Here is a 66,737-nt window from a genome sequence, read left to right as displayed (position 1 = left end):
GGTTAACTGACTTGTTGCTATTTGTGGTATCTCACTTTGGATCATTTAATCATCGCATACATGTATGGTCTACTGCTATTTGTTAACCCTGACGAAACTGAACGTTTAGTTCCAGTTTAATTCAGTTATAAGCTTTTGGAATTGCTCAGATATGTATTCGAGTTTGGGGGCTTAAATTGATTGTTGCTACGCAGATGTATATCTTGTTGGTGACAAGCATTAGTAGTTTGCATTTAGAGATGTTGGGCATGTTACTTGGTTGGCCTGGGAGTTTTTCCTAGACCCCAAGTAACCCTCTGAAGCTTGTTAACTTTAAATCTAGTGGTTGTAATTGCCGTTGTGCATGTGTTATGCCTCTTTTTGGATGATGCACTCATCCCAGACATATGTGACTTTCTGTAGTAGATTGATACTCTATTTAACTCCTAGTGGAGATTAAACTGCAAGATAAAGGTGGTGTTGCTCCCTTATTGATAATTTACTTGATGGCTTGATTGTGAGCTTATGGGTATGCTTTTGTTGCTGGAATCAGATGGTCTATTGATCATCTTATCATTGTTATGGGTTGGAATAAATATGTGTATGCTGCACTCACAGATGGTTTCTCTCTTTTAATTACAAACCGATAAAAGAACAAAGGATATGCTTGATTACCTTGTCCCTGCATGTGATGCAAAGGCAGAGGCACATATTTATAATATGAAGAGATATAGAGATGTGGCTTGTGCTTCTCTGTGATGAGCTTGCATAGCATCACTATGCAGACTGAGAGAATCTCTCATTTTCCCTTATCTCGACTGTACAAACTAATAAGAACATATGTTGCATGATCTAGTCTAATCAACCTGCTGCCGTAGGGTAGCTTGGTCTTCTGGATAATCTGATCAACCTTCTTCTTGTGGCATGCCTGCACTTCCTCGCTGCTTCATTTATTTTCTAAGATCTAGCTGTGATTTTTAGTGGCTGTTCTGGTGTTGTTCTAATGGATAGGGGGTTTAGCTAGTAGATCATGTAGCTAGCTGCTAAAGGATTTGCTTGTACTGTTCTTGAAATTATTGTGGTTCTAGCTAGTGCAAAAAAATGGAATGCTGCTGTGAGCAAGAGGTGATGCGGCTGGGTTGGTTATGTGTACTTGCTAGTACATCTCCCGTGATATTTATATGCGGCTCCACTGTTGCTATGGCAGTGACAAAGCATGCCATGCAGGTTGTGACTGTGCTGCTTGTTGATGGACACCACTCCCTGTATGTTATCAAGTTGGATTTCTTTGCCTTCAAGTGCAAGGCTACGGCTGTTTGCTCTTATCCCTTGTAGATATTTATTTTGATGCAGCCAAGTGGTGCTTGATTAAGTGTGGCTTTACTTTGTTTGCCCTTTGCATGAAAAGAAGATCAATAGAAGATTGAGAAGATTTAGATTTAGGAATTCTTTTATTTCCTTGTAATATTATATTACTTTTGTAACTTGTAACTTTGTTTCTCTTTATGGGAATTGTAAATGAGTGGGATAATGATATTTGCAATAAGGTTTAAATTATTTATCTAATTTTGTACTCCTTTTTTTATATTTATCTTAGGTATTGTATTGTATATAATTTTTCTGGAATTCAAATTCCAATTCCAATTCATATTCATATTTGAATTTATGTCTTACATATTTGAATTTGAATTTGAATCATTTCCCTCCAAAACATAAGAAATTCAACAAAGGTCATGTCAGATTTTATCGCACTAACGTCGATGATCTAAACCAATTGCACCAACGCAACAGAACCTCGATCTCTTCCTCTGAGGTTAAAAAAAATAGGTGTGGGTTGATTGAAGTAGGATCGACAAGATTGGAACTGTCAAGGTTTTATAAATAACTTTTGTGAATACCCTTGACATGAGTTTAATATTAGAGTTGAAACTATACCATGTGGATCATGGTAGGAACATTGATTTAGTAAAAAGGACATGGAAACGATAAGTTAAGAATAGCTTCTCCATATTATTTTTCCTTGATTTGCAGTTGAATAGATATCCATATGTTATGGCAATGACTACCATGTTATGATCTTATAGAAGATCAAGTAATTGATCTTTGCTTAATGGGTTGTTGTGTTGGTTCTAGTTACATTTGATCTAACCCATAGATCAAATCATCTCTACCCAAAACAAGGTTTTAGCAAATGTCACATTGAGGTTTATAGCGCTTGACTTGATGATCTACTTCAATTCCACCAAGGTCAAGTGAAACTTCAGTTACTGTGACTGTTTTACTTTTAAGCGCGAAAATTCCCCAGATTTTCTTTGCATGAATGCAATGCACACATCTGTTTCCTCTATTTTTGTAACCCCAATACCTGGGATATTACATCTTTGACTCGATAAAATGTGCCATTCCAACAGCCGAAAGAGCACTCGACAATATATTCTCAGAACGCCGAAGTTGCGATCAATTTCTGAATGCCGTAAATTTGCGAAGGTAAGACCCCAGATCCGTTCTGCTGGGCGTGGCATCGTCGAAGACTGCGCTCTGCTACTTTTATCCGTATCAACAGATACGAAGAAAAATCCTAACGGACGCGTTAGGTACCCGATAAATTTTACTGGGACTCGACAGAATGGTAAGACCTTAAGCGGCACCTGTAGAAGTTTACACCAGTATCCCGAGGTCATGTCCAGGGACGTGATCTTGAAGTAGGTTTTTGCGGATTGCCACGAGAGCAGTTAACTAGTACCTGATCCGTCAGATGAACTAGCCCCAATTACCATTATCCCTGTACAATATAGAAGTTTATGAGAAAAAATATAGAGAAGTTGAGTTTGTCGAATAAAAATAAACAGTGGAGATTTTCCTTAACTCTGCGATTCAAGCAAAATCTCGGGGGCTACTGACATAGGCATCCCAAATAGGCCTGCCGAAGATAGTACCCGGGGTTTACTGAAGGCCCACTACCCGAAGAATAAGAAGATTCGGAAGCCCAAGATATTATTAAGGAAAGTTAGAGTTGTAATAGGAAGCGTTATTTGTAATCTTACGGGATGAGTTAGAAACCATCCCGGACTCTGTAACTTGTACAACACGAATCCCTCGGCTCCGCCTCCTATATAAAGGGGGAGTCGAGGGACGAGGAAGGCATCGAATCATTGTTACAAACCCTAGTTTTCATAATCGTCGAGTACTTTTCGGCTGAAACCTTCGAGATCTACTTGCCCTCTACTTCCAACTAAACCCTAGCCTACAATCCATAGGCATTGACAAGTTGATACCTTGTCACAGTCGTTGAGGGTGCGGAGGATACGCTCGGCGCGGCCGTTTTGTTGGGACGTGTATGGACAGGTTAGACGGAAAATAGTGCCGTGAGAGGAGAGTAGGGTGCGGACGGCGACATTGTCAAACTCTTTTCCATTGTCAGTTTGTAGGGCGTGGATGGGGCGACCGAACTGGGTGGAAACATCGGCGTAGAAGGCTGTGAGAGTGGTGGCGACATCGGACTTTTTACGGAGGGGAAACGTCCACACAAAATGAGAAAAATCATCAAGAATAACTAGGTAATAAAGAAGACCAGAATTACTCGGGATTGGAGAGGTCCATACATCACTATGAATTAACTCAAAACGAAAAGACGCAACAGTGGAAGACTGACTAAAAGGAAGACGAACGTGTTTACCAAGATGACACGCTTCACAACTATGTGAAGACTGTTTAGTAGATGAAAACGAAAAACCCCTCATTATTTGGTGAAGCGTGTTAGTACTGGGATGTCCAAGACGAGCATGCCAAAGATCAAAGCCTGCGGAGAGAGCACGAGGTGCGGCGCCGGGGGTGGAAGGCGATATCACCGGATACAAATCGCCGGGGCTCTCACATCGATGGAGGACCATCCGGGTGCGGGCGTCCTTAACAGAAAAACCAAAAGCATCAAATTCAACAGTCACAGAGTTGTCATGAGAAAGAGTTTTAACAGAGACTAAATTCTGAATAAGCTGGGGAGACACAAGGACATTATTGAGAGACAGTGGTTTAGAAGTAGATGGAAAATTAGCAGAACCAATGTGAGAAATAGGAAGACCGGCGCCGTTACCGACAATGATGCGAGACTCGATGGAAGTGGGAAAGGAATGGGAAGGGTTACCCGGGTGAGCGGCCATGTGAGACGAGGCGCCCGTGTCCATAAACCAGTTGCCGCCACCGGCGTAAGAGCCAGGTGCGGGCGCGGCGTGGTAGGCCGGGGCGTAGGGCGATGTCGCGGTGAAGTGCACCTGGTGAGTCGGCGGGCGCGGCACCGGCATGTTGTAGGCGTGGATGAGCCCCGTCCATGGGTTGTAGGAGAAGGGGTTGCTGCCGTTGGAGACCGACGACATGATGACGCGCGCGCGGGGGATGGCGACGGCGCGAGGTTGGGGAGGGAGGCGCGGCGGCGGCTGCGGCTGCAGGTGCGGCGGCGGCGCGGCGTGAGGAGGGGCACACGCGGCGGCGGCGCTAGGGTTGGAGGGTGGGGCGGCGCGCGCGGGGAGAGAGGGGTGCGGCGGCTAGGTTAGGAACGGTAGGTGTTTGATACCATGTAGAGAGGGATGCAACTCACAATGTATTGATTGGGTGCATATGGCGTTACATATATAGGCCACGTCCTCGACTATACAAGGAAGGAGGCGGACCCAATAATCAATACAAAGATATGTATCGCTATACATAACTACAGAAGATACACATCCGGATATATAAGGATATGTATCTCAACAAGCACAAAAGGCATGTGGTAAAAATTTCTCCTACTCTTATATATGTTGCAGCAAAAATAGATGACAACGCGTCCCACTCATCCAGATTATTTCTTTAATAATCTCTCCATGATCATCCATCTTCGCACTATAGGAATCAAGGATGCAGGAAACTGCAGCACGTATGGTCTTTGCAGATATTGCAGAATGCAGATTGTAGTGGTGAGCGTGCGCGCGAGGCTGGGATCAATCGAGGTGGACGTAGCAGCAGCCATGGTTTTGGCAGTACCGCTGTATCACAGGCTTGGCAGGTCAGGTTCCCAATGGATCAGGGTTTGATTCGCGTAGGCTCCTAAGTGATAAAAGAAAGAAGAACTCGTCTTCTTTTTTTTTTATTACCTTCCTCGCGTATGTATAAGACCGAATCGATTCTTTTTCGAAATCGATTTCGAAAAAGAACTACTAATCCTTAACTTTTCGAGGAATCCTTCATCAGTGGTTGTGAATGACTGACTTTTTCAATCCTTTCGACCTTGGTTCCGGAGGAGCAAGTGAGAAAGGTTGAGAAATAGAACCATCTGATTTGATTCGTGTTGTCAAGTGTATATGTGGATTGCCTAGCCCTTTCCACCAGTTCGGACTTTTGATTCAAGTGGCTAGTGCATGAAGCTTAACATGGTATCAGAGCCCCAGGTCTCAAGTTCAAATCTTGGCTTTCACATGGTTTTCGCAATTAAGCCTAAAAATTGCTGTTGCCCCCCTCTATAGCCACCGCTGTTTCGGTGTGCTTTTTTTCTTTCACGTGTTGACTTTCTCTTCTCCCGTCACACGCGAGTGGGGGTGTTGTCAAGTGTATATGTGGATTGCCTAGCCCTTTCCATCAGTTCGGACTTTTGGTTCAAGTGGCTAGTGCATGAAGCTTAACAGATCAAACATACCGTTCGGGTTTCGTACGCTAGTAGAACACAGGGTTTTCATGTGAGTCTTTTGTCGCGGGCACGATTGCACCCGTGACAAATGGCGTGGTCACGTCGTCCCTGAACCATTCGGAGCAAGCCGGGTCTTTTGTCGCGCTCTTTTATCGCCGGCCGTATCAAAACCCGTGACAAAAGGGGTCTGAGCTTTGGCGCCCCCTGCAGCACCCTTTTTATCGCGATCGTAATACGGCCCGCGACAAAAGGTCCATGCCTATATATACACACGGCCAGCCCCCCCCCCCCCCCCCCACACCTCCCTACATTTTTTTCCTTGGTGGTGAAAGGTGGAGGTGTATGGTAGCTCATTTTTTCTTCATGTGCACAAGAGGTGTTTGATGAAATGTGTATGAGGGTTGCCACTTGATTTTATTTGATAAGATTTCTCCTCTTTTTGATCCTAAAAGGTTAGCAACTATTTTCCCGTATATATATAATCCGTACAATACTAATTTTAGCAAGGTGATTGCATCTGATACATAACTGTACTTATGATGCAGATGAGTCATCCATGGATGTACGGTAACTGATGTGCTCCCGCTTTTAGAGAGGGCGTGAATTCTTTCCGGCTTGTGGCCGAGGCCAACAAGTCGAAGCAAGGTTTTGTGTGCTGTCCATATCTGAAATGTAAGAACGAGAAGGATTACTCTTGCTCAAGAGACATTAAGAGCCACCTGCTTCGGTTTGGATTCATGTCCAGCTATAATGTTTGGACCAAGCACGGAGAAGAAGGGGTTATGATGGAAGACGTCGATGAAGAAGAATATAACGATGACCAGTACCGATCTATGTTATCTGAATGCGATGATACCGCAATGGAAGACAATGAAGAAGAAGGAGGTGAAGAACAGGCAGCAGATGATCCTGTTGATGATGATCTTCGTCGGGCCATTTCTGATGCAAGAAAAGATTGTGGCACGGATAAGGAGAGGTTGCAGTTCGACAAGATGTTAGAGGGACCACCACAAATTGTTGTACCCAGGTTTTGAAGATGGGCAGAGAAAGCTGAGTAGCATATTGGAATTGCTGAAATGGAAGGCAGAGGTCGGTGTGACTGACTCGGAATTTGAAAATTGATGATAATACTAAAGAAGTTGTTTCCAAGAAATAACGAATTTCCCGTCAGTACGTATGAAGCAAAGAAGCTTGTCTGCCCTCTAGGATTACATGTGCAGAAAATACATGCATGCATTAATGACTGTATCCTCTACCGCGGTAAGAAGTACGAGAATTTGAATAAATGCCCGATATGCGGTGCATTGCGGTATAAGATCAGAAAAGATGACCCTGGTGATGTTGAGGGCGAGCCACCCAGGAAGAGGGTTCCTGCGAAGGTGATGTGGTATGCTCCAATAATACCACGGTTGAAACGTTTGTTCAGAAACAAAGAGCATGCCAAGTTGTTGCGATGGCACATGGAAGAACGTAAGAAAGACGCGATGTTGAGGCACCCCGCTGATGGTCGGCAGTGGAGAAACATCGGGAGAGAGTTCCCGGATTTTGCAGGTGAGGCAAGGAACTTATGGTTTGGTCTAAGTACATATGGCATGAATCCTTTTGGGGAGCAGAGCTGCAGTCACAGCACCTGGCCCGTGACTCTATGTATCTACAACCTTCCTCCTTGATTGTGCATGAAGAGGAAGTTCATTATGATGTCAGTGCTTATCCAAGGCCCAAAGCAACCCGGCAACGACATTGATGTGTACCTAAGGCCATTAGTTGATGAACTTATGGAGTTGTGGGCCAAACCAGGTGTACGTGTGTGGGATGAGCATACCGAGCAAGAATTTGACCTACGAGCATTGCTATTCGTAACCATCAATGATTGGCCTGCTCTTAGTAACATTTAAGGACAGCCGAACAAAGGATACAATGCATGCACACACTATTTAGATGAGACTGAAAGTAAATATTTGGGAAAAAGCAGAAAAGTTGTGTACCCGTACAATCGCCGTTTCCTTCCGCGCAAGCATCCCTTAAGGAAAAAGGCAAGCATTTTGATGGCGAGGCAGACCACCGTCCGAAGCCTATCCCCCGTAGTGGTGCTGATATATTTGACATGGTCAAGGATTTAAATGTTATCTTTGGAAAGGGTCTAGGCAGTCGACATGTTCCGAAAGACGCTGACGGACACGCGCTCATGTGGAAGAAGAAATCTATTTTTTGGGAGCTAGAATATTGGAAAGTCCTGGAAGTCCGCTCTGCAATCGACGTGATGCACCTGACTAAGAATCTTTGTGTGAATATTCTAGGTTTTCTGGACGTGTATGGGAAGACAAAAGATACAACAGAAGCACGGGAGGACCAGGAATGTCATAAAGGACGAAACGACAATCATCCAGGGCAGTTTGAAGGGCCTGCCAGCTACGCTCTTACCAAACAAGAGAAGGAGATCTTTTTTGAAGCCCTATTCAGTATCAAGGTTCCGTCTGGTTTCTCGTCGAATATAAAGGGAATTGTAAATATGAAGGAGAAAAAAATTCCAGAACCTAAAGTCCCATGACTGCCACGTGCTTACGACACAATTGCTTCCGGTTGCATTGAGGGGACTTCTACCAGAAAATGTTCGACTAGCCATTGTGAAGATATGTGCATTCCTCAACGCAATTTCTCAGAAGGTAATGGATCCAGAAACTTTGTCAGGATTACAGGAAGATGTGGTCGAATGTCTTGTCAGCTTCGAGTTGTTGTTTCCACCATCCTTCTTCAATATTATGACGCACCTCCTCGTTCACCTAGTTGAAGAGATTAGAATTCTTGGTCCTGTATTTCTACACAATATGTTCCCCTTCGAGAGGTTCATGGGAGTATTAAAGAAATATGTTCATAACCGAGCTAGGCCGGAAGGAAGTATCTCAAAGGGCTACGGAACTAAGGAGGTCATTGAGTTTTGTGTTGACTTTCTTCCTGACCTTAAGCCGATTGGTGTTCCTGAATCTTGGTATGAGGGGAGGCTGACTGGAAAAGGCACACTAGGAAGGAAAGCAACGGTGTGCAGGGACAAGATTTCTTTCAATCAAGCACACTACACAGTTCTATACAATTCCAGCTTGGTGGCTCCGTACATCGAGAAACATAAGAATGTTTTACGAGAAATAAACCCGGGCAAGCCCGATTCATTGATTACACGTGAACACATGAATACCTTTGGCAGTTGGTTGCAAAGACATCTCATGAGTGACACCACTGTTGTAGAGCAGCTATACTTGTTGGCCAGGTTACCATCTTCAAACATATGTACATTCCAAGGGTACGAGATAAATGGGAATACATTTTACACGATCGACCAAGATAAAAAGAACACCAACCAAAACAGTGGTGTCCGCTTCGATGCAAAAGACGAGAATGGGTAGACCACCACATATTATGGATACATAGAGGAGATATGGGAACTTGACTATGGACCCACTTTTAAGGTCCCTTTGTTTCGGTGCAAATGGGTGAAGCTCAACGGTGTACAGGTAGACGATAAGTACGGTATGACAACAGTGGATCCCAACAATCTTGCGTACATGGACGAGCCATTCGTCCTAGCCAACGAGGTGGCTCAAGTTTTCTACGTGAAGGACATGTCTAGCAAATCGAGAAAAAGAAATCAACAAAATAATACATCAATCGAGGAGCCAAAACGCCACATAGTTCTTTCGGGGAAAAGAAACATTGTGGGAGTGGATGACAAGACAGACATGTCAAAAGATTATAATAAGTTTAAAGAAATTCCGCCCTTCACGGTGAAAATTGACCCAAGCATCTTGCTAAATGATGAAGATTCTCCATGGCTACAGCGTAGAAGATCACAACAGTAGATGGCGATGTAATAATGTATTCTTCATATATAGTTCCCAAGACAATCTCTACATTTATGTAATAATGAGAACCCTTTCCCCAACACTGTTAGAGGAGATGGAGTCTTTCACGGGCTTGTAGGGAAATTTTTCCGAGGAGCAGCTTCCGAAGATGCCGTAGGGCGTGTGCACCAACGACATCTTCGAGAAGTTGCGCCACGGGAGATTTCCCAACCCTTTCCTTCTATCCATGGGAATGAAACTGTGCTTGGCTTGTTGATCTGCTTGGCAAGCCGTATAGATGCTCCTTTTATAGGCACGGCACCGCTTCTACTTTGTCCTGTTCCTTCGACAGGGCATCGTGCGCTACATGATTTATCTCATCGAGCAGTGCGTCCACCCACGCATCCTTATCCTGCCGACAGCTTTAGTCCCGGTTGCATCCACCAACCGTGACTAAAGGTTACCGACACATCCTTATCCTGCCGACAGCTTTAGTCCCGGTTGCACCCACCAGCCGTGACAAAAGGTTACCCGCACGTCAGCCCCCTAGATAAGGCCCTCCTAGATAAGCCTCCCCCAGTTAAGGCCACCTAAAAGTTTCGCGCGCCACTGCGTTCCCGCCTATTTTCTTCCCGCGTTCCCGCCTCCGTCTTCCCGCCATTTTTCCACTATATATATGTAGGATTGGCCTCCATTTACATATCACATCTAGAATCATATCTGCAAACCCCATCACTCTCTCCAATGGCTTCCATCGTATGTCTAACACCCCGGGAGGCGGAGGCGCTTTGCGCCTCAAACTACCCCTGCCCGCCAGGCTACCGCGTCTCGACCGGCTGGTTGTTGAGCATCGGAGGCGTACCGGTCCCTCCTATCCCTCTAGGTGTGGCGCGCGAGATGGCCATCACGAACCACTACTACTTCGAGCTCACGCCAGAGCAGCGGAGGAATCCCCAGTGGCATCCCGACTACAACCCGACTTGGGACAGCTTTTCATCAATCAGCGTGAGAGGGCGGTTGCCGGGTACGAGGAGGACGGCCCGCCTCCTTCGAACTTCAACGAGGCCGGCCATCGGCTGTGGTGGCGCGGTCGGACTCTCCAGAGAGTCATGGCCTACCGTGGCCCCCGCCTGCGCTACCCTCAATCCCAGCCCACGCGTGCTCTCCCGCCGAGGTTTGACAACCGCGACCCCGATGCTAGCGACGATGACGTCGGCGACTATGATGACTACAGAGGCGACGTTTATAGGGCTAGGCACGACTATGACTGAATAGCTCCAACATTCGAATCTGGCCATGTATCTTAATTTTCAGTTGAGCTCTGTACTTTAATTCCAGTTCAATCGCAATAAATTTTTGTAACAACCACTTTATTGAACTAAAACAACCGACAACGACTTTATAAACTGAATTTAAACTAAAACAACCGACAACGACTTTATTGAAATTACAATAAAATAGATAAATGACTAGTCTAGTCTCTACTCATCGTCGGAGGTTGTCTCCGTCCAAATGTCATCCCACCGAGGGTCGTTTTCGGCCCAAGTTGTATTCGGGTTCAAGAGCTCGAACTCGGCGATGGCCCGACGGTGGCGCCTGTTGGACCTGCGTTGTGCCCTGAGGTCAGCGAAGAACGCGTCAGTGTTGTCGACGTCGTTGGGGAACTGCGCCCTCCACTGGCGCATCAACTGATCGTTGTTCTCGGCGATGGAGATCCTGCGCTGCACCTGGCGGTGCCGGCGACGGTCCTTGTCGTCGACGAGGCACGGCGCTAGCGCGAGGAACTCCGCCTCCTCTAGCGATTCAACATCCGGGAAGTTCATATCGCGTCGTGGCCGCCGAACTCGCCACGCCGCCGCGTCGTAAGCGCGCGCCGCCAGCTCCGGCGTGTTGTACGTGCCGAGGGTGAGGCGGAAGCCACTGGCGCGTATCTCGGCGTAGAATCTACCGCTCGGACGCACTCGAACGCCACGGAAACCGGACGACCCTCGACGACGTGGTGGCATCCCGGAGATGAATGAGCGGAGGCGGTGGCGACGTGTGGCTGCGCGCGCACGCGGCGCTCTATATAGCGCACGCGGGGCATGGCACGTGTAAGCCACGGCTACACACGTCGCACGCGGGGCATGGCACGTGTAAGCCACGGCTACACACGTCGCACGCCGGCAGCGGCGGGGCGAGGCACGTGGAAGCGGCGGTGACACGTGGCACGGGGAAGCGACACGTGTGGCAGGCCGGCGGTGCGCAGTAGAAAAGAAACAGAAACGAATCAAAGTTAAACGGAGCGGGGAAACCTTAGTCGGTGTCACTCCGCATATCATTAGGGGTGCAACATACATGGCTATCAATGTTTGATATGATGCGAGATGCAAATAGTTATATGGATGTCATATTCACGTTCATTGGATTTTTCTGATCAATTTTCATATGTAAAACATTTCTATTTGAGTTACCATTCAAAAGTTATTAAAATAATATGTTTTATTAATTTAAAATAGATAAAAAGAAAAGGGACTGAGGGAAAAGGAGACTGATCCGTGTCCAACGGCTCCAGGCCGTTGGATTCAAATGGCCGGAGCCGTTGGATGCAGTGCCACTGATCAGCCCAAACCCCCTTTTGTCGCGGGTGGTGGCTCAACCCGAGACAAAATACCCAACCTTTTGTCGCGGGTGGTGGCACGGCCCGCGACAAAAGGGGGGTCTATTGTCGCGGGTTGTGCCACCACCCGCGACAAAAGGGGGTGGTGTATATAAGCCACCGCGCGTCGCGGGCCGAGGGTCAACCCGCGACACTGGAGGCCACGCTGAAACCCCAGCGCCGCCAGGCTGGCAAAATTTGCCGCGCCGCCGCCATCGACGCCGCCGCGTGCCTCCTCTGCCACCTCGCTGCGCGCCCTCTCTTTGCATCGCTCGGTGGCTACCGCACCGCCTCGACCTCCTTCGCGCCGCCGCCGCCTCCGCGCCACGCCCGCGTCGCCGCCGCGCGCTCGTCACCCTAGGCCGCCGCTGCGTCGGCCGCCGCTCCTCTGCAGGTAGCACGTGCCACCATTGGCCAGTACCGGCGACGCCGGCGCCTAGCTCGGCCTTTTTTTATTTTTTAGTTTTTAGTTAATTTATTTTATGTAATTATTAGTTAGTTTATAGTTAATTAGTTAGTTAGTTTTTTAGTTAATGTATTTAGTACAGTTTTTTAGTTCATGTATTTAGTAGTTAGTTTATAGTTAATTAGTTAGTTTATAGTTAGTTAGTATATGTATTTAGTTTAGTTTTTTAGTATATGTATTTAGTAGTTAGTTTTTTTAGTATATGTATTTAGTTTTTTTAGTATAGCCCTAGCGGGGTCGCACTATTGTATAGCCCTAGTGCTGACAAAAAGAGAAAATTTATCTTGTCGATGCCGCAACTCCCTCTCCCTCTCGCGCAATCGCCCTCGTCCCGTGCTCCCTCTCCCTCTCGCGAACACTCGACGCCGCAACTCGATCCCCTCTCTCTCCCTCTTCTCTACCTCTCGCGAACACCCGAGCCTCTGCCGCAACTCCCCTCTTCTCTCCCTCTCGCGAACACCCCTGACGCCGCAACTTCCCTCTCCTCTACCTCTGAAACGCCGCAACTTCCCTCTCCTCTCCCTCTTGCAAACACTAGTCGCCGACACCCTCTCGCTCTCGCAAACAACAGACGGCGACACCCTCTCCCTCTCGCAAACAACCGACGCCGACACCCTCTCCCTCTCGCGAACACCCTCTTCCTCACGTGAGCATTGTCGAGATCCTCTCCTTGAGCCTACCCCATCCGTGGTTAGGGTTAGGGTTTGGTTAGTGTTTGATTAGGGTTAGGGTTTGGTTAGGGTTAGGGTTTGGTTTGGTTAGTGTTTGATTAGGGTTAGGGTTTGGTTAGTGTTTGATTAGGGTTAGGGTTTGGTTAGGGTTAGAACATGTACTTATCGATTTAATTTTTTGCAGAAACAATGGATCCATTCGAAATCCATCGAGACTTGGAACAGGAAGACCTATTCGAGGACATAATCCGCGATGGTCCAGAAGCCGACCGAGAAGAGCGCGACTCCGGTGATGGAGAAGCCCGCGGCTCCGGTGATGGAGAAGCCCACGGCTCCGATGATGGAGAAGCCGACGGCTCCGGTGATGGAAAAGCCGACGGCTCCGATCATGATGAGGTATACGATCAGTTGAGGCATTAATGGAATTCTATATGTAAATATGTATATAAATTAATTAATTTTTATTCTCTTAGGCCTCCGAAGATAAATTGGAGAAACGAGGCCCGACAAAGAAGTTGACCAAAAAAGACCACTTCACGATTGAAGCTATATCACCGAAAGGCCAACCGGTGGCACCCGCGAGTGTCAGAGTGACATTTAGAAATCAGTGCGGAGTTCTGGTTAGAGATCGTCTCCCGATCACTATTAGAGAATGGAACAAGACCAAGAATGTGTCCGAAAGTCAGGTTGCCGATAGGTACAAAGACACACTTTTTGACGACCTCATGACACATTTCACTTTGCCAGATTTGGGATCGGAGTCTGAGATGGCCAAGAAGAGGGCGCTAGTGAAGAAATGGGCTATTAAGAAGATGGGGGGACTTTTCCGGGCGTATAAGAACCGGTTATGGGCAGCATAAGGCCGAGAAGAAGCCTCCATTATTCGAAAACTATCTAGCGAAGCAGCAGCATAACTGGGAAGAATTTGTGCAGTACAAAGAATCAGAGGAGGCTGTGAACCTATCAAAGAAAAACAAGAAGAATGCAAGCGAAAAGAAATATCACCATCATACGGGCCGAGGGGGCTACGAAGTAGCCATGCCTAAGTGGGATGCACAAGAGGCTGAGATGAAGCTGAATGGGATCACTCCAGAACCAGAGCGAGAAGGATAGGACACTAGGGCTCGAAATTGGTTCCTTGGGCATGGCTGTGAGTATGACATGAAGACAGGGAACCTTGTTGAAAGTGACAGCAAGGTTAGGGTACCCAGGAAAAAATGGATTGAAGTGATGGCTGATATTAAAGCGGGAAAACTGAAGTTTGCTCTCGATAGAGAGAAAGACTTGCTGACGCTTGTCCTCGGTAATCCTGAAAAGGGAGGACGAACAAGAGGTTTCGGCCCTAGTGTTCCGTGGGCGCTTGGGTTTCCAAATGACGCAGAGACTTATAGAAGCCGAGCGAGAGCAAAAAATACGCGAGCTGGAGGTGCAGAATGACCGGATGGCTGAGTTCCAACTGCAACTAGACCAGCAGAATCGGGAGATTCAGCAGCAGCAGCAACAGCAGGAGATTAATGAACTTAAAGGATAGCGCCAGCCAGATAATACCGCCGGCATATCTCAGCGACGAGACATCAGCGTGGCCCACTCGGAGGCCCCGCCTACACGAATGATAGATGGCGGTCCTGGCGACCCCTTGGATGGAATCAAGGAGCAAACACCTTGTGATCTCCATGAGGTGTTCAGGAACAAGTCTGTTAAGGTGGCGGACGGCTATGTCTTACCTGCATTTGGACCTGAAGGTGAGCTGGCAACATGGCATGGCAATCAGATTCCAGCTGGCTATGCTCGTGTCGGGGTGGATTCAGTTGTACCGTCGTGGGAGACATTGGAGCTCGAAATCCCTGGAGGTGATGGGGGGGTTACACTCAGAGACGTGCTGGGAGAAATCATTCTTTGGCAAAAGAAAAACATCAAGCTGCCAGGCATGGTAACCTCTACTAGTCGTCCCACCAGGTCACCATCACCTCCTCCAAATGATCGAAGGCCACCATCACCTCCTCCGACTGATCACATGTCGCCACCATCACCCCATGGGTACGACATCGACCACGACATCCGTAGTCCATCTCCATCTCCAGCGCTGCCGCCTCCGCCCACTAAGACTCGAAATGCACCCAACCGGAAGCGTTTCAGGAGTCCTGTCCGCAAGCTGTCGCCACTCCCAACAGTACCAAAGGTTCCCCTCCCCCGTCCTTACGATCTAACTGTCGAGGAAAATGACGCCATTGTTAAGAAATACAATTATGACTATTTTCATAAGGAGAACCGAAGGCCCCAGCACCATACACAGAGAAGCAAAAGGCATATGCTCATAGTTTTCTGAACACACCATCGCAATATGACTTACACGAGAGGAAGGATGACTATACACGCGCACTTGCGAAGGTAATTGAGGAGAAGAAGGATAGTGCTAGCACGAGCAAATCATCAGCAAGAAGTGTAGCCAGGAAGAAATCAAGTTCAATAAGTGCACCCCTCAAGGCCAAGCAAGCGACAGCAGGAAGAAAAGGAAAGGAAGTTTCCCAGCTCGGAGCACAAGCCAAACAATCGCTCCCACCACTCAAAGTGTTGCAAGTTCCCTTGGCGTACCAGGAACTTGGTCCTTTCGATATGAACGAAGCTGCAACGCTAGCGGCTCAAATTGGCATGACCGTGGAGGACATGATGTTCTCCGATTCAGTACCTAAGGCTGATATAGCTCCTAAATTTGTCTACGGGGCCGACTTGGTCAGCAAAGAGAGGCTGCATAAACTGCCAACACAAATTTGCATCAGTGGTACCTTAATGCGTGCAAGGAGAACACAAGTTTCATCGTGGCGGATATCCCAGGAGATTATTACTTCCGAAGGGAGCACATCCATATGGAGATGAATGAACTCTGGCAGTTATTCATTTTAGACGCCCTCGACAAATCTCTAATGAGTTGCTACTGCTTGTAAGTTGTTAACTACATATAAGTTCATGTTCATTCAGTTGTTCCTGTTCATTGCATATACTCATTATATCATATGTGTTCTCTTATGCAAACTGAAGATGGTTGAATGCGCCCATAATAAGGTGTACAATGTTGGGTTTGTTGACCCAGATAAAGTACATCATGAAACCGTAAAGAATAAAATCGAAGAAACGGTGGAAAACCTAACGAGGTTTATAGTGGAGCAAAGCTTATGTTATTCAATACTCTTTCCTTACAACTACAGGTGAGAGTCTTACTGATCTATTGTGCACATTCAGTTTTTCTTACTCGATGTTAAATCTAATTCATGATGTCTATATAAACATGTGCAATTTCCACTGGATTATGCTAAACATTAAAATTGATAAGGGAATTGTTGAAGTAAGCGACCCCTTGAATAGAGGCCTGGACGGGTTCCGCGACTTGCAAGAGATTCTCCAGAGGTAATTTCAATCATTGTCGCGCTATATCTTTCGTGAGACATCAATTAATCATCCATTATATTAATTCTATCATTCTTTTGCCTGGCAGGGTTTGGACAGCTTTCAAGGAGGTTATTACGGGTGAGCACTTCGCAGAAAAGCTAACATTTACTATTGTACCGTGCGCCCAACAGCCACAGGGGATGAATCTATGTGGATACTACGTTTGCGAGTCCATTTGCATGTTAACCACTGAGCAGCACAACGATAATAGATTCAACGTAAGCAATAACATTCACAACTTTAATTTATTATCGTCAATACTTCGTTATCAAGATTGATACAATCATATTCATCTCATTTTCCTATATAGGTCGACCTCATGCGGGAGACCCTCCAACCACAGGAACACGTACAAGGAATTACGGAGGAACTGGCGGACTTTCTGTTGACAGAAGTAATAAACGACAAAGGCCGGTTTAGTCCAAAGAGGCATCGGCATTAGGGAGCTCCATGTATATGTATTAGTTCGAATAGACGACGAGCTTTTGTCCCGGTAGTAGTGAGCTCCATGTATATGTGTAAGAGGAATCTACGAATAGATCGACTTTTGCTTCCAATATTTGTTTGCTCGATCTATATATAATGATGAACGTATGCAACTTTTATTTTGAAATGAAAAGATGAAATAAAAGGGGGCGGTGGGGGTGGTGGTGCTGCCCTCAAACCCTAAAGCAGCAGCGTTCTGCGCGCGCCACGTAGAGGTCCTTTTGTCGCGGGTCGTGATACGGACCGCGACAAAAGGGGCTGTCCCCTGCGCGCCCCACGCCTGCCACGTGGTGGTCCTTATGTCGCGGCCCGCGACAAAAGGTGGACCTTTTGTCACGCCTCCCTTGTCGCGGCTGGCCGCCCGCGACAAAAGGGTCATACGACCCGCGACATTAGGCCTGTTTTCCACTAGTGGTATTATAACTAGCGAATACCTCGATCGGGCTTTCAAAAACAAAAGTTCCAGTAAAAACCTCGACCCTCTCAATTTCCCAGGCAAAACCCTAAACTCACCCAGACATATATACCGATGGATCCACACGCCTACTCTGCGTTACGGCAAATGATTTTTTTTTTTTTTTGAACAAAGAGAGGCGTCGGAGACGCCAAATTTCCATTCAACTCATAGGCAAGATACATCGTTTATTACATATCCCTGTGCTAGAAGAGATGGGAGAATAATTTGCAAAGGACATGGGATTTCCCTATGAGAAGAATTTAAACAAGTGAAGATAGGCGTAGACATAGATTGTCTTAACGCCTGTGATAAACCTGGAAGAAAGACTGAGAAACAACTTTATACTTAGCTATCTGCTGTCTGATTTCCCAAGGGACCTGTGGGTGTGCCAACAAAGATGTTGTTGCTGCTCTTGCCACAGTGATGTTATCTGTTAAAATAGAAACATGAGTGAGGTGCAGAAGCTTTGCCACTTTTGCCGCAAGAACGAGAGCTTCAGCTTCTGCCTGAATAACAGACGGTGTCGCCGGGATTAAGGCTTGGATGAAAAGTGATGCCCTGCAATTTGGTTCCTGCAATTGACAATAGATTCCCAGTCTAGTCATCAACTTCGCCTCCACCTTTGTATCTGCATTGACCTTCCAGGCAGCATCTGAGTAGATCCTAGAGCATTTAATTTGAAGATCTGAAGTGATAGTTTCTCCTTGCTTCAGCACCTCTTCCTGATTTTGTACCTGCAAGATATTAACCATATTGTGGTGTGTCTGTTTGTTAGGTTTCTGGGTCATGTCCACCATCTCCAGATTCTTTGAAATTGCTTGCGCCATTTGATTGATCTGCAAAGGGTTCCCTGGTTTCCTGCCAAAGAGGCAATCATTTCGAGATTTCCACATACACCACATAAATGTTAAGACATTTTGCAGTGAGGCATAAGGATGATTCATATTTAAAATGTTCAAGATAATCTGAGTTAGGGAATTGCAATTGGCCACTATATAATCTATGCGTATAAACCATGGTGTAGTGAACCAAGCAGCTTTTGAGAAAGGGCATGTAAAAAACAAATGAATATCGTCCTCTTCTAAGCCACACCGGCAACAAAGCTTGCTTATGTGTTTAGAAAACTTGCCTGCACGTGCTCCAGTTGGCAATTGCCTTCCTGATAAATCTCCAACCAAAAGTCTGCACTCTTGGAGTGATCTGCTTGTTCTTCCAAATCTGATTTAGAAGATGAATTGTATCTTGTTGTACTTGTCTTGGTGCTGGTTCACCAAGTTCCTGCAAATTCGTAAGGCAAGCATGATATGCAGATTTTGTTGTACATTTACCTGTTGGAGTTAGCTTCCAGCACAGAATATCTTCATCTTGCGATTGAATTATTGGTGTTTGCTTGATAAAACTCGCTGTCGGCTGCTGAAAGAGCATGTGTATAAGCTGACAGTTCCATTCTTGTTTATTGGCCAGCCACAGGCCTTTTACATGGGCTGGATAGACAAAACCTGTGGGCTGAGAAATTAAAGCTTCGTAGATATTAGCCCAACCCTTGCACCAAGGAGTGCTCCAAATGGATATATTGCCTTGGGTGATTTGGTAGAAAGAGTGAGTTTTTAGAATTGGAAGGATTTTTATTATGGAGGACCAAAAGGCGGATTTTGGGACATTTGGGTTTGGGCGCTAGATAGAAGAATCTGGAAAATATTTGGATTTGAGAACTGCATGGAGAAAGTTGTCTGGTTTCTCCGCAATTCTCCATGCCGCCGTAAGAATAAGGGCTTAATTCATGGCTTGAAGATTTCTAATTCCCAAACCTCCTTCATTTTTGGGGGTACAAATATCTTTCCAAGCTCTCAAACAAAGACTTGTCGCATTAGTTTCCTCCCCGACTCCCGTCCACCAAAAGTTTCGTATAATGGCTGTCAGCTTTGAAATAAAAAATTTGGTGAACAAAATATTTGACATGTAATTGACAGGAATGGAAGCAAACACAGATTTAATGAGTTCCAATCTTGCAGCATGGGAGAGTTTATCAGCTTTGTAAGTGCTAAGTTTAGATCGGAATTTTTCAAACAAAGTTGTAGGCAGCCGCTCTATTTACGGCAGATGATAGAAGAGCGTGAAGCCAGGGTAGCGATCGGTCTCCCACTCATCGTGCCACCACAGCAGATGCGAGCAGAACATGAGGCGTGGGTGGCTGGGTGGCTATCGGCGTCCCACTCATCGAGCCTCTCACCCTAACCCAGAGCAAGGCTCGTCCCTGCGAGAAGCACTTCACCAGGGTAGTTACTCGATTGAACTAGTTCAGATATTTTTAGAACCTATAACCTATTCGTATGTCGACTTATACTTTCCCAAAGTCAGCATGAAACCTACCGGTAAGGCTGCAAGCACACTGAAGCATTACCAAAATCAAAGGATGCGAGGTGTAAAAACTTGTCCACGCCTTGTATGGAAACAAGATCAATTGAGTTCTAATATGAACAGTTACGTTCAGAAAAGCTCAAAATTTATTTCTGCGCAACAAACTCTTGTACTCTCTTTTTGGCAAGCTAATTTTCACCTTGGTTAGTATTCAATGTTTGTGCAGCATGTATTTTTTCTCCTTGAGTTTTACACCTCAAAGCGAAAGTGCAAGCCGACCTAGTGGATTGTTTTCCCTTACATTTGTTCTTTGCAGTGTTTGATGATAGCTTGGGGAATCATTTCTACGGTTTTGGTCATCCAGTGTGACGGGCCACTCATTGGGAAGATACTTGGTACATGCATGGTTTGGGCTATACCGATCGCTATACTTTGAACCACGTTTTAATGTGATGGTCTTCTGGAGATGAGAGAAGCTTGGCGCCGCCCCAGCCTTGCTGACCTGGCATCACCGCCCTCTGCCACCAACACCTTCGGCGTACAAGGCCTATGAGATGAGAGAAACCAATTTCGTTTAGTAGGGGAGCTGCCAACCCTTGTTGGCAGTGATACCTGTGGCTCGGGTTTTCTTGCCCTTTCTTCTATATGATTAGTACACCTTCCAGGATGTATTCTCGAAAAAAGATGAGAGAAGCCAATGGCGCACCTCCAACACCAACACCTAAAATGCAGTAGTGTATCTCATGATGCTGATATTGCAGTGTAGTGGGCCGTAGCGGTGAACGTGGCGCGCCAAACTGATGTGGATGTGGGCATGTGGCAGTAGCCAGGTTTTTTCTGGCTGTATACTGCGGTAACACAGCAGTAGCCATGTTCCAAATGGGGCGGGGGTGAGCCGAAGTGACCTTATTCGGTGGAGGGAGCATATGCACCCGGGTATCGAATTAAATTTTAACGGTGTTGGCGGTTCTTCTTCCTGGGTTTTTTCCTTGCGGTTCTTTTTTCTTTTGGATCTAGAGGGTCCTTTTTACTCTTACCTTGTTCGTTTTGAAAGGACTCAACAACGTAGCAGTCGACAACAACATGGAGTCGTCGAGACGATTCTTAAAGTCCATTCGGTTGTTTCTCCAGTATAAGTATTTTGGGTAGATGGATTAGGTGTATAAATCATGAGACATGATAGTATTTCTGAAAGTTTAGGGGTTACAATTGCTGACGGAAAGAAGAGGTCTCACATTTTGTAGCAACGCTGGCAACAAGGTGTTTTTGTGAATGGCATCAACGTGTCGTGGGATCAGAATTTTTCTCAACGCCGGCAAGATGTATTTGGCCAAAGTAACTAGCACATTACTGCAGCTAAGCACCAGTATGCATACATATCAAGATAAGAACATTGTATAATTAATAGTCCCTCCCGATCCAGAAAAGAGCCCTAAGGAGGAAACCAAGAAGAAAAGCTTCATACGTGGCCCATATGTGTACCTGATAGCTAGGACCTACCAGTTAAAATTGTCACAAAATTTTAGAAGGGGTAAAATTTGGCAAACCTTATGCTAAATGCGGTAAGTAGGATGAAAAGTTGCTAAATAGGGTAATTAGTGTCAAAAAGTTAAACTAGAGGGTAAAAAATGGAATTCACAAAATGTACTTAAGGAATGAGCAGCTGATACTCCATGACCTTCTTAGATTTCTAGATGCAATCTAAATATGTGATAAATATTATGAAACGGAAGGAGTAGCTTTCATGACCTGCTTAGCTAAAAATAACTTTACGCGCACCAGACAATCCAATGGCACAACTCAAATATTTATACCGCTCACATGCGTTGGTAGAAAGGTGGTAAATCGATAGAACTTATAAGCAGGTCATACATTATACAGTACATAATTCTAAGTTCAAAGGTACCTCCCGTGAAAGTAAAACCGGCGAGGGAGTCAATACATCAGGTTTCAACTGTGTCCTCCGGAAAATCGTCACATCTAAACGTGACCCTAATTACACCGATCGGTATAATCCAAAGCATGCACGTCGCAAGTAACTTCACAATAAGTGGCCCATCACAGAGGAAGAGCCACACCGTAGACATGATTCCCCAAGCAATCACGAAACACTGCAAAGAACAAATGTAAAGGCGGGAAAAAACCATTAAGTCAGCTTGCACTCATAGCGGGAAAATTACGTGCTGTGCAAACATAAATATTAACTGAACCTTAGGTTGCTAAAAGAGTACAAGAGTTTGTTGCGCGGAAATTAATTTTGAGTTTTAATTTTCCACAGAAGCTAATTAATCGTCTTTAAAAAAGAACCTAATTAGTCATATTTAGAAATGCTAGAAAAATGGCCGCGCTTAAAGGATTCCTTCAGTGTTGAGGAAATGTGCTAGGGTGACTCGTTCAGAACATGTACACATTTTTCTTGGAGGCATGTATGATTACGACCAGTAAATAGGATATAGCTTTGTTATCTTGGATTTCTATGATACATGCAATTTCTAGTTTCCTTTGGTGCAAATTTAATCATCTAAACTGGAAATAAGAAGCAATTGCCCCATTGGTAGCAAATTGTTATCCATTGAGAGGAGGAAATAGTAATAAAAATCCTTATGCTAAATTATCTTAGAATAATAGACTAACAGTTCCGGTGTGCAAAAAATAAATAACAGCTGACGTGAAAATTATTAGATTGCTAAAGAGTACAAGAGTTTCTTGCGCCAACATTAATTTAAGTTTTACAAAACCTAATTGTTCATATTAGAACTCAATTGATCTTATTTCCATACAAGACGTGGATAAGTTTTTACACATCGCATCCTTTTTTCTGTAATTAATGTTTCAGTGCTTACAGCCGGGAAAGAAATCCCATACGACCCAACACATGCAACCCCGGTGGTAGACCACATCCAGCACCGCACATCTGCGTCCATTTGTTCTTTCCGGCACCAGATCGCGATACCTTCTGCTACGTGCAGTCTCAGCGATGGGGTCACCCGCCGGGTTGTACCAGATTGGGTCGTATTATCGTATAGGATTTCTTTTCCCCTTGCAGGTAAGTCTGACATATAAGTACGTTCTAAAAATATCCGATCTAGTTCGATCGAGTATACATTACCCTGGTGAAATGCTTCTCGCAGGGACGAGCCTTGCTCTGGGTTAGGGGGAGAGGCTCGATGAGTGGGACGCCAATAGCCACCCAGGCCTCATGCTCTGCTCGCATCTGCTGCGGTGGCACGATGATTGGGATACCGATAGCCACCGTGGTTTCACGCTCTTCTATCATCTGCCGCAACGCTGAGTAGGCGTGTGGATCCATGGGTATATAGCCTCGGTGACTGTAATTAGGTTTTGCTTTGGAAGTTGGGAGGGTCGAAGTTTTTCATGGAACTTCTGTTTTTGAAAGACCGATGGGGAGAGAAGTACTTGCTGGTTATAATGCGTAAGGCGGTAGAGACCCGAACGGGTATCTTGACTACGATCATCACGTGTCCGAATCAAACCCATGGACGCAGCTCTGTCTTCCCCGATATGAACCAGGTGCCAAAACTTATGTTGTAGTTTCCGCTTCTCGCATAATTAGCGGCGCATCCGGCGTCCGCGGCACGTTCATAACACACGTCTTATTTTAACACGTCAGGTAATCTAGACATGATAAGAGCATTTCCAGTCGTGTCCCCAAACCGTCCCCCAAAGTGATTTGGGGCACGCCGGACAAAAAGACGTTCCCAGCCGCGCGTTCCAAAGGCCTTTTTTGTCCGGCGTGGCCCAATACGGTGCCCGACACCCCGAGCCCGTCCCCGTCCCACAGGGGAAGCACCGGGCACGCCGGACACAACGAAAAGCGAGGCGAAGCGACGCGGGCCCGACGCGTCAGCGGCTCGGACGCTCAACCGCCGACGGTGCAGTTGCCGGGAAGCGGAACCGTCGCATTGGCAACCGTGTCGACGACGCGGCAACCGCCGGAATGGAGCGAGGACTCCTCGAAAGAGCAACCGCCGTTCATCCGCGCTCAATAAGACCCGTACGTCGACGCTTTTGGATCTTCACCGACCGCATCCGACACATCCAGCGACGATGAGCTACATCTCCGAGCTCCCGTCCGACACCTCCAGCGAGGGAAAGCCTGCTAGATGGCGCCATTGGTGGGACAAAGTCCGGACGCCCAGCAGCGGCGACGATTCCCTGCCGCCACTTGACAACGCAGAGGAATGGCTGGGCGTGAAGGAGGAGGCGGAGGAAGAAGGGTCAGAGGAGGCGGCGGCGGTGGCCCATACGAAGGCGGAGGCGGACGCGAAGGCCAAGGCGCAGCTGGCGAGCACCGGCGACGACGAGGAGGACTCCGACGCGTCGACTGGCACCGCCTCTTCGGAAGAGGTGACGAGCAGGAAGCGCCACCGCGATGACGACGACAAGGCGGGGCCATCATCGAAGAAGTAGAAGGAGTAGTTTAAAATAATTTATATGTAATTTAATTATGTTTTTTCGAAGTTTTATATGTAATTTGTTTATGTTGAACCGATTTGAATATTAGTAAAGAGTTTTATTCTATCTATTTAAATTATTTTTAATGTTTGGGGGTGGCGTTTGGGGACGCGACTGGGGAGCGACGTCCCCCAAACGCGGCACGAACGAAACACGTCTCCTAAACGCTCAATCTGGCGCGCTTTGGGGGACGGTTTGGAGGACGCGACTGGAGATGCTCTAATAAACATGGTGTTGGAGTATATGTTGGGCTGTCTTCTTGTTCTCTGTTGTGGCCCATCTGGCCCAGCCCAGTCGTGACCTATATAAGGTGCTTCTATCTCTGTAACCCTAAGCTAAGAGTTCCTCCCTGCAGCCTCCTTCTACCTCAGGTTAGGCCCTCGCCTCTGCCCACATGGTATCAGATCAAGGGGCAGTGAGGGCAACGACGGGAAGGATTGTCGATCTGGAAGCCTAGTCTGCTGTGGCAGCTAGGAGGAAGAGGAAGAGGAAGGAAGTAGGTTGCTGCGGCGGCTGGGAGGAGAGGAAGGGAGCAGGCTGCTACGGCGGCAAGGAGGGGAAGGCAGTGACGAGTAAGAAGACGAAGAGGGCATCTTGCGGGTAAGCCCTTTGGTGTTTGTGAGAGGTTAGTTTGGTGTCAAGCATGGGGGACAACAGGGATTTGGCCAAGGCTCTGGAGAAGCTGGCAGAACCTATCACTACCAAAGGAGATGGAGGAGGAGGATCTGCTGGAGGGGGAGCAATCGTTCCCCATACCAATATCGGTCAGAAACTTGAGCTGCTGGCGAATGAAATCAAGTTGGAAGGAGTGGCCAACTATCTCCGGTGGTCAAGGAGGGCGCTGTTGATTTTGAACTCGAAAGGGCTGGATGAACGTGTGAGTGGTGAAGCTGCAGAACCAGCGAACAAGGCCAGTCAGAAATGGAAACAGTGGAATGCCACAAATTCTCTGATTGAGGCATGGTTGCTTAACTCTTTGGTTCCTAACATTGTTGCTTCTGTAGAGGCACTCACAAAAGTTTCAGAGGTATGGGACACCTTATCAAATCTATATTCTGGAAAGGGGAACATTAGGTTGATTGCCGAGATTGAGGATAAAGTGCATGACTTGCAACAAGGAAACAAAACTATGATGGCATATGTGGCTGAGTTGCAGCATCTTTAGGGAGATTTAGATCATGTTGATCCTCTGGAACTTGCCCATGGGAAATGTGTGAGTGCTGCTGCAAGCTGGGTTGAACGTCGGCGAGTCATGAAGTTCTTGAAAGGTCTTAATCAAGATTTTGAGGGGAGAGGGCTGCTTTACTGCATCAAACCACTACCCCTTCTCTCAAAGAAACCATTGCAGCTATGTCCAGAGAGGAAGTGCGTCTGAATATGACAAAGGGAAGCAATTCTATCCCGCATCCGACCTTCTACACTACCGAGAGACAAGAGATGAGAGAGTGTTATACTTGTGGACAAAAGGGACACTTGAAGCATCAGTGTACCTCCTTTGCTACACCCAGTAGGGGGAGAGGAGGATACACACATGGCAGAGGAAGCTACAGAGGAAGAGGTGATGGCAGAGGTGGTGGACAGCCATATGGACAGCAGTATGGAAGAGGTGGTGGACAGCAGTATGGCAGAGCTGGTGGACAGCCATATGGACATCAGTATGGCAGAGGTGGTGGACAACCATATGGACAATAGTATGGCAGGGGTGGTGGACAGCAGCACGCTATATCACCCAAGGCACATATGGCAGCAGCTTCAGAGCCAACTACCAGTACCTCTTAGGGACAATCAAAGGAAGAAGGACAGAATGAAGCAACCTTTAGGAACTTTGCTCACTGTGTCTACAAAGATGAAGGTAATATTGATCGAGTTTCTATAGCCACTCATAATGCTAATTCAGATTGGATTCTTGATTCTGGATCGAGCATCCAAACATGTTACTGGGAATATTAGTGAGTTTGACTCTTATACTAAGTATCCTCCTACACATAGAGGTACTATCCAAACAGCAGATGGCACAGCACAATCTATAAAAGGGGAGGGGTCGGTGCAATGTACACCCAACATAAAATTATCATCAGTTCTACATGTTCCTGCTTTTCCAGTAAATCTGCTATCTCTAAGTGCCCTGATTGATCAGCAGGACTACCGTATAATAGTTGATAGATATATGTGTTCAATTCAGGAAAGGGAGAGCAGCAAGAAGATTGGGACTGCAACCAGGCATAGAGGTCTTTGGCATATAGATCGTGACAAGATGGGGCATGATGCTAGTTATGTGTTTGCTGCGATTGTTGGAGGAAAGGAGAGTATGTCACTAGTTCATCATTGTCGAATGGGCCACATGGCATTTGATAAAAAAAATCGAGTTTTTCCTGATGTAATGAATGAAGTGGACAAAACCAAATTATGTTGTGATGCCTGTGAATATGCTAAGCATACGGGAACCTCTTATGTTAGTAGAGGGATCAGAAGTGTATCCCCATTTGTGTTAGTGCACTCTGATGTATGGACGTGTCCTGTTGTGTCAGCAAGTGGCAAGAAGTACTTTGTGACTTTTATTGACTGCTATTCCAGAACGACTTGGATTTATCTTATGCGTCACAAAAATGAAGTGTTCACTTGTTTTCAGAGTTTTTGTGCCTATGTGAAGAACCAATTCAATGTTCAGGTGCAAGTGATCAGAACTGATAATGGTATTGAATATATCAACAAACCTTTTGCTGATTTCTTATCTTCGCAAGGTATACTGCACCAGACTTCATGTCCTAACACTCCTCCCTAGAATGGAGTTGCTGAGCGGAAGAATAGACACATTCTTGAAATGGCTCGATCTCTTATGTTTACCATGAATGTTCCCAAATTCTTATGGAATGAGGCAGTTATGACTGCTACGTATTTGATCAACAGAAGTAGCCACATGGCTACTTCAATCCCAAGGAGTTTGGGAGGTACCTCCGCGACGTGGCTACTGCAATCCCAAATTGTTCGACGAGAACCGTCCGACGCCCTCCAGGGATGTTAGCCTGTCGGGCGGCATGTACCTCAACTCCTAGCACGTGCTTGTGCCTCTGGTGTCGCACGAGGGACGCGACGAGATCCGCCACTGTCGCTACATCATGTTGCCAGATCTGCGCGATGATCTAGCCTTCGCCCTGGCGTCCTACAAATGGGCCACCTTCGGATCCTGGGAGTTCCACCCGCGAAGCCGAGCGAGGTACCTCCGCGATGTGGCTACTTCAACCGCGAGCGCGGTGTCAGCCTCAACGCCGAGGACAAAGGTGATGACAACACGGAGGACTACGAGGATGCCCTATTCGACAATGGTGGGGCGCCTGCTCCACCTGCCATTGACCCAAAGCTCCAGCCAGCAGAGTTGACTGAGGAGGAGGCCCTCGAGCTAGCAATCACCATGGGCGCATCTGGTCTTCGTGGACCTTGTCAACACCGACAAAGACGAGTAGCCATCCATGGCGGGCCCCTAGTTAGGGTACTTTTAACTCCTTTTTATTTTTTAGCATTATGTAAATTAATTTCTATTAATGAAAATTATTATTTTAAAAAATACACCGGGCTGCTAGGGCAGCTCCCAACCCAAACGGACAACGGCCGAAAACTGGCCATTTCCATGTCCTCAGCCCAACCCAAACGAACACAAATCAATGCGTCGAGACGCTGGTGATGCCCTAAGTAATGGAAACCAAAAGTTTTATGGCAAATAATGACATACCTCTTCATCTTGCATAATATGATCGTTGAAAATAAGCGTGACATGCCAGATGATAACTTCCGGTACCCTCCAAGGGTGATCTAGTTGAGCCATAGCATGATGCAAACAGTATACATAGATTCGTCGAAGGGCATCGACTCATCGAGAACAAGATTACCCATTATCAGCTACAAGAGGATCTTGTTGAGCATCACTAGAAAATCCACAACTCATGTTAGTTGTGCATTTACTTTATTTCAACATTCGTGCAAACTTTATTAGAACCATGTCATCCGTTTGGCATTGAATAATTTGTTTTGTAACTTAAATTCTATTCTTATGTCATCCATTCGTTTCACGTAAGTACACATAACCATGTCACCTAAGTTACTGCAAATTATGGGATCTAAAACACTATTATGCCTGATAAACACATTTAGTTTATTTGATTCAAGGATAGAGACAATTTAGAACTAAACTTGCAGCTATTTATGAAAATCCTCGCAAGCCAAAATTAGGAAGTTTGTTCCGAGCACATGCAAATCATTGCTGGTTATGCACACTTGGTAAGCTAACATATAAAATCATATTTCAATGTAGAAATATAGAGTTTAATGGATTGATTTAGTTCTTACCTCAGAAGTTGTAGAGTGGGAACTTAATTTCACGTGGCTCAGTAGAATAGTGGTACTATATTCTACTCTCCATCTATTCAAAGATAAGCAATCAAACAAGTAAAATCAAAACATAAGTTTCAGAAACCTGAAAGTACCATCTGAGGGGCCAATGAAGTATAAATTCAGCATATATGCTAAAAAGAACATACTACCAATTGAGTCAACGACTGCAATAATCCAGACTACAAATATGGGAATCAAAGTACTGCATGGTCAAGATAGGATAAGTTATCTAGGATAACAACTAATGTATCATAACTTAGCCCAGAATCAGAGACCTGCAGATTTCTACATGAATCAAGCAATAAATATATTATGGCTATATGTACTGGATTTGGCTTCTATAGTAGATTTACTGTTGACCAAAAAAAAAATAGAGAAAGAGAGAGAATCTCACTTCTAAATCCCTGTGGTACACGCCTCCACTTTTACAATAATCAACACATGAATGTTGGAAGTATCTCCTTGCATCATTTGACAATGGTTAACCTTTACAAAAAGGGATATCAGAACCATAGTGTCATGATTATCTTGCTCTTTCTCTGAGCCAAAAATAACTGCAACAATAAGAACCTGACTTGACGAGACCAACTCATATACAACTATAACTAATTCGATTGACAACATACAAAAGACATGTATAAAATATAACCAGCAAACATTAGTCATATATGAAAAAGGAAAGTAGGATATGTATTTGAGCAGAACATATCAGCATGCAAATTTAACAAGAAGGGCATCTGGTACTTAAAATAATCTGCAAATTCAGGACAAAAATCATGTGAAAAATGCACTTCATACCGACTGATGCAACCAGTAGTACTAACTGCTAGTAAGTAATACCAATACAGATATCACCAATTCAATGCTTGGTACCCTGTTAAACCTCAAAAACAGTACTATTGAGTATTCCCTCTGTTTCAAATTATAAGATGTTTTGGATATTTCAATATGGACTACACATACAAACTGAAATGAGTGAGCATACACACTGAAATGTGTCTAGGACTCTAGATTCATACGATTCAGAAAAAAAAAAACTAGAAAATCTTATAATTCAGAATGGAGGAAGTAATTAATATACAAAAGCTAGTGAAAGCAAGTGCTTTTACAAGGGACCAATGCTAAACTCAGCTGCTTTAATGTTCTACCAAGTTGAGTCATTTGTGAAACAAGGCACTAACTGAAAGACAATCAATAAAGAGTACTCAGAAAGTGAGAAAAGCCCCAATCCATTTTTTTTTGAAACGGAGGCAAAAGCTTTGCCTTATCTATTAATTAAGAAAAGAGTGCCCAGTTTTTAGGAGAAAACCGGGCGAAAACCCAGAATCCAGTTTAAGAAGAGAGTGCCCAAATTATTGATAGATGAGGCAAAAGTTTTTGGAGAAAGCTTTGCCTCATCTATCAATCCAGAATTCAAGTTATCAGGGAGGGTATTTTGCCAGTGATCCCTCAGCTTCCCTTTGACATCAACAAAAGGATCATGAGGAGCTCCCTGGAATAACAAGTAATGAGAATCTCTTGTAACTATTTGTTATACAGAAAATCATCCCTGAGGTAGTAATGAAGAGGTTCAATAACTCAGCGCAAAGCATTTGAGTAGTTTCATAACTTGTAATGGATCAAGTACACAAGCACAGATGAGCAGAAACTAATGTTTCTGCACAACTTCACATACCATTTGAACACCGCTGCAATTAATCAGAGAGCATGTGGACGGATGTGGTACAGATAAATGCACTAAGTGCATGATCTTCCTTAAAAATATAAGCAGGTAACGAAAAACACTACTCATCTTGGCCACCCCCTTAATTTGCCTGATAAACATGAACTGGTTTCTATGACTTTATCTTAGACAAATTGTGAGCCAAATTAACTTGCTATAAGGTTAACCGGCTTCCTATGACTTTATCTGGGACAAATTGTGAGCCAAATTAACTGGCTATATGGCTAACGGTTTAGCTAATGCTGGTAGGCTCACTCTAATAAAGTTAATCTTTTCTTCTACTGCATGTCCAACATTTTATAATGCTTTTTCTACTACAGATATTTTCACTCATACGTCCATCTGGAGCAACACTTGGTTTGCAATATGGAAATTTCTACATGACCACCTAATTGTGCAACACAATACTACTTACGCTGCTACTATTGAAGATCTATTGGTTAAGGATCAAAAAGAATGAGACTCTGCAAGACAATATCTCAATTTGTGATCCAATGCTACTTATGTTACTGTATTTTGCAGATGCCCATCCTTCAAGAGGATCTACAAGACTGTTGGGCGGGTCAATGCACTTCTAAAAGTACGTATACCTCTGCTTTGTCTTTGCAGCAGAGTAACCATTCTCTAACAGGTCAGGAAAAGACACTAATGGCTTCCATATGGAAAGAAAAACAGTTAGCCCTATGAGTCCACACCTTGGTGTGGAGACTATTTCAGCATGCCGTAATGACCGGACTAAGAGCTGGAGCTATTTCTAAAGTCACTGATGAGAGCTACTTGAAAGTGATAAGCATATACTGTTTTGCCGCTCTTTAGCAAAAGATGTGTTGTTTTCTTCCTTTTTCTCTCTTCGAACTGATGGACTTCAAGAAAACAGAGGTTCAATCTCTCAACTCATTATCCAGATTTTAACAAGCCAACATCTCGATTCAACCCTTACTTAATCTTCTCTACCTCCTAGATGCTATGCAAAGATCAGAATGCCTCATTGAACTGGATTCCAATTCAGGTTAACAGTGCAACTCGAAGTCACGCTGGACACAAAATCTTACATGACAGATGACGTCTTGAACGACTGCAACCCCCATAACAATGAATCAACAGCCTCTGCGATGCATCAACAACCTCCACAGATAAGGACTGCAATTTTCCTCCACGGCCAACCTACGACCTCGCTGGCAGGGCTAGGCATATACATTCATGCAGCGTGCCATATGGCTTCGAAAAACCTCCACAACCAACCTAGGATGTCGCCGGCAGGGCTAAGCATCTTCATTGAGTCCCCTCCTGCTTAATGGCCCATTAGGCCACAACTAGCTGCTTTCTACAAGGAGTTTCATTACCTGTCTCATGCAATCCATAAAATAGCCAGGGACCTCAACCAGGCAGCACATGATTCCTTATCGAGATAAAGATAGCACATGATTAACGGAGCAGAGTAATAAAGAAATTTTACTGATCCAACTGACTCTTCTCTTGTACACTGTAGTAGCCCAAGCCACTCTAGCCAGTCTTGCCATGTTAAGACAGTGCTGCATGATCTCAGTATCTGCATCTAATATTCAATAAAATCTTGAAACTTTTCCTCTTGAATACAAAAAAGTTGAACTCAACTCGTGGGTGATCCAATCACCTCCTAACCCAAGCCCAGATATGCACTGAAACTACTACTGCTGCCAACACAAAAATCAGCAGGATGTACCCTCCAGCTAGAGCAAAAGACACGAACACAATTACCAACAGACAAAAGGCCGTGAAACTAACAGCCCCCACAATGGTGGCAACCTCCAAATCAGCGTTGTCCTTGCCCCGAGCAAGGAGCAACGCTCCCACCGTGGCTGCTGAAAACACTGTCCCGAACAGAAACGCAACCAGACCCTGCAGGTCCTTCGGAATAATGGTATTCAGGTACGGGAGAAGTCCTAGTGAACCTGACATGGCGATGTAGAACAAGACTTCAGGGCTTCTGCTGCAGGTGGACGAGCTCGAGGCAGATGCGTCTAGGTCGCTCGAAAGGTTGGGTCCCAGCCCGCCGCTGGCTGCCACCAATATAGCTGCTTCGGAGGCAAGATTCTTGGCAATGGCTCCAGGTTGCTCCTCTATCTTGCCGCCGATTGCAGTCTTGTACAATGCCGCAGCTGCCAATTGAAGGCAGGCCGCCGCTCCCGCGGTCTCAGGGACGGCGAACTCCCGCAGCGCTGCGGTCAGGTTCGCCGAAGGGTCGGCGAGGAGGCTGTGGCCGCTACAGAAATCTTGGAAGACTTGGGAGCGGTCGATCAGTAAGTCGATCCTGTCGCGGGTCTTCCTCTCGAGAAGGACCCTTGTGTTCTCCCCCGCTCGCACCCCGCCGGGCACCGGCCAAGCAGGGGAATTGGATGAAGATGGGGTGTCGATGTCGATGAGCACGTGCTCCTTGTTGCGCGCAGCCATGGCGCCGCTTGACGAGCCAGGTCCCGCTCCCGACAGACCCTTCCCGCCGCTCGACGAGCCATCTCCCGCTCCGGCCTCCGCGGAACTTCTCTCGCCGACGAGGGAGGCGAGCGTCCAGCGGGGGAACCAGGACTTCCGCTCCTCCTTCTTGCCCGCAGGCGACACCCTCTCCGTCTTCTCGGTTGCTTCCGGCTCCTTCTTGGAGTCGCGGGCCACAGGCAGCACCGATACGCCTAGTTCTTGGGTGTTCTTGGCGTCATGGACGACGGGCCCTGGGCGCGGCGACGGGGGCAGAGAAAGAGAGGGTTCCGCCGAACCCTCCGGGGGAAGAAGAGGCGTATGGTCCGGCGTATCATCCATTGACACTTGGATTGAAGGTGGGGGATTTGGGGTTTGCCGGGGAGGGAGGGGAATGGGAATGGACTTTTTTTTTTCTCGGCGATGGAGAAGCAAGAGGAGGAGTTTGGTTGTGCTGGGGGAGAGGGGAATATGATTTTGTAGGGAAGAAGACGGAATTTGTAGGCCTGAATCAGTGTGCCAGCCCAGTCAGGTGCATGTCCATTTTGGGCCCTAACAAGCCCAACCAATTTGGAATGCATACAAGGGAGGACGAGCTCATCCGTTTATTTTCAAAATTAAGTTTTAAAAAACTAATAATTTTTTGGATCTAATAAAAAATCTGAAATAAAAATCAATATATTTAAATCTCCAAATTTGTCATATATTGTTATTTTTTGCATAGCCCAGACTATAAATTTCTTACATTGAGATTTTGCACTCTTTTAGAAGTTCATTATTTATAAAACTTGTAAATATGATATTGGCACTTTTAAAAATGAAAGGCCACATGAAAGAGTGGAATGCATATAAGCACTCAATAAGCACATATTTAGATGACTATCAGGGTGGCAAAGCCACCAAGATCCATTACTTAACGAAACAAGCATGTCCAAAATTATACCTAATTTTCTTTAAAATAGCTCTAGTTCAAGGGCTCGAGCCTACATGATTTGCGGAGATACTAAGGGTAGTGACATAGTTCTAAGAAAACTCTAATTGCAGGCTAGAGGATATGGTTTATAAAATTAGTTTTAAACGCATTTTCAAATTTCAAAAAACTTATGACAACCTTCATCTCGACATTCTATGTACTCACAAAGTCGTTTCACCAAACAACAATATATTTTATGTCATTCTTTTTTATCTTTTTTACACAGGAATCAGAAAACGTCGGTTTCCCATGAAACTTGGCATGTGCTCATAAAATGTCGAAATGTACGCCTGCAAACCTTTTTTGGAACTTTTTTCTACATAAGAAAAAAACAGTGGCAAAAGCATATGCACCCTGGATCAAAAATATAATTCTACTTACTGTATCCTTTTCTCCCTAAAAAAGTAAACACATGTTTGTGTTCGGACTGCCGCCTTGGTCCATCAATCAAATCGCTGCCAGCCAGCGCCGTTCCATCAAATTGATCGTGGCGCTGAGGCCGACGGAGACACGGATTTGATGCCTCCGGCACAACATGGTTTGAGATCTTGAACTACTCCCTCCATCTCGGTTCATAGAGCTTGTATGTATCTCTAGATCGTAAATTTAACAGTAATAATAAATTTAACAGTAATAATAGAAGATATATATTACAAAATATATATCATTATAAAGTACAGATGTTCTACTTTCTAACGATATAATTTTTGTGTTCTACAATTAATATTATGTTGGCTAAATTTAGAATCTAGAGATATGTGTAAGTCCTATGAACTGTGACGAAGGTAGTACAAAACCGTGCCGAAGTAGTGTTTCTGCCAATGACCAAGCATCGTCACTCGCACTGGCGGTCAACGCCTACGCTCATGTATGTTTTTTTGGCTCATCGCTCACAGGTAATTTCTTTGCTTGATGTTTTTTAATACAAAGTGTGAACTCTGAAGAAGGCAAGAATTAACTTCAGTCATGGAACTGGTACAATTAGTTTAGCTGATTTTATTTAACCTGGTTAGACTGGTCGTAGTGGGAGTAACTTAGACTTACTACCTCTATAGTGGGTTGTATGTGGTTTCATGCATTGTGTTATTTATTATGTTATAGACTCGTCTTGTCTTGGCATATGTAATATTATGGTAACATAACTAGTTACCATCTCACTCTCTTTCTTCATCAATTGTTACTCCGTGTCGCTAAAATTTATTGAAGTGTGTGATGTTACTACCTATGATACTCCCACTATGAGTAATCTTACATAGAAGATGAAGGAGAGAAAAATGTTGAAGATGAGAGTTAATTTCAGTCCTAGAAGTGCTACAATTAGTTTAGATTATTGTTAATTAACTGCATCAGTTCAACCTGGTTACATAGAATATGAAGGGGAAAGAAAATGAAGATATATTCATCAAAAACAATTTCATGTTTCCATCAGCCTTTTATTTTTGTTGGTTATGTACCATGTATTCATTCATACAATTTTCTGATTATTTTTTTGTTCTTATCATGTGATTGACGAGAAAGTGATTTGCTAGGATAAGAACAGATCTTCGTTATTTAGCTATCAATTTTTTTGTCCTGGTTATTCAATTATAAGACCGTCTTTTTTCTACATTTCAGCATTTGTAGTGTTATTTTTATTCAAAGGAATGAGAAGGAATGTTCTTCATAGTTTTGTCCTCTAGCATAAACTACAAAGAAAAGAAGAAACCATTCGCTGCCATATCAACATGCTTTGTCCTCTTTAGCGGGTGCCTCCCGAGAGAGGGCATCAAGACCTCCAGGTCGAGTGGCAAGCTTGGCTCAAAATCGTGTTGGCACGCAAAACTGCCGCGCAACACTAGGATAACCGTCGTACTTTCGTGACGACGAACGATTGCTTTTCCGGCAAAGCAACAAAGGATCCTCGATTTCGGAGAGGAGATACGGCCGCTTTTCAGCGCAAAACGGCAAAGATGAACTAAACCCTAGGGCTGCTAGGGCATAGCGGAGAAAACGATATAGAAAAACAGTACGTAAAAAGAAAAGGTAAATTGTATTGATAGATCGATTGGTTGGGGGTTTTCAATCGGCCATGTACCCGTATTTATATGGGGTATGCCTCGGTCTTTGGCAAACAAATCAAGTAGGACACGCAATGTTTAACAAGCCGAATAAATCTATATCTCTACTTCTTTGATTCGGCCAGCTCGTGCGTGACATATATTAGCTTAGCTTTTCTGGTATCGTACAGGCTTTGATCTCCGTTTGGGCACCGAATCCATGATATAAATTCTGGGACGTATATACCTTCCTTTGTTACTTGATAACCTGCAACCCGTATGCATCTCAGCCTGGCTTCCGAGGAGATTTGGCAATCCTATTTTATCGGAACGTATTATCTCAGAAAATGTCTGGGACTTGTCCTTCGTAGACCCTGTCAACGAAAACTTCATATATCTGTCCGGCCATCGCTGCAGAATCTTACTGAATTAAGCTTGTATTTTAAACTACACAGCAGGTTGAAATATATATGTCAATCAATAATTTAACCTCGCGCATTTAAATTAATTTGGCCGATCGTACGAACCAGCTAGCCAAATTACACCATGAACACATGCCCCCCTGTTTTTGGTACGATTGAATTGACCAAAAACACTTCTGCAATACCTTAGGACGATGCCAATAAGAGGTCGTTTGGAAGCCAGGCTTTCATTTCGTTTGTAGCATTTGAAAATAAATACATGTATTCATTTCATTTACATTGTAATTTCAGAAATATACACTTGTTTGGTTGCCACAGGAATTGCAAATGACAGCAGAATTCAATATTGAATGTGTAGAGGCTTCCATAGAGAATTGCAAATGACAGGTTTCAGCTTGGAATCATGTTTACCCATGGAGTCATTTTGCTAGAATTCCTAAATGAAATGACAGCACAATTCTGTGCCAACCAAACAGCCCACCTATGAATTCCAAAATGAATTCCAGGATTCCAGGCCCAAATGATGGATACCAAACGACCTCTAACTTCACTAGCCATAAATTTGCTTAGGGCAATATCCAAAGAACACATCGGCCAATTGTCATATGACGATACTCAAAATAATATATCGGCCACACTCTGTTAGGGTGATATTTCAAGTAACATAACGGCCATGATATCTTCAAGCCTCTTGCCACATGCTAGGATATACCTATGTATTTATTTTCCATTGAGTGATGTTGGTAACTTCTCCTCTCTATAAGTCTATATGAGCTTTCCCAACTCGGCGACCAATTGCCGAATTTTCTATATAGTCCCTATCTCACACTCATTTTAGTGCTGATAACAATTTCCGAACAATGTCGGCCAATAAAACCTGCTATTTTTTTTAACCATCACATCTCTTGAGCCGACTAGTGTGTTTTGCATATTGCTTCATGCACTTTAACCTTAGCTAATATATTTTGATCAGATTCCAGAAACTTCAAAGGAACCCATCTATACTACTTAGATATAATTCGGCAGTCGATAGGCTACATGTGAAAGCTTGTGGCCGAATTATTTCATCTCTAATTTGACTTGGATCCTCTAAATAATAAACTAGTGGAACTCTCCAATCCTCAGGTTCCAATCTATTTTCTAACTCGGCTGTTTGTAACTCATGTACCGAATTAGCTCCCTGTACTTACTAGTTTCTGGACTGAATTAGAACCAGCGGTATTATGCTCTGAATCACCTTTGCATTGTGCGACTAGTTGCTGAATGGAACAGGCTGCACCCTGTACCAAGCTAGCATCCAGCAATGCCAACTTATATTTTCTAATTCGGCTGTCTGTAGCTTATGTACCGAATTAACATTATCATGCAATACTTGCTGCTGGACCAAAACTGAACATGCAGACCCATGGATGGAAACAACAACGGTCTAACTTTTAGCAGCTACAAGCATCGGTCTTTCTAATATAAAAAACTTCCTTGTGCTAATACGAAAACCTGATGCCTGTTGTGCTAAATAATTAACTCTTAAATTTTGTTCTCTAGGTGTATGATGGATAATGACCTCATCTAGAGACTCAATTATATCTAAACACCGGTTCAAATAACTATTTAGTAATCCATCAAAACATTGGAATTCGCTTTTATTTTAACGCACTTAAGCGAATCCCCAAGACCATCTGTAATCTTAACACCCATGTCTAATAAATTTTCTAGAGCAAACCAAAACCTTATATTCAGTTTGGTTATTAATACAAGGACATTTTAAACAGATCGATGTTCCATAAGCTATATTATTAGGGGAAACTAAAACAGTACCGATGCCATATCCATCTCTACCAACCGATCCATCAAAATAAATTTTTCATGGCAAACACCAACAAAAATAATATTTTCCTCATAGTCTTATGACCAAAAATAAAATCGGCGATAACTTGATCTATCATAACTGTAATATCCCAGGTAATGGGGTTACAAAAATAGAGGAAACAGGTGTGTGCATTGCATTCATGCATAGAAAATCTGGGGAAATTTCGCGCTTTAAAGTAAGACAAAGTCCACGATCGAAGTTTCACTTGACCTTGGTGGAATTGAAGTAGCTCATCAAGTCAAGCGCTATAAACCTCAATGTGACTTTGTTAAAACCTTGTTTTGGGTAGAGATGATTTGATCTCAAGGGTTAGATCAAATGGAATTACAACCAACACAATAACTTAATAATCAAGGATCAATTACTTGATCCTATTAAAGATCATAATATGTTAATCCTTGTCATAACATAAGAACATCTATTCAAGTACAAACCAAGTAACAATAAAATGGAGAAACCATTCTTGACTATCTTCTCCCTGTCTTAAAACTAAACCATAATCCTACCATGAAACCTCAGGGTATTCACTCCACTTCAACATTGGAGTTATAACAAGAAGATCCACTCCAGAAATAGATATTCTTCTCCATTCCAAGTTATTACACATCAAACCTAGAGAGGTGAGAGTTCTATATTATTTATCAGAGAAGTAAGAACAAACCTGGAGTCAAACCTTGGATATACATCCATGTAATCCAAACATCACTTGAAGAAGAACCCTAAGATATTATTCCAGACCATTCCTAGGGAGAGGACCCAATTATATTAAACATAGATATTGATGACCACATCATTCTCTATGGAGCCTAACCTTAGGTTAGTATTAAAGACCTTTCCAAATGAGAGAGACCAATCATACAAATCATAGCTTTATCTATTTAAGAATATAGGACAACCATTGAACTAGAGTATTAGGAGTACCCCATAATCTAGAATAATCCATTCTTATATAAGAGAGCTCAAGCCATGGTGTTACACTCAAGTTAATAAGGCAACACTTGGACTTGGGGAAGAGAACTATCCATATACCAAGATGATAATATCAACATTATTTAAGTAGAACCCTAACATAATATCTCAGACATTTTCCTGGGATATAAACTTTAGAGGCAACCATAGTAGGCTAGCCTAGAAAGTGAAACATAAGTGCTATACCTTGATTGATCTAGACAATGCTTGATCATGGAAGTGAGAACCCATTTAATGAGAGATCCCTAGGAATCCAAACCTTGATCATTATAAATTGAGTGATGATCATAAACCCTAAGAACTTGAGGTAAAAATGTTAAGAACAAGATGATCATGCCTAATCCATGATCATGCTCTTGAGGTATTGAGGATAAACCCTAAAAGGATAAGTAGATATCCTTCACCACATGAAATCATAGGGAGGTAATTAATAAGCAACCCTAAACTTATATTCCAACCTTAACTTGTGAATCACTTGGTGATCATAAGAAGAATCCTACCATATCTATGTTTCATAAATTAAAGAACCTAAGAAAACCTTAGAGTAAAACTCCATACTTTATATGGTGAGAAACCAACAATCCATTTGACCAAAGTTAACTATAAAATAAGTATTACCAATGTAGTTACTTTAATGATAAATTGGGGATAATAATAGAAGTTAATTGGTAGAAGATAAAACCAATTCTCAAATCCTTAATAATTAGGGAAGCTCATGAAATATCAAGCAAGTAACCATATTACCATGGTTAGGGGAGATTAAACCCTAGCCAATGCACTATGGTGTCATCCCATATCTACACCCTAGAATTAAATCTCAACCCTAGTTGAGTATCACTTGGGTGATCACAAATAAGCCCTAAACCACAATTAAGATTCAACCCATGTGTAATTAGGTAAACAACATTTGAACCCTAGATTTGCACATCAAATAAATCTTATGCTTCAATTCTTGAACATAAGAAAAACCTTGTGCTACATAATATGGTTCAAACCATATGTGGAGTAATCAACTATTTCTCTTGGTAACCAAGATCAACCATGATGGAACAATACCTACCTTAAGTCCTTTCAAAGATAATAAAAATGTTAACTTTACAAGGGGATTGTGATAGAAATCATAAAACCCTAATAGAATTAATACTCACATAAAATCATATGTGAACAACTAACTTCTCAAATAGAAACCAAATCCCAACAACTAACTCTGAAATACCTTGAGTTGAGATTATCAACTCTATTAATTCCAAATGGATTTGGTTCATATAGAAAAAAGAAATTAAAATGAGAATACCAACTCATGTTTAATAAGCCCACATATGTGAAATTTAAGCAACTATAAAATACTTTCCTCAATTGGGAGAGTGGTGTAATAGTCATTGCACTAAATACTCAGTAAACTCCAATTGTTAAACACCTGCAAAATAAGAAGATTCAAATTTGAATTAAAAAACCAGAATTGAAAATTGGAAATTGAAAACAAATAAATAAAAGAGAAAATGGGAGAAAAACCTTACCTGGACCCTGCCAACCGAAGGAGCCCAGCAGCAGCCTCTACCACAGCCCAGTAAGCAGCCCACCACCGTGGCCAAGCCCACCAGAACCAGCCCAATACCCCTTCGTTGCAGATAAATACGAGAAGGACGATATCGTCTTCGTCTTCGTCATCTCTGCCTCGCTCGCACGCCCTGGGAGCGACACCACGACGGGGAGGGACACGTCCCGTGGTCGCCATCGCCGTTTTTGACTGCCAGCGCACGTCGGTGGCGGTATAAAAGGCATGGAAGCTCCCAGTTCTGCCCTCTCTGTTTCAATTCCGAAAAAAGGACAAACCCTAGCTCGCCCGGCCACCCCCTGTCGCCGATGTTTGGAGCCTCCCCGACCATCGCCGTGACCGCCATGATGACCGCCGTCCTCGACTTGCTCCACCAGCTCGAGGAATCGAACCGAATCACCCTGGAGCATTTCCGTCGAGCTCGATTTCTTCGACGACCGGAGCTGTTAATTCCGGCGACTCGGACCACCGTTCGCCTTGCCGTCAAGCCCTGCGTACTCCTGGTGAGTCGCTGATACCCATCGCATGCTCGTTTAGCTCAATCGCGTGCCGTAGCATCACCGCACCGCGAACCAGTCCCCGCCGCCACAGAACCTCGCCGGCGAGCAAACTCCGGCAACCATTTAGGGGCGAGGTTGGTACCGTTTGAATCCTCGCGGTGTGCTGCGTCGAGTGGTGTGAGGAGCCCGTCCGCCCGACCCCAGAAACGGCGGCGCCGTCACCGGCATCCCGCCGGCAGAGAGAGTTCTCTGCCATTTTGACTTGGTCTCCGCCCGCGTGGCCACTGATGTGGAACCTGGACCCACCAGTCAGTCAATGTAGGTAGTGAAGGAGATATGCCCTAGAGGCAATAATAAAGTGGTTATTATTTATATCTTTATGTTTATGATAAATGTTTATATATCATGCTATAATTGTATTAACCGAAACATTAGTACATGTGTGATATGTAGACAACAAGAAGTCCCTAGTATGCCTCTTAAACTAGCTTGTTGATTAATGGATGATTAGTTTCATAATCATGAACATTGGATGTTATTAATAACAAGGTTATATCATTATATGAATGATGTAATGGACACACCCAATTAAGCGTAGCATAAGATCTCGTCATTAAGTTATTTGCTATAAGCTTTCGATACATAGTTACCTAGTCCTTATGACCATGAGATCATGTAAATCACTTGTACCGGAAAGGTACTTTGATTACACCAAACACCACTGCGTAAATGGGTGGCTATAAAGGTGGGATTAAGTATCCGGAAAGTATGAGTTGAGGCACATGGATCAACAGTGGGATTTGTCCATCCCGATGACGGATAGATATACTCTGGGCCCTCTCGGTGGAATGTCGTCTAATGTCTTGCAAGCATATGAATGAGTTCATAAGAGACCACATACCACGGTACGAGTAAAGAGTACTTGTCAGGAGACGAGGTTGAACAAGGTATAGAGTGATACCGAAGATCAAACCTCGGACAAGTAAAATATCGCGTGACAAAGGGAATTGGTAATATATGTGAATGGTTCATTCGATCACTAAAGTCATCGTTGAATATGTGGGAGCCATTATGGATCTCCAGATCCCGCTATTGGTTATTGGTCGGAGTGAGTACTCAACCATGTCCGCATAGTTCTCGAACCGTAGGGTGACACACTTAAAGTTGGATGTTGAAATGGTAGTACTTGAATATGGAATGGAGTTCGAATATTTGTTCGGAGTCCCGGATGAGATCCCGGACATCACGAGGAGTTCCGGAATGGTCCGGAGAATAAGATTCATATATAGGATGTCATTTTATGTGAAATAAAATGTCGCGGAAGGTTCTATGGAAGGTTCTAGAAGGTTCTAGAAAAGTCCGGAAGAAACCACCAAGGAAGGTGGAGTCCACATGGGACTCCACCTCCATGGCCGGCCAGCCCTAGATGGGGAGGAGTCCCAAGTGGACTCCTCCATAGGGGGCCGGCCACCCCCCCACATGGGAGGTGGAAATCCCACCCTTTGGGTGGGAGTCCTAGTTGGGCTAGGTTTCACCTCTTATGGAAGGTTTTGGTTTCGGGTCTTATTCGAAGACTTGGACACCAACACTTGGGATCCACCTATATAATGAGGGGCCAAGGGAGGGGGCCGGCCACCCCAAGACCACAAGCTGGCCGCCCCCCATAGAGTGGCCGGCCACCCCTCCCAAACCCTAGCCGCCCCCTTCTCCTCCATATTGCCCGTGTAGCTTAGCGAAGCTCCGCCGGACTTCTTCACCGCCACCGACACCACGCCGTCGTGCTGTCGGATTCAAGAGGAGCTACTACTTCCGCTGCCCACTGGAACGGGGAGGTGGACGTCGTCTTCATCAACAACCGAACGTGTGACCGAGTACGGAGGTGCTGCCCGTTCGTGGCGCCGGAACCGATCGTGATCAAGATCTTCTACGCGCTTTTGCAAGCGGCAAGTGAACGTCTACCGCAGCAACAAGAGCCTCATCTTGTAGGCTTTGGAATTTCTTCAAGGGTGAGACTCGATACCCCCTCGTTGCTACCGTCTTCTAGATTGCATCTTGGCTTGGATTGCGTGTTCGCGGTAGGAAAATTTTTGTTTTCTATGCAACGTTATCCTACAGTGGTATCAGAGCCGTGTCTATGCATAGATGGTTGCACGAGTAGAACACAATGGTTTTGTGGGCGTTGATGCTCTTGTTATCTTTAGTTTGAGTACTTTGCATCTTTGTGGCATAGTGGGATGAAGCGGCTCGGACTAACTTTACATGACCGCGTTCATGAGACTTGTTCCTCGTTCGACATGCAACTTGTATTGCATAAGAGGCTTTGCGGGTGTCTGTCTCTCCTACTATAGTGAAGATTCAATTTACTCTTCTATTGACAACATTAGTATCACCGTTGTGGTTCATGTTCGTAGGTAGATTAGATCTCTCTCAAAAACCCTAAACCACGTAAAATATGCAAACCAAATTAGAGACGTCTAACTTGTTTTTGCAGGGTTTGGTGATGTGATATGGCCATAATGTGATGATGAATATGTATGAGATGATCATTATTGTATTGTGGCAACCGGCAGGAGCCTTATGGTTTTCTTTAATTTTCATGTTGAGTAGTATTTCAAAGTAGTTGTAATAGTTGCTACATGAGGTGAACAACCATGAAGACGGCGCCATGAACCTTGACGCTACACCGACGATGATGGAGATCATGCCCGTTGATGATGGAGATCATGTCCGTGCTTTAGAGATGAAGATCGAAGGCGCAAAGACAAAAGGGCCATATCATATCACATATGAACTGCATGTGATGTTAATCCTTTTATGCATCTTATTTTGCTTAGATCGCGACGGTAGCATTATAAGATGATCCCTCACATTAATATCAAGATAATAAAGTGTTCTTCCCTCGTATGCACCGTTGCATTGTTCGACGTTTTGAAGCATCTCGTGATGATCGGGTGTGATAAACTCGACATACAACGGGTGTAAGCCATGTTGCACACGCGGAATACTTGGGTTTGCTTGACGAGCCTAGCATGTACAGACATGGCCTCGGGACAACGGAAACCGAAAGGTTGAACACGAGTCATATGGATGATATGATCAACATGTTGATGTTCACCATTGAAGCTACATCATCTCACGTGATGATCGGTTTTGGTGTAGTAGATGTGGATCGTGTACCACTTAACAACTATGAGGGATGTTGTATTAAGTGGGAGTTCATTAGTAATTAGATTAAAACATGAACTAATTATCATAAACATAGTCTGAGTAGTATTTTGAATTAATTTTGTAGTATTGGCATCCGTTTTCTACTATGCGCTAGTCTTGTTATTGAGATAGAAATACTGTTAAAATCTGATAAGAAACTTTACGGATTGGTACCGTATTGTTAATGAATCAAGAAATGATTAAGTCCTATTGCAAACTTTTAGTAAACCTCACATTGTTGATTCAAATAGCTATGGTTTCAATTAGTACCTAAAGTTATCTTGTCTCCGTGAAACTTGAAGTTCAAATCTGTTTGAAAAGTAAGGAGCTGAAAATTTAGTTTTCAGAAATAATCAAGGTACGAGATATATGTGATATCTAAGACCTTATTGCAAGATGATAGAATATAAATTTGGTGAGACTACATAAACTCATAAGTTTTATGGGAATGTACGAAGGTTGAAGACGCAAGGCGTCCCAATCCTCCAACTATTGGGGCACTAACGATATTCGCATATCCATGAAGTGATTGTCCTTAGTATGCACCGTTGATAAGACTCGTCGTTTCGAAGCATCACGTGATGATCGGGTGTTATAGATTCTACGTGTGCTTCCAACGGGTGCAAGCCAGATTTGCATATGCGAATACTAAGGTTTAAACTTTATGAGCCTAGCATGTACAGACATGGTCTCAGAAAGTTATCATGTATTGATGGATAAAATTATGAGTGAAATTGTTCATCGTATTACAAATTTACTAATAGTGAAATCTGAAACAATTGTCATATGATGATCAACTTCAAAGTAAGAACCTCAAGGTTATTGGTATTTGACCAACAAACCTAGAAGTTATTGATGTTGAAATGTTTTTCTGAATAATGAGGAAAGCTAAAAGAGAAACTGCAAAAGATATTTTGGCAAAAGAAAAGAAAAGACTAGAAAGTCTAGCTCAGGTGTATATAAATGATATACATGTTATGGTTGTATTCCTAGTTAAGTCACACAATGAAATTCTTGGGTATTAGTACCATATTGGTTGGTATGAAGTGTCATACAAAACAACGCAATACAAGAATACAATGGCCTAAGTGACTGACAAGGAATATGATAGAAATGCACGTCTGGAACAAAATAAAGTGTTATTATGTTCGTCGTTGGCATTCTATCTAGCCCTTAGAATTTATAATAAAGAACTTAATAATTGTTATTTTGCTCTAGTCAAATAAAAACAATGAGTTGTTCAAATTATGACATTACTCCATGTACGATGGATAAGTTATTATAAATCTTAAAGGTGAAACACACATACATAAAACTGACGCTAAAATGCCATAAGGCAAATGATTTGAATTCCACTTATTTGTGGAACCGCCATTTAGGTCATGTTAGAAAGGAACGCATGAAGGAACTCCATGCAAATGGATTTTTGGAGTCATTTGATTTTTGAATCATTTGGCACTTGCAAATCTTTTCTAAAGAGAATGATTAAAATACCGTTCATAGGCCAAGAGTTGAACGGGCAACTAACTTTGTGAAAATATACATGATGATGTATGTGGTTCACTAGGCATAGTTGTGTGCGGGAGATTCTTCTATTTCATGAAAACCTTCAAACAATGAATTGAGTATATATGTGGATATATTCAATAAGGAAAAGTTTGAAACATTTGAATAGGATTCAAATAAATTTCAGCATGAAGTGGAAATCATCGTAATAGAAAAGTCAAATATCTATGATTGGATCATGGTGAAAATATTTGAATTACGAGTTTTAGCAAACATCTAAGAGAGTTATGAAATTGTTCTACAACTTATGTTTCTTGGAGTATCATAGTGATGATGAAGTATCCAAGAGATATATCCAAACTTTGTTGGATCAATGATGAAATAAAATATTGATGCCATTATATTTTTGTGGATTATGCTTTAGTGACTACCGCTTTTACACTAAATAGAGCATCATCATGATCCGTTGAAATGACACCATACGAGTTATGGCATGGGTATAAACCTTAATAGTCCTTTCTTTAAATTTTGGTCTAAGAGTTTACAACCAAAATCGGATGAATGTCTTTGTTGGTTATCCCAGAGAATTGATTGGGAATTCTTCTCACAAGACAAAGACAAAAGTGTTTGTCAATGTTTCTTATTTCCGAGAAATTGTTTCTAATGAAGTATTTGAGTGGGAGGACAATATAATTTGATAAGGTTTATGAACCTGAGCATAATGATCAGAGTAGCGCAGCATCGGAATTGGTTTCGGAAGCGGCCACGACGATCATGGCTCCCATGACTACAAAGTGTTTTAGCCATGGAGATCGAAGTACATATTGAACCTTGTAGGTATGGTTTACTTTGTGATCAAATAAATGATTTGTGGACAAAGGATTGATTATGAACAATGATAAACCAACTAAAAACAAAGAAGTTATGATGGGCCCTGACTCCGTTAAAATGGCTATACGCCATGAAATCCAAGATAGATGAATACTTTTTGAAAGTAAATAGATCTATAAAATTGATGGACTTGGATGAAATATCCTTGAAGAAGCTTAACTTGTCGAAAAGTTGTTTACGACAAAGTTCAAAGAGTTGACTACGACAAGATTAGATCTTCCGTAGCAATGCTTAAAGTCTATATGGATTATTCTAGTAATCACTACATATTTCCTTTATGAGATATGTTAGTAGGATGGAAAAATACATTACTTATCAGAAGTGTGTATTAAAGGTGTATACAAGATACAACCAAGAGTTTTGCTGGTCTGTGGAATACTAGATAGGTATACAAACTTCAATTTGATGAAGTAAGTATAGCGGAGTTTGAATCTTCACTAGATGAAATAGTCAAAGAGTTTTTGATTTCATCAGAAACAATGAAGAGGCTTGCATTTGCAAGAAATTAAGTGGGAGCGCTAAGACACATTTCTAATACTTTATGTAGGTGACATATAGTTGGTTATAAATGATGTAATTATATACTTGATTAAAAAGGTTTCATTGAGAATTAACTTCAATGAAAGGATATGGACTGAAACAAATTTAGTGTCAAGATCTATGAAGATAGATTGAAACACATAAATAAGTTTAAGTCAAAGTACATATGATGGATATTGAAGTAGTTCAATATAGAAATATTAAGAAAATGTTCTTGTCATGTGAAGTTTTAACAAGACTTGAGTGTATATGACACTCGATGAGTAAAAACACATGAGTGATTTTAGATCACGAATAATATGTACACAATCAGATATCATGTGCTATAAAGTGTTATGAGCATATACCAGAATGATTCATATGATGATCATTGGACAACAGTAAGAATATCCTTGAGTACTTTAGAAGAACTAAGGATATATATATATTTTTTTTTATGAAGAAATGACAAACAAATCGCTGTAAGGTGTTACACCGATATTGGTTTTGTCACATATAAAATATAATTTCAATCTCAAATTAGACTAAGTGTTGTTTAAAAGGTAGCACAATGAGCTAGAAGTTGTCTATGCTAGATTTAGAAGAGTTCTAAATATTGTGACGGAATCTACAAAAGAAGGCAGAGTATGTCATTGTTTTGACAATAACAAAGGATGTTAAGTCAAGAGGTTCTTTGAGAACCTGGTGTATTTCCGACAGAGTCAGAACTTTGAAGCTATATTGTGTGTGACAATATTAGTGACATATTTCAGACCGCGGAATTAAGGTTCCACCAGAAGACCAAACATATTTAATGCCGACTCATTTGGAAATGAGTGATGCGTTAAGACGCAAATGAATTACAAAATACATACGGTTCTGAGCATGTCAGATCCGTTGACTAAAAACCTCTCTCGTAAGCAATACATGATAAAACACCAGAAGACCAAGGTGTTATATCTTTACAAATGTAAACTAGATTATTGACTCTAGTGCAAGTGGGAGACTGAAGGAGATATGCCCTAGAGGCAATAATAAAGTGGTTATTATTTATATCTTTATGTTTATGATAAATGTTTATATATCATGCTATAATTGTATTAACCGAAACATTAGTACATGTGTGATATGTAGACAACAAGAAGTCCCTAGTATGCCTCTTAAACTAGCTTGTTGATTAATGGATGATTAGTTTCATAATCATGAACATTGGATGTTATTAATAACAAGGTTATATCATTATATGAATGATGTAATGGACACACCCAATTAAGCGTAGCATAAGATCTCGTCATTAAGTTATTTGCTATAAGCTTTCGATACATAGTTACCTAGTCCTTATGACCATGAGATCATGTAAATCACTTGTACCGGAAAGGTACTTTGATTACACCAAACACCACTGCGTAAATGGGTGGCTATAAAGGTGGGATTAAGTATCCGGAAAGTATGAGTTGAGGCACATGGATCAACAGTGGGATTTGTCCATCCCGATGACGGATAGATATACTCTGGGCCCTCTCGGTGGAATGTCGTCTAATGTCTTGCAAGCATATGAATGAGTTCATAAGAGACCACATACCACGGTACGAGTAAAGAGTACTTGTCAGGAGACGAGGTTGAACAAGGTATAGAGTGATACCGAAGATCAAACCTCGGACAAGTAAAATATCGTGTGACAAAGGGAATTGGTAATATATGTGAATGGTTCATTCGATCACTAAAGTCATCGTTGAATATGTGGGAGCCATTATGGATCTCCAGATCCCGCTATTGGTTATTGGTCGGAGTGAGTACTCAACCATGTCCGCATAGTTCTCGAACCGTAGGGTGACACACTTAAAGTTGGATGTTGAAATGGTAGTACTTGAATATGGAATGGAGTTCGAATATTTGTTCTGAGTCCGGATGAGATCCCGGACATCACGAGGAGTTCCGGAATGGTCCGGAGAATAAGATTCATATATAGGATGTCATTTTATGTGAAATAAAATGTCGCGGAAGGTTCTATGGAAGGTTCTAGAAGGTTCTAGAAAAGTCCGGAAGAAACCACCAAGGAAGGCGGAGTCCACATGGGACTCCACCTCCATGGCCGGCCAGCCCTAGATGGGGAGGAGTCCCAAGTGGACTCCTCCATAGGGGGCCGGCCACCCCCCCACATGGGAGGTGGAAATCCCACCCTTTGGGTGGGAGTCCTAGTTGGGCTAGGTTTCACCTCTTATGGAAGGTTTTGGTTTCGGGTCTTATTCGAAGACTTGGACACCAACACTTGGGATCCACCTATATAATGAGGGGCCAAGGGAGGGGGCCGGCCACCCCAAGACCACAAGCTGGCCGCCCCCCATAGAGTGGCCGGCCACCCCTCCCAAACCCTAGCCGCCCCCTTCTCCTCCATATTGCCCGCGTAGCTTAGCGAAGCTCCGCCGGACTTCTTCACCGCCACCGACACCACGCCGTCGTGCTGTCGGATTCAAGAGGAGCTACTACTTCCGCTGCCCGCTGGAACGGGGAGGTGGACGTCGTCTTCATCAACAACCGAACGTGTGACCGAGTACGGAGGTGCCGCCTGCTCGTGGCGCCGAACCGATCGTGATCAAGATCTTCTACGCGCTTTTGCAAGCGGCAAGTGAACGTCTACCGCAGCAACAAGAGCCTCATCTTGTAGGCTTTGGAATTTCTTCAAGGGTGAGACTCGATACCCCCTCGTTGCTACCGTCTTCTAGATTGCATCTTGGCTTGGATTGCGTGTTCGCGGTAGGAAATTTTTTGTTTTCTATGCAACGTTATCCTACAGGTAGGTCTGTACCGGGTACAACTAGCAATTCTTAAGTCGTTTTAAATTACAGAAAATAACTGAAAGTTTGTAGGAAAAATAGAAAATTCAATTTAAATCAGAAAAATACAAATGAGATATTAAAATGATCCTAAAAATAAATTCTATCCAATAAAAATATAATATGAAATTTTTATTTCTAATAAAAATTTAATTGTTTAATAATGGTTATTTAAGCCTTTACTTTTATTCTTAATTGAATTAAAAAATCCAATAATTAGGAAAAGATTAGAAAATAAATAAAAACCAGTAAAGTAAATAAAGAAAACATTAAAACTATTTTTCTTTATTTGGAACTTATTAAATCTATATTAATAAGAATTAAACCCTGATTAATAATTACCCTAAATATTAAAATCTTTAAAAATAGAAAAAAATGCCAAATCCAATATTAATTTTATTTCATAGTTATTAATAACTTCAACCTTAAAGTGAAGTTATTAATTCAAGAACTTTAGGGTATTTAGAAAACCCTAATTTCATAAGTAATAGAACCAGGAACTCATCATTTCATGTGACTCCTAAAACCCTAAATTAATTAGGAACCCTAGTTCCATTATTACATGTGAACCCTAAATTACTTCTAAAACCTAAACCCTAGATCCTCACATGTAATCATGGTATTCTATTTTTTTCATCCATAGTATCATAACAGGAATTAAACACATGCCATGCCACATAAAAATTGTAGGAGCCCCATCATCAATCATATAGTAGTCCCTATACGCACACCTATCCAACTTTGTTGATCCAATTGGATCAACCACATCTAAACCCTAGTTCCTATCATCCAACTTATCAACCTTAACCATTCCTATTTAATTAGCATCACACCATGGTGATGATCCCTAATAGCAACCATGCCCATTATCTTGCATTACCTAACCATACTCCACTAAACCCTATCTGTGTGAGATAATTATTAATCATCCTACTTAGGAAACCACCATTCTTTACTTAGTGAATCCAATAACAAAACCTAGACAACCTTAACCTTAATTGTAATACTTCTTATTAATTAAGAAGTATGTTCTTCAAAAGTTATTTTTTAAAGAAAATAAGGAATCATCATCAACCATGCCTGATAGGAAATACAAACCCTAGCTAGCCATCACCAATAAGATGAAACAGTCCTGATAGCAACCTTGTATGAATAATTGCTTAGGATGCCTAGGCTTAACTCAACCTTACCAACCCTAGGTGTTGATGAATCCAACATTGTTGGGATACATCGAATACTTACTCCAGAAACTAAATGAAACCATAGTCAACCATAGAACCCCATCAACCTAATTATCATACTTGTTCTTTATTAAAGAACATGTTCTTCAAAAGTTATTCTTTTAAAGTATATGATAATTAATCGTTAACCATGCCATATAGTACTAAAACTGACCACTGTTCTTTACTTGTTAACATTATGCCAATTATCATTCTTTGTGTGCTCAATTGATTATTATACTTTACTATCTACCTGTTTATAATACCAAGTAAATCACACCTGAATAAGAACCTTGTATGTGAATCACTCTAAAAGTGCAACACACCCTAAACCAATCATTACAACTCACTGATCCTAAATCATCGGGGTTAGGTCACGCTTAGAGCAATTGCATCTCATTCTTATGCATTATTGCATCCTTGCCAATCTTTTAAACATCGTCCTTACCGGACGATGATGCTATTTCAGAATTTGGAGTTATTACGCATCGAAGACCTTGTCTGCATAATCTTGCAGTCAAGAAAGGCAAGTTCATCACTTGCTCATGTCATTTGTGTATTTCTATCAAATTACTTGCAAAGTATTATCGTTATCACTATTGCATAAAAATCAAAACCACTACTTTCATAACTATGAATATGACTATGTGGTGGGCAATGGAACCATGGATTGTGTTGATATGGTGGAGGTTCCATTGCACGGGTTTATATCCATCTAGGATTAAACAACAAATGTCGCCAGTGATTCTTGTGCCGTAATACCCGTGTTAACCATAAGATCCGGAGTGGGACGGAGTAGTCAAAAGTGTTTCCACCTCTCGTTCATCAACGGATGCGCTTTACCGTAGACACTTGTATCTGTCGGCGGCAAGCGGTAGGCTGGGGAAGCCTTAAGTCCCCACGGCACAGTCCGTAGACACTTGTCGTTCGAAGAACAAGCGGTAGGCTGGGGAAGCCTTAAGTCCCCACGGTATTGCGGTCTATGATGGGTTGCAGCCACCGGCGTAGGAGTGTATGGTAGAGCCCAGCACTGTCGTCGTGGTCGGGGTCCACCTTGAAATCTACAGGAATAATGGGACCGACGTGGACCCAGGGTCGGCGCATGCAACAACGGGTGGGTGTTCGAGGTAGCGGAGGAACATGATTGGCTAGACCTTATACCGGGCCTCACACCATAGGAAGTGTGGACGGGTTGCGCGCCCGGTTGGCACCAAGGTTAAGATCTCTTATGGGTAAAGCAACACACCTCTGCAGAGTGTAAAGAACCGTGACCTGTCACTCCCTGTTCCGGGATATGGAACTGCGAACGCGGCCGGAAAGGAGCTCCATGAAGTTCTAGTAAACCAGTGAAGGCTGACGGACATAGTTCTTCTGAATAAAAGCAACCTTTTGAAGAAATGGTTATGAAAACTTGCATTGGTATTAGACTTTCTGGTCTAATGCTGTAGCTAGTGCATTAAACACCTCTTTCCTATAATGAACTTGTTGAGTACGCTCGTACTCATCCCACTCTTAAATCCCCTGCTTAGATATGGAGGCATCAAAGGAGGATCTACAGTGCAACTCAAAGGCCGAGGAATCAACTACTACTTCAAGAGACAGGACCATGTCAGAGGAGTCAGATAACACATTCAACAAGGAGAAAACCTAGTTTAGCCATAGAAGGGAACTAGCTTCCTAAACCTAGCTCCTACCTAGCTAGAATCTATTCTTAGCCTCTATAGCTAGTCAAATACTCTACAAATAGAGTTCGTGATAAGACTAGACTACGAGTCGTTCTCCTGGAGTTATTTGCAGTTTTACCTCATTGTAAAGTAGGAGGCTGTGATGATCTTATGTAACAGAGTCAATGTTGTAATTCTATAGACATGCCTTGGACCCGCATATGTTTCTGTTGTACCACTCTGAGCGATATAATACGAGTGGAACTGTGTTTCATTGGTGTTATATCAGACTTGCATACTACACCATGCAGTGGTATGCCGGGTCACCACAGTTGGTATCAGAGCAAATGCTTTGACCTTAGGATTAAAACCCTTTAAATGAGACCTATAGGATTGGTAGTGTCTATAGGAAGTTGTCTTAGTTGAACCAAATCTTCTTATGACTTGAGATGGATATTCACTTGAGAATAATCCTGACACACTTAAGTCAACCTTTCTTAACTATCTTTACTAAGTAAAGTTAGTTAACTAATCCCAAACATATAGTATACCATAAAGTCCTTAAACAATAGATGAGTAGATCACAGTTGGTATACAATACATGGTAGTCCAAAGAGAGGATACAACCATAAGGAAGATATCCTATTGGAAGATGTGTACCAACACAGGTTATGGTTAAGTAAGGGTTATCCAAAAATGTAATAGGAGTTATATCAAGTAATAAAGATAATTAAGATATCCTAATAGAAGAGGTAGACCTAGATAAGTAATGAGAAATTAAGAATTATCCAAACTTGTAAAACAACTGATAGTAAGTGATAAAAACAAGTGATATGAGGTAGTATAGATCATGACGAGTCAATCATGAAAAGTAAGGAAGAGAGATAGAAATAATATATGTCTACTTACATGGTAGAGTTGCTAATCATAAATGATTCACCTGAGAATCATTATGTGATAAACACCTAAAGTGTTTAGGAAAAGAACAATAAGAAGCCAAGTACTAAACAAATAGTGCAAGAGCTGTGTTCCAAAAAAAAATGGGAAGTGTGCCAAGCACATCATGACCATAGCCTTATGATAAGTACAAACACTTGGAAGTATAGGAGTTATATCTTAATAGATATGTATTCAGAGTAACCATATTAGAACTAGAGGTATCATACCAAATAGTCCTCAATAGCACTTATATATGGAATAATACTAAGTTAAGTAGTACTTCCAAAGAAAATTAGGTTAACCTTAACCATCCCAAACCACTTTGTTTCAAGTTTATCTCATTGCAAATGTGCAATTAAGGTAAAAGTTGAGACAAATAGTAGAATCCCATCTATTCGTGCTAAGTATCACGATATAAACCTATCTTACGTGGTGTTTTATACTACACATCTCAGCCTGATGTTTAGAGATGTCTTACTCAACAATCATATTCAGGCTTATGATGATGTGTATTATAAGCACAAAGCTGAATCTTCTTGGATTTTATTGGATTTTCATTGTTTGACTAGATCCATACATGAAGTTTGACTATGATATGCAAATGCATGTTGCCATATCAAGTTCTTACTTGATGCTATAGATCTAGAGGGTAATAGTATTCGTGTGAGGAAGTGACGTATTCTAAAATTCTGAAGACAAGATGAAGGTTCATTAGATAAAGGAAACAAAATTGTGGGAAGAAACCACAATATTCTAAAGGAAGTGCCAATCAAAACTCATGCTTTACCTCATCAGAGGAGTACTTTAGTACATAAGAAGCATGAGGGTGAGAAATCTGGTGATTATGGTGAAGCTGAAGCAGATCCATAGTCCACATAGAAGAGGGAATGCATGGGAAATCACTTAGAATACTATAATCATAGTGTCAGCCAGTGGTTTTCTTGCAACAATAAACTCTCGAAGAAAGGAAGATGAACTATGAACCCATAGCAGATATAAGAAGACCATAGTTGATATCAGAATACCACAATTGATATAGGAGCAATACTGGAAGATAAAGTAGAAGATATCTCGTCCAATTGAACAGAACCTATGATAGAATCTATTTTCAGATAACAATAGCCACCATTGGTATCAAGTAATCCACCATTGGATTATTTGTACCAAGAAATTGTGAACAAATAAAACTTTGTTAGCTAAATAACACTGACCTATAAACATTTAGACGAAGGATTCACATTGGATGTCCACAATTGAGTGGATACACCACAAACATTATTCACGAGACCTAAGAAGAAATACAAACCATAAGCTACACCTAGACCAATATTCTAACCATAAGCCCAATGGTTGGGAAGAAAAGGAGTTGAAGACCATAAGAAAACTCTAAGGGGTAGAGTAAAGATTGAGTTGGAAGTACAAAAAACTCAATATTTTGAGCAAAATAGATGATGAAGGTCTGAACTGAGAGGAAGTCTATCTTATTTTCATAAGATTTTTGGACATTACTTTCAGAAGGATGTCAGACCAGAAGCCGAGATTCATACCTCGAGAAAGTAAGAAGTGGACTATAACTTGAGAAAGTGAGTAGTAAGTACTCAAGCTTAAGTCAGCTAATGATAATGAAGTTGGACGAAGGAAATACCGTAGATAAAATACAGCCCTAGAAGGCCAAGGACCAAAGGAGATTGACTATACCAAAACTTAAGTCCAATTGAAAGATTTCTTTCATGGAACCAAAAAGAAATAAAATAGTTATAGGTATCAACTATAAACCATGATTGGATGGACTAAATGAGTCTAATCCATTCTTAGGAAAAGAAACCATCATGACCAATTCCATAGTTAGTACCTTATTAAGCACCATTACTGCAGTTTTGGTAGTAAGGGAAAACAAAGACCTATCTATCAATTAGGAGTTTATTATTAAATTAGTCCTCAGTTAAGACTAGCAACACCAGAAAAAGTCCCATCATTGATTCTTCAATGAGAAAGGAAACAAACTTATAGAGTTGGAAGAAATCAATGAATCAAAGTAAGAACCATGGTTCAGAGACAAACCCTAAGGGATTCCAGGAAGAATCTGGACAAGAGATATATCCAATTATATCTAGTAAGATCACTACGGAGTTCGAGAAAAGTTTAAGTCTGCATAAGTCAGAACCACACTCCGAAACGTGAGAGAGTTCAAACTTCGAGGACGAAGTTTAGTTTAAGGGGTAGAGACTGTAATATCCCAGGTAATGGGGTTACAAAAATAGAGGAAACAGGTGTGTGCATTGCATTCATGCATAGAAAATCTGGGGAAATTTCGCGCTTTAAAGTAAGACAGTCACAGTAACTGAAGTTTCACTTGACCTTGGTGGAATTGAAGTAGCTCATCAAGTCAAGCGCTATAAACCTCAATGTGACTTTGTTAAAACCTTGTTTTGGGTAGAGATGATTTGATCTCAAGGGTTAGATCAAATGGAATTACAACCAACACAATAACTTAATAATCAAGGATCAATTACTTGATCCTATTAAAGATCATAATATGTTAATCCTTGCCATAACATAAGAACATCTATTCAAGTACAAACCAAGTAACAATAAAATGGAGAAACCATTCTTGACTATCTTCTCCCTGTCTTAAAACTAAACCATAATCCTACCATGAAACCTCAGGGTATTCACTCCACTTCAACATTTGAGTTATAACAAGAAGATCCACTCCAGAAATAGATATTCTTCTCCATTCCAAGTTATTACACATTAAACCTAGAGAGGTGAGAGTTCTATATTATTTATCAGAGAAGTAAGAACAAACCTGGAGTCAAACCTTGGATATACATCCATGTAATCCAAACATCACTTTGAAGAAGAACCCTAAGATATTATTCCAGACCATTCCTAGGGAGAGGACCCAATTATATTAAACATAGATATTGATGACCACATCATTCTCTATGGAGCCTAACCTTAGGTTAGTATTAAAGACCTTTCCAAATGAGAGAGACCAATCATACAAATCATAGCTTTATCTATTTAAGAATATAGGACAACCATTGAACTAGAGTATTAGGAGTACCCCATAATCTAGAATAATCCATTCTTATATAAGAGAGCTCAAGCCATGGTGTTACACTCAAGTTAATAAGGCAACACTTGGACTTGGGGAAGAGAACTATCCATATACCAAGATGATAATATCAACATTATTTAAGTAGAACCCTAACATAATATCTCAGACATTTTCCTGGGATATAAACTTTAGAGGCAACCATAGTAGGCTAGCCTAGAAAGTGAAACATAAGTGCTATACCTTGATTGATCTAGACAATGCTTGATCATGGAAGTGAGAACCCATTTAATGAGAGATCCCTAGGAATCCAAACCTTGATCGTTATAAATTGAGTGATGATCATAAACCCTAAGAACTTGAGGTAAAAATGTTAAGAACAAGATGATCATGCCTAATCCATGATCATGCTCTTGAGGTATTGAGGATAAACCCTAAAAGGATAAGTAGATATCCTTCACCACATGAAATCATAGGGAGGTAATTAATAAGCAACCCTAAACTTATATTCCAACCTTAACTTGTGAATCACTTGGTGATCATAAGAAGAATCCTACCATATCTATGTTTCATAAATTAAAGAACCTAAGAAAACCTTAGAGTAAAACTCCATACTTTATATGGTGAGAAACCAACAATCCATTTGACCAAAGTTAACTATAAAATAAGTATTACCAATGTAGTTACTTTAATGATAAATTGGGGATAATAATAGAAGTTAATTGGTAGAAGATAAAACCAATTCTCAAATCCTTAATAATTAGGGAAGCTCATGAAATATCAAGCAAGTAACCATATTACCATGGTTAGGGGAGATTAAACCCTAGCCAATGCACTATGGTGTCATCCCATATCTACACCCTAGAATTAAATCTCAACCCTAGTTGAGTATCACTTGGGTGATCACAAATAAGCCCTAAACCACAATTAAGATTCAACCCATGTGTAATTAGGTAAACAACATTTGAACCCTAGATTTGCACATCAAATAAATCTTATGCTTCAATTCTTGAACATAAGAAAAACCTTGTGCTACATAATATGGTTCAAACCATATGTGGAGTAATCAACTATTTCTCTTGGTAACCAAGATCAACCATGATGGAACAATACCTACCTTAAGTCCTTTCAAAGATAATAAAAATGTTAACTTTACAAGGGGATTGTGATAGAAATCATAAAACCCTAATAGAATTAATACTCACATAAAATCATATGTGAACAACTAACTTCTCAAATAGAAACCAAATCCCAACAACTAACTCTGAAATACCTTGAGTTGAGATTATCAACTCTATTAATTCCAAATGGATTTGGTTCATATAGAAAAAAGAAATTAAAATGAGAATACCAACTCATGTTTAATAAGCCCACATATGTGAAATTTAAGCAACTATAAAATACTTTCCTCAATTGGGAGAGTGGTGTAATAGTCATTGCACTAAATACTCAGTAAACTCCAATTGTTAAACACCTGCAAAATAAGAAGATTCAAATTTGAATTAAAAAACCAGAATTGAAAATTGGAAATTGAAAACAAATAAATAAAAGAGAAAATGGGAGAAAAACCTTACCTGGACCCTGCCAACCGAAGGAGCCCAGCAGCAGCCTCTACCACAGCCCAGTAAGCAGCCCACCACCGTGGCCAAGCCCACCAGAACCAGCCCAATACCCCTTCGTTGCAGATAAATACGAGGAGGACGATATCGTCTTCGTCTTCGTCATCTCTGCCTCGCTCGCATGCCCTGGGAGCGACACCACGACGGGGAGGGACATGTCCCGTGGTCGCCATCGCCGTTTTTGACTGCCAGCGCACGTCGGTGGCGGTATAAAAGGCATGGAAGCTCCCAGTTCTGCCCTCTCTGTTTCAATTCCGAAAAAAAGGACAAACCCTAGCTCGCCCGGCCACCCCCTGTCGCCGACGTTTGGAGCCTCCCCGACCATCGCCGTGACCGCCATGATGACCGCCGTCCTCGACTTGCTCCACCAGCTCGAGGAATCGAACCGAATCACCCTGGAGCATTTCCGTCGAGCTCGATTTCTTCGATGACCGGAGCTGTTAATTCCGGCGACTCGGACCACCGTTCGCCTTGCCGTCAAGCCCTGCGTACTCCTGGTGAGTCGCTGATACCCATCGCATGCTCGTTTAGCTCAATCGCGTGCCGTAGCATCACCGCACCGCGAACCAGTCCCCGCCGCCACAGAACCTCGCCGGCGAGCAAACTCCGGCAACCATTTAGGGGCGAGGTTGGTACCGTTTGAATCCCCGCGGTGTGCTGCGTCGAGTGGTGTGAGGAGCCCGTCCGCCCGACCCCAGAAACGGCGGTGCCGTCACCGGCATCCCGCCGGCAGAGAGAGTTCTCTGCCATTTTGACTTGGTCTCCGCCCGCGTGGCCACTGATGTGGAACCTGGACCCACAAGTCAGTCAATGTAGGTAGGTCTGTACCGGGTACAACTAGCAATTCTTAAGTCGTTTTAAATTACAGAAAATAACTGAAAGTTTGTAGGAAAAATAGAAAATTCAATTTAAATCAGAAAAATACAAATGAGATATTAAAATGATCCTAAAAATAAATTCTATCCAATAAAAATATAATATGAAATTTTTATTTCTAATAAAAATTTAATTGTTTAATAATGGTTATTTAAGCCTTTACTTTTATTCTTAATTGAATTAAAAAATCCAATAATTAGGAAAAGATTAGAAAATAAATAAAAACCAGTAAAGTAAATAAAGAAAACATTAAAACTATTTTTCTTTATTTGGAACTTATTAAATCTATATTAATAAGAATTAAACCCTGATTAATAATTACCCTAAATATTAAAATCTTTAAAAATAGAAAAAAATGCCAAATCCAATATTAATTTTATTTCATAGTTATTAATAACTTCAACCTTAAAGTGAAGTTATTAATTCAAGAACTTTAGGGTATTTAGAAAACCCTAATTTCATAAGTAATAGAACCAGGAACTCATCATTTCATGTGACTCCTAAAACCCTAAATTAATTAGGAACCCTAGTTCCATTATTACATGTGAACCCTAAATTACTTCTAAAACCTAAACCCTAGATCCTCACATGTAATCATGGTATTCTATTTTTTTCATCCATAGTATCATAACAGGAATTAAACACATGCCATGCCACATAAAAATTGTAGGAGCCCCATCATCAATCATATAGTAGTCCCTATACGCACACCTATCCAACTTTGTTGATCCAATTGGACCAACCACATCTAAACCCTAGTTCCTATCATCCAACTTATCAACCTTAACCATTCCTATTTAATTAGCATCACACCATGGTGATGATCCCTAATAGTAACCATGCCCATTATCTTGCATTACCTAACCATACTCCACTAAACCCTATCTGTGTGAGATAATTATTAATCATCCTACTTAGGAAACCACCATTCTTTACTTAGTGAATCCAATAACAAAACCTAGACAACCTCAACCTTAATTGTAATACTTCTTATTAATTAAGAAGTATGTTCTTCAAAAGTTATTTTTTTAAGAAAATAAGGAATCATCATCAACCATGCCTTATAGGAAATACAAACCCTAGCTAGCCATCACCAATAAGATGAAACAGTCCTGATAGCAACCTTGTATGAATAATTGCTTAGGATGCCTAGGCTTAACTCAACCTTACCAACCCTAGGTGTTGATGAATCCAACATTGTTGGGATACATCGAATACTTACTCCAGAAACTAAATGAAACCATAGTCAACCATAGAACCCCATCAACCTAATTATCATACTTGTTCTTTATTAAAGAACATGTTCTTCAAAAGTTATTCTTTTAAAGTATATGATAATTAATCGTTAACCATGCCATATAGTACTAAAACTGACCACTGTTCTTTACTTGTTAACATTATGCCAATTATCATTCTTTGTGTGCTCAATTGATTATTATGCTTTACTATCTACCTGTTTATAATACCAAGTAAATCACACCTGAATAAGAACCTTGTATGTGAATCACTCTAAAAGTGCAACACACCCTAAACCAATCATTACAACTCACTGATCCTAAATCATCGGGGTTAGGTCACGCTTAGAGCGATTGTATCTCATTCTTATGCATTATTGCATCCTTGCCAATCTTTTAAACATCGTCCTTACCGGACGATGATGCTATTTCAGAATTTGGAGTTATTACGCATCGAAGACCTTGTCTGCATAATCTTGCAGTCAAGAAATGCAAGTTCATCACTTGCTCATGTCATTTGTGTATTTCTATCAAATTACTTGCAAAGTATTATGGTTATCACTATTGCATAAAAATCAAAACCACTACTTTCATAACTATGAATATGACTATGTGGTGGGCAATGGAACCATGGATTGTGTTGATATGGTGGAGGTTCCATTGCACGGGTTTATATCCATCTAGGATTAAACAACAAATGTCGCCAGTGATTCTTGTGCCGTAATACCCGTGTTAACCATAAGATCCGGAGTGGGACGGAGTAGTCAAAAGTGTTTCCACCTCTCGTTCATCAACGGATGCGCTTTACCGTAGACACTTGTATCTGTCGGCGGCAAGCGGTAGGCTGGGGAAGCCTTAAGTCCCCACGGCACAGTCCGTAGACACTTGTCGTTCGAAGAACAAGCGGTAGGCTGGGGAAGCCTTAAGTCCCCACGGTATTGCGGTCTATGATGGGTTGCAGCCACCGGCGTAGGAGTGTATGGTAGAGCCCAGCACTGTCGTCGTGGTCGGGGTCCACCTTGAAATCTACAGGAATAATGGGACCGACGTGGACCCAGGATCGGCGCATGCAACAACGGGTGGGTGTTCGAGGTAGCGGAGGAACATGATTGGCTAGACCTTATACCGGGCCTCACACCATAGGAAGTGTGGACGGGTTGCGCGCCCGGTTGGCACCAAGGTTAAGATCTCTTATGGGTAAAGCAACACACCTCTGCAGAGTGTAAAGAACCGTGACCTGTCACTCCCTGTTCCGGGATATGGAACTGCGAACGCGGCCGGAAAGGAGCTCCATGAAGTTCTAGTAAACCGGTGAAGGCTGACGGACATAGTTCTTCTGAATAAAAGCAACCTTTTGAAGAAATGGTTATGAAAACTTGCATTGGTATTAGACTTTCTGGTCTAATGCTGTAGCTAGTGCATTAAACACCTCTTTCCTATAATGAACTTGTTGAGTACGCTCGTACTCATCCCACTCTTAAATCCCCTGCTTAGATATGGAGGCATCAAAGGAGGATCTACAGTGCAACTCAAAGGCCGAGGAATCAACTACTACTTCAAGAGACAGGACCATGTCAGAGGAGTCAGATACCACATTCAACAAGGAGAAAACCTAGTTTAGCCATAGAAGGGAACTAGTTTCCTAAACCTAGCTCCTACCTAGCTAGAATCTATTCTTAGCCTCTATAGCTAGTCAAATACTCTACAAATAGAGTTCGTGATAAGACTAGACTACGAGTCGTTCTCCTGGAGTTATTTGCAGTTTTACCTCATTGTAAAGTAGGAGGCTGTGATGATCTTATGTAACAGAGTCAATGTTGTAATTCTATAGACATGCCTTGGACCCGCATATGTTTCTGTTGTACCACTCTGAGCGATATAATACGAGTGGAACTGTGTTTCATTGGTGTTATATCAGGCTTGCATACTACACCATGCAGTGGTATGCCGGGTCACCACAATAACACACAGCGATTCATATGCTAAATCATATTCTATTAATGCATAAGCCTACTTTCCAATTCTAACACTAAGAATCGGTTTTTCCAACATATATTTAATGACATCGGCTTGGAAAGCTACCACACATGTACTAGAAAGTAGATGCTGAAAATTGGTACATGTATAATATAAAGACAAGCACAAATTTTCAATAAACACATACCGAGTCTCGATGTCGAGCAAGCGATGACTTAGTTATGCAATGATGTACTCCTTGTCACCATCTTCAAGTGGGCCAGCTGATAAGATTCCCTATTCAAGCTTTTCCATATCATCAAAATTTTCAATTGTTTCATGCATATCGCTCTTTCTGAAACGATATTCTTCGGTACGAGTTTTTGCAACCACTTAAAACTATGATCTTTGCTCATCATTTATATAGCTAAATCATTAAACCGAGCTATATTAGTCGGCTGTGCTTTTACAGGTACAAAACCATCTCTGCAAATATTGATATAATCATAGTCCGATAAGTCTCTACCGGTCAAACATCGCATTTCACCGTGTTGCGAATCAACCGGTATCTCTGTTAAAGCAATGCAAGCGGAATTGTCCGCCTCAATCACCTCCACATCATCATCAACCCACTGAATTAAACACTGGTGTAGAGTAGAAGGAATGCAACAATTCGCATGAATCCAGTCACGCCCCAAGAGAATATCATAGCGGCCTCTAATATCAACAACAAAAAATGCAGTCTCTATTGTTTTGCTTCCCACTGTGAGTTCCATAGAAATAACACCCTTAGCCTCAGATAATTCTCCCGAGAACCCACTAAGTCTCTTGTTGGTCTTCATTAACTCGCTCTCTTTTCGGTTTAATTTACAAAATACCGAAAAAGGCATAATATTACCACTGGCGCCGCCGTCAACAAGCATGCGACCCATAGGCTTGCCATCAATGTGACCCCTGATAAACAATGGCTTTAGGTGTTGTCCGTAATTCTCCGGCTTCTTGAATGTAGCATATTTTGTAATAAGATCAAGCTCTGTGACTTCAGAAGCTTTTGGTGCACGAAAATCAGCGGGCAATGCAAACACCGTATGAACGTCAGTATTCGTAGGTGTATCGATTTTAGTTTCTGAATTATCATCAGCAGTCGTGTCATCCAAATTAGTTTTCTTGGCGAAGATGCATTTCTCCTTCCAAATCTTATTTGGATGAATCACTGATGATCTATCTCGATTGAACCATTCGTCGCGTTTCTTCTCAGCGAACTGTTCCTTGATTTCCAATGCTCGCAGTCGCTGCACCCTTCGTTTCTGGGTATGTGTGAGTCCAGCCGGGCACCATTGAGGTCTTGGTTTAGTACCTGGTGTAACTGACTTAATAATGCTGCCCCCCCGGGTACCTCGGCCTGTAGTGATGTACTATAGCTCTTGGGGCAAATATTCTTCCCTTGGCCGAAGAAACTCTTTTGTGATCAGCTACGCTACCAGCTTTAATTTTATGGCTGCCTCTGTTGCAATCCCAACGTTGTGTAGTATTACAATTGAAACCCATTGGAGATACATTCTCAAATGCTCCTGAAGTGCGACCTCTCATGACCGAATCAGCATGCACTCTAGCCGATTCAGACTTCTGACTTGGACGTGTACTACAAGAAGCAATGCGTGTATTGTCTACATGTTTTCCTTCTGTACGAGCAGCTTTTTCTTGAACTGAACCAGAAATCCCATCAACGTCAATTGTTTTTGGATTAGAAACACCTCCTTCAGTTGATGGGTATTCACCAATTTTATAACCATGAGCAGTTGTACCATCGGCTTCAACTTCCACACGGCTTCCCGGGTATAGACCAGCAGGTGCATCAGCCAACTCAGAATTTAAGCTAGTATGTTTTGCTGCAATACCCTTGGTGCCATCGTGCTCATTTCCATCATGTCCCTCACGACTGATCGGTACCCACTTCAACTTCTGACCGCCTCTATAATATTTGCCATCAGGATTCTGTATCCTGCGCGGATTAGAAATTCTTGAGATCGGCTTCTTGTTATTGCCTCGAAAAACAATGTCACCATGTGGTATAACTTCATGATTAAACCGAACTCTTTTTTCAAACAATTGTCTTTCGTAAATATGCTCTAATGGAATCCGCTCCGGTTGAAAATAACCTGTCGGCCTTGTAGCATACTAGGAAGTTTGCCGCGGCGGCACGCCGCGCCCTTGGCTATGTTGGTGTGGTATTGTAGGGTTATATGTATCTCTAAAAAAAAGTAGAGCAATTTATTCGCAAGAAAGCACGAGCAAGATATTCTTCCTTAACAGGGATCTCAATTGCGGGAAGAAGAGGCAAAAGTGGAAGGGTCAAAATCTTCTATCGGGAAAAAGATAAAGAATAAAAGTGTAAAATCACCTGTTTGAAACAATATCCTTTGCTATTTTCGGTGGTCAAAGGGAAGAAATCATAAAGGAGGAAATCGCGATGAAAAAGAGGTTATTATGGACAAAAACATTGGATGATTGTAGGGCGATGAAAAAAGAGAGAATAGTTTGCTAGTAGCACTACACAATAGCTGCAGTGTCCAGAGCGAGGATAACACACACTGGTTGAAAGAAGGACGTAGTATTTTCATCGACTAAAATAGGCGACATATGGTGTAGTATTTTTTGTTTTCGGAGTTTCTACAAAAGAAAATGGTAGTATTTTCTCCAGCTGTATATTTTTGATAGTACATTAGGTGAACACAATATTATTTTCTCCGTGAAAAAGAGGTGGCGAATGATCGGGTTTTTAAACTACCGCCGTAGAATTATGCACCCGTGGAAATTACTGGAAGTCAATTACTGTGCAGACCTACGGTTGAGATTGAAGATTCATTCAGAAAGTACCACGCTAGTTTGCCATGAAGGAATTACCATCGCAGAAATATACGCTCTGAAATAATTACTATTAGGTTGTTCAAAATTTGTATGGAGAAATCGTTTTTGGATTAAATATAAGTACTTAGTTGTGGTGCCTAGAGGTAATGATGGGCTCGCAAAGAGATATTGCCAAATAGTTAACGCGAGAAATTACTTCGAGAGTTGAATATTTGTACAAAGTTTTTTAGAGAAAAGTCCAAAAGAAAATCTTGAAAAAAAAATACAGACCCGAACAGCGCCCTACCATTGTGGTGCCACCAAATATGTAGAAACTACGACGCTTGTGGGCCGTTGAGAAATTACCGTCGTAGAAATGTGCGATCTGGAAAATTACTACTATAGCATTGATTCAAGAAATCGCTTTCGGAAAAATACATGTAATTACAGCCTCACGAAAAATTACTGCTTAATAGTTAACACGAGAAATTGCTAGAGAAATCATTATCGAAAACTCTAAAAAATTAGAATCAGAAAATCTAAAAAATATTCTAAAAGAAAACGAAAAAAATGGCTGGAGTACTGTTCATATGCACATGAACAGTGCCTGAATCAATGTGATGAGCTTAATAGTTAACACGAGAAATTGCTAGAGAAATCATTATCGAAAACTCTAAAAAATTAGAATCAGGAAATCTAAAAAATATTCTAAAAGAAAACGAAAAAAATGGCTGGAGTACTGTTCATATGCACATGAACAGTGCCTGAATCAATGTGATGAGGACTATAGCATTGATTCAAGAAATCGCTTTTGAAAAAATACATGTAATTACAGCCTCACGAAAAATTACTGCTTAATAGTTAACACGAGAAATTGCTAGAGAAATCATTATCGAAAACTCTAAAAAATTAGAATCAGAAAATCTAAAAAATATTCTAAAAGAAAACGAAAAAAATGGCTGGAGTACTGTTCATATGCACATGAACAATGCCTGAATCAATGTGATGAGCTTAATAGTT

At 42.2% G+C, this 66,737-nt stretch overlaps 1 protein-coding gene and 1 long non-coding RNA gene across 2 annotated transcripts in view; one reads left to right on the top strand and one right to left on the bottom strand.

The window, feature by feature from the left end:
• The window catches only part of LOC127345054 (uncharacterized), a 2,182-nt gene extending 637 nt beyond the window's left edge, over positions 1–1,545 (top strand). Inside the window, exon 2 of the long non-coding RNA XR_007878397.2 lies at positions 1,207–1,545. This is a non-coding gene — a long non-coding RNA (uncharacterized lncRNA). The remainder of the gene's footprint in view (positions 1–1,206) is intronic.
• Positions 1,546–31,453: 29,908 nt separating this feature from the next.
• On the bottom strand, positions 31,454–33,466 carry LOC127345056 (uncharacterized). Its single transcript, XM_051371462.2, has one exon. It carries the CDS (start codon positions 33,361–33,363, stop codon positions 32,203–32,205), a length of 1,161 nt encoding a protein of 386 aa, XP_051227422.1. The 5' UTR covers positions 33,364–33,466; the 3' UTR covers positions 31,454–32,202.
• Positions 33,467–66,737: the final 33,271 nt, after the last annotated feature.

Source organism: Lolium perenne, chromosome 3, assembly GCF_019359855.2.
Source record: "Lolium perenne isolate Kyuss_39 chromosome 3, Kyuss_2.0, whole genome shotgun sequence".
Taxonomy (NCBI): domain Eukaryota; kingdom Viridiplantae; phylum Streptophyta; class Magnoliopsida; order Poales; family Poaceae; genus Lolium; species Lolium perenne.
Note: the sequence above shows the minus strand (reverse complement) of the source record. Positions and strands in the feature narration are given on the sequence as shown.

Bases quoted from the DNA above. Each gene is read 5' to 3' on its own strand.
- LOC127345056 (XM_051371462.2), bottom strand. From the start codon at position 33,363: ATGGATGATACGCCGGACCATACGCCTCTTCTTCCCCCGGAGGGTTCG.